Here is a 53,385-nt window from a genome sequence, read left to right as displayed (position 1 = left end):
ACTGATCTCCCATGGGTCCCAGTAGGAGTAATAATACAATAAAACATGATTTGAATAATAAAAATTGATAAAATCAAATTCTAAGTACATGTACATGTATGTATTATATATTCACATTGCACAGTATGAAACAAACGTTATTTTAAAACGAAGATCATAAAAGTTGCTTAAATTTGGCGTTAGAAATTGCAACACCTAACAATAAACATAAACATTAAAGTCAACTCATCTAACAGCTAGTGCCAACAAAAGGCACATTATTCAAACCCTCAGACATCACTATTGCATATTTGTGATCAAAATTAAAGAAAATCAATTAAACAAATCATCAATAGCCCAGCTAGTTCGGAGTCAAAATGGTTGATAATGGGTCCGGACAGTTGTGGGAAATGGATCTTTTCCCCTAGCTGGCAGGTTATTCCAGGCTTGGACAACCCGATATTGGAAAGTTTCCCTGCCAGATTTGGTTTTAGGAAGTGGCAGAATAACATTCCACATAGTATATACTACAGGGCGAGTAAAATAAAAAAAAAGCAGTACCCAAACCCCAAATTATATTTCATATTTGAAAAAAATTTGAGCACCAAAATAATAATGATGAATGAAAGCCAATTTCAATAGCTACTTTTAGATGAAAAAGAATTACTGAAATTGGTCAATCCTTTCAAAACAATATCATCATTTAAATTACAATGACCCTAAACCTGTCTCGTTTAAAAAAATAAAGATTTCAAGAATCGTGTCACAATTGTCTTTAAACATCACCAGCAATAAAATCTCAGCAATAAACTGCAAACGTTAAAAACTAGTCAACAAAGTCCTTCTGAAGGCCCGTCTTTAAAAAAAGAAGAAGTAGATTTATAAATCATTATTGTTTGACTAACCAAGGTTGTTAATACAGATATTGTGTGTACAGTTGGTGATAATTGATGAAACAAATATTCTGTGTCATTTTCTTTGTTCCAAGCAGCAAAAACACAATAAATAGGGTTTTTTGGACGAGACAGGTTTTTTTAGGGTCATTGCGTTAAAATGGTGATATTCTTTGAACGGATTGAGCAATTTCAGATTGTTTTTTTTATCTAAAAGTAGCTTTTAAACTTGGCTTTCCAATCGCTATTATTTTGGGGTTTTTGGAGGTACCGGGGTTTTTTTTGGACTCCGCCTTGTAGATCTTGTGCGATGTTTTTGTTTTACTTGACTAGCCTTTCGACAAAGTCATGTCATCGTGACCTTTAGGCCTACTCGGTGGATTGAACTCGGTGGATTGATTTCTCAGTAAATGTATTAACTGAGAAAATCAATCCACCGAGTTCAATCCACCGAGTAGCGGAGGCTATACCTCGAGTAACTCTCACGAGGCCTTTTTGAAATTGTCAAAATGTCTCGGGGTTTTTTTCTTTGAGAATTTATCTACTTTTTAGGGTTGAGAAAGACGTATGTGAACAATACGATAAGCGGTGATCGGTCAAGCGATAAGAACTGCATGTTGTATCTCAAGTCTCCCTTTTAACCGTTGAGGGGGTACTTGCGCGCAGAGACCATAGACACCCCCCCACTTCTAAGGACGTCATCGAAGTTTCTACATTGTTCCCCATTTGTGTATAGGAGTTTAGTTTCTTAAATTCGTGGTTTCCATTACTGTTGTATACTGTTTGTTGTTTTTTTTTTTTGCAGGCATGAGCTCGAGCTACGGTGATGGCGTAAGTTGTACTTTAATCAACATTTGAACGAACAAGCCAGATCATGCACCTTATGACGTCATAATACATCAAATTACAAGCGATATATAACAAGGCAAGGTTTTTTTTTACATTTAATTTATGAACAGTATATTATAATATTACCGACAGCATTAATCCCTCCTCCCTCCTCCCTCCTCCCTCCTCCCTCCCCGTTTTTCGAATATCCCCAGCTGCTGGTTAGCCACCACCACCACCCCACCCCCTCCCCTCCCCACGCACGGCCCCACCCAAGAAAATAGTTCAGCCGATGTAATTTCATCTTTACTTTTAATTTGCTGCAGGATTGTTGCGATGGTTTGTTACGGTTGCGATGGTTTTCCATCATTTCATGTCACCGGTGTTCAGCAGCCCGAAATAACATCCGGTAAGCCTATTTTGCTTTGAACAACTCGTTTTGGAGGAAACAAAACGCAACTCTCAGCCTAACCATTTGTTAAATCATAGTGCACATTACTTCCCTGTTGCTTCCAAAACAGTAGCATTATTCTTGTTTTTGACCGGATAAAGTATTTCTAAAAGGCATATACATTTTGAATCTGGAAGAAAATGGCTTGATCTGACATGTATTCAAGATATGAGGCAAGTGCTGGCGCATGTTTGTAAAATCGAGTAACGATTGAAAGATGCACAGTGGTTGTGAACATGTAGGTTCCTTATGGGTAGGGAACACAATGGAACAATAGGTTCTATCTAGACGCTACGGAATTTGAACTAAGTATAGACCTTTCTATTTTTGTGAATTCGTGGTTGGCAACATATTTTTCCAGGAAAGGCTCATAACGCCCTTAATACGATATAAACGGCATGTTAGGAATTACTGTGTAGCTTTGTCGACCTTTTTCATATTTTTCACATTAAATAACATTTGGAATTTTTTAATATTAGTAGTGTACCATTTTAGTTTGGCAACCCGTGGTTTGTTTTACTAACCACGCGTAGAAGGTCTTTAAAGGGAATATACAACAATTGCAACATCAAAAAAAAACAAACTACCGAATTAGTATGAAACCTTACTAAACTGTTAGCGAATGACAGTCGAAAGCATCCTGTAAAATCACGGCACCTGTTTTGCTGTCATTTTCAAGAAAAGTGGTATTTTTGTATCAATTTCCAACGCTGGTCGGCCGACCGGTTTGGAAAAAACCTGACTGTTTTCCAACTACTTCCCCCAATTTACCTTATTTATTCAGTCACATGTTGTTTGCAATTGGTTACACGCTGGGAAACAGGTGCACACCAGCTAGCTAGTTCCATGCCCTTACAAGTCCCTAAAGTCTATAAATTGGCTCCGTTTCATCTTAAGTGGGTTAGGGAGGGAACCAGACTACATGAACATGGTTGTTTTTCTTGGTTGTTCCACAAAACTTGTCAGTGAACTATATTTTTTTTATGAAATACCAACCCCCAAATCCATCAATTTCTGAAAATTACTGCAAAAACAGATGTTGTATATTCCCTTTAAGTGAGTATGTAAACACGGGTAATCGTGGACTAGGGACAGAAGGGTCAGGGCCACAAACCAAAGGGTCCACGATTGACCGATAGTCCACAAGTGAAATTCGTGTACAAAACCCAGCGGCGTAGCCCAGGGTTCTCATCCTAGAGGGTGTGGGGGGCTTAAGGTTACATCTGTACTGAAAGGTATAGACAGATTTTTTTTTCACCAGACACCGACTTCCCGTAAAATCAAATTAGTGTGTGTGTGTGTGTGTGTCTGGACACCATCTTCCCATGGAAGCTCTGTTCCACGAACATTTAAAAATAAACATCCAGTCGCGAAAAGAAAGGGTTAATTGGTGAAAAATACGCACAAAATCGCGGAAGGGACATTAGGTTCTTCCAGCTAATCATGGTAACTCATACGCTGTGCTTTTCCCTGGTTGCTAAATTTCCGGGGGGGGACTGCCCCAATGAGAGCTGTTGCTAAAAGTTAGAAAGGAATGAGGATTAGGGACAATAGGGGGTCCACGATTTCCGGTGTTTACAAAGATACAATGCAATACATATTTTATTTCATCACAATTAAAAGTCTTTAAAAGTGAAATTCTTCTTCCCAATTGTGTACATGAAAACAATATACGTTATTTTTAGACACGTAACAATTTTCATTAGTCGACAACTTCAGTTTATGAAAAGGTAATAAGTATAAGATCACAAGCAAAAAAAAACCTACTTTGAAAAAAGAGAAGCTTGAAAACAAAAAGCTTATTTTTATAAAAAGTATTCAAATTTGCATGCTGATATGCTAGGTTATTATAGACACGTGAAAATTTACATAAGTCGAAAACTTTAGTTTATGAAGATGGGTCCCCAATTTGGCGATCGTGTACAAACATATGGGAGGTCTTCCTAATGAGTACAAACAAAAGAGGGACAATAGGGGGTCCTCGATTGCAGGCAAATACACACTTGTGTGTGTGTTGTGTGTGGTTAGTTTAGGGATAATCTAAGGTAAGGCAAAAAAAAAAAATTCGGTCTCTGGTCAGACCAAAGTTCCGGAATTGAAGCGGCCACTCGGCTTTTTTTTTTTTTTTTGCTTTTTTTTTCTTCTTCAAGCTTGGATTGTACAGACAAGGTATGTACTATTTTGCTTTTTTGGTGTCCTCATGTACATTGGTGACCTCCATAATTTGCCTTGGTGCTTTCGATCATTTGCCTTGGTGCAATTTCCCATTCCTTGGTGCTCTTTGGTAAAAAAAAAAATGAGGAGGTGCGGAAATAGAGGGCGCTGTTGGAGCTACCGCGGAACATTTTGAAAAAAAAAAGATCGACGCGCATGATTAAAATCGACGCGCGCGCTGACCAGAGACCGACTTATTTTTTTTGTTTGGGCCTAATGGACACACCATGTGCAAACATTCAAAATTCGAACTGACAGAATATTACGAAATATCCTGCTTGATTGTACGTTAAAGGATCAAGCAGCCTGTGAAATCCTAACGCCTTGAATGCTCTCATTTTCGAGAAAGGGGAATTTATCAATTTCTTTGCGATAGTAAAGACCAAATGGGTGTCTCGGATTTTTTTTCTCTCGAAATACTGCCCCAATTAACTTTGGAATCGTTTGCATATCCGTGAATGAGAAGTGAATGTCTCTGGTGACAAATTGGGGATCATGCCACAGTAGTGTGCACGTCAAAACGTTTTAATGAACATTTTGGAGAGGGAGGGCTTTCAACGGAAGCATGTATTGTCACAGTTTTCACTGTATGATATCTACTGAGCTGTAAGTTCGACAGGTTTGTTTATTAAGAACCTTCTTCAGATATTTTTGTATTTCTTGTTCCTTAAAACGGCAAACACATCTTTTTTTGCAACCAGTGCATGTCCATTAGCTTTATAATACGGGTTCATACATGTAAGCTTAGTATACGCGCTTTGACAAAATAGGTGCATATGTAACTTCAAGAAATGTACGCTGGCCCAATAACGCTTTTCCTCACAGTTTTGTTTCGTTTTGTCGTTGTTTTGTTTTTTAAAGGAAACTGGTTCACCTTCCACACAAGCATGAATGATGGATATTCCAAATATTCTCACGAGAACCTTAAATTTGTCCACAACAAATTCTTTGAGGTAAGTTTTGTATATTTTCAATATTTGAACATCGTTTTGTTCCCATGAACATGACTGTATTCTGGTTATATTATGCTGCTGATGTATTAGTTCGATAATGTTGTTCGCATTATTAATCACTTGTATAAGATCAGTAAGAACACTAGCATTGTGAATGGTTTGTATCAGCATCATGCCGTAGCCGGGGGGGGGGGGGGGCGACACACCCCCATGAAACCTTGTCGCCCCCCCAGTCGCCCCCCCCCCCCCTCCATGAGATTTTGAGTTTCTAAAAAAAATTATCATTGATCTACATGACGCCCCCCCCCCCCCCCCCATGAAATGTTCCAGTCCCCCCCCCCCCCCCAGCGAAAAATTCCTGGCTTCGCCACTGGCATCATGGAACAATGTCTTTGCAATGGTAAGCAAACAGTTCTACTATAAAGGAGGCAGTGTGACACTCGTTTTACACTGAACCAACGTCTGGTTCATCTGAACCAACGTCTTACATTTATATGTTGCCAAGTAAGCAAATGAATGTCATAAAAATCATTATAGGGGACCTTCATTCATTTTATTGTTGTTCTACATATTGCAAACAGGTACTCACGCCAGGATACTACTATGTGTACAGCCAGATATGTTATAAAGTGGATGGTTCTTATACTTATGGCCACGATGTAGCTGTGACGCCCGACTGTGGTAATGGTGACAGGTTCCACATTCTTCGAGTCAAGTCAACACAAAGGTGAGTGACTGTTTTGTCATTTACTTGATTTATGGTTTTCTCCGCAAAAGAGCTTAATTTATATCCATTTCTCGTTATGTGGTATGATGGTCAGTACATAAGCAGGGAAGCCCGAAAGATTAAACTTACTTGCAAAGATAGTCAAAGACCCTTCTATTTCAGTGGAGTTCTGGAAAATTAAATTTATACGCAGTTTCTCAATAGCCCGCATGCGTGCATGCTGTTGCAAAATGGGATTTTGGAAGGGAATGTATCGAAGGTACAAAAATTAACAGCAGAATCATGAACCTAACTTTCGCTTGCCTTTCTTTACGTTGTCTCATCAAAACACTGACATTTCGTCAGTTTTCATTTTCAGTGGGACGGTGATCGCTTGCGCAGGGAAAGTCGCGCTGCCAATTTACTCAAATTACACATTTCGATTCCAGCGAAATCGCAACAAAGTAATGATACATAGGACATCACATTTCCTTCAAATTTGCACGAAATATGAACCAGACATTGTTTGGCGCCCTTTCCATTCCGCCGAATAATTCTCTCTACAATGACATCATGGGCCTACGAAATTATTAATTGCCAAAGCATTAACCTTCAAGTTTTCTATGTATACTTATCTGCAGAACGGATGCTGTTGAGCCCGATCTTGAGAACACAGGCTACGCAGGAGGCGTATTTTATCTGGCAGCAAATGATAGGCTTGGTGTACGCCCTCTACCGGGCCAAAGTGTGCCACTTGACTACCAGGATAGCATCGCACAGACCAGCTATTTTGGCGCTTTTTTGTTGGCACCAGACAGGCACGTCGAGGTCAATCCAGACCTAAGCCCGTGCACATAAACACATGCCATACTAAAGGAATGGTAGGGCCTACATGTATATAGCTTTATTACTTTATTGCTCAGATGAATTCATTTTTTTTTTTAAGTTCAAAAGACTGTTAATTGTGGATTTTGAATGGGGTCATTATTTCTCAGTTATACTTGTAATTGTAGACTTATACAATAGCAATAGTTAGCAGGCTCAATCCATGCATCCGTATTTTTAACAATTGCGTAATTGTATATTAATGTATTGCATATCATAAGTGCGCTAAAAGATCTTTGTTTATAGTGAAGTCAATCCAAATTTATGTTCCAAGACACAGATATTGTTTAAAAAGTGTGAATGAAATTGAAGCAAAATGTTAGTAATAGTCTTTAGTTGTTTATTGAGTTATGTTATTGTATGGCAAGTAATTCGATTGTACTGAAAGGTTCAAAGAAGAGTAAGCGTTTTTTTGTGCAAAGAAATATAAAAATATATATATATAAACCCAGATGATTATCCGCGTTAACTCCGAAAACAGTACTGTAAATATTATAATACATCCCTAATGTCAAGGTCGATGTCGTGTTCTAAGTACAGATAGTTTATGCATTGTAATATATATATATATACACGGGTCTGAAGTATTTAGTCAACTACTCCTTATTATTCGATTTCTGCAACCCTTGATGTTTTGCTCTCAAGCCCTGCTCAAGAAAATTTTGGAGCAAAGGCTCAGTCATAATGTACAAGGCCAACTCCAAGGCTTTGACCGGCAAGGCCAAGGCTTTGACCCTTAAGGCTAATAGCAAAGGTTTCGACCCTCAATACCAATAGCCAAAGCTATGGCCCTCAAGGCCAAGGCTTGACCCTCGATGGGAAGGCCAAATCCAAGGCCCTATTCATAACTATTAGTTTTTAAAAATGAGTTACGTCATCACAAATTGCTGGTATTAAGTAAAAACATCTGTATTTAGTTGCAGTCAGAACATTTTTTATAGGTATCATGTCTGATTAATGTCAAAATTTAAGTTCAGGAATTCCACTTTCATATCAAATGGTACCAAAAATGTTTCATTCGAATTAACTGTGTTTCTGGAATTTAGGTTTTCCTGGCCAATTTCCCGAAACGTTCATTCACTTCTGAAAATCGGTTTCAATTCAACGACAGTTCAATCGTTTTCATTGTCCGTGCATTCGGTTTTGAGAAACAGACGGCCAATTCCGTTACCTGTGCATTCATTAACGCAAGCATACCTTTTCTAAATTGATTTCAGGTACAGCTAATTTGATTGACGGTTAATGAAAAAATGAAAACCCCTAATTGTATCTGGTGCCAAAATGCAACCTTGCGCAGAGTGACCTGCTGCCCTTTGGGCCCCAGGTAACCGAATTTTTTGGAAAAATAAATAAACTGAGGGCCAATGACGGTCACCTTCCATCTAATCCTCATTCGACCCTTGCCAAATAAGCTGGTTCAATGAACTTTGCAGCCAGGGCTACACCCAGGCCGCGTCAACTTTCGACCAGGCCTCCTGCCAAGTCTCATTGTAACATCAACAAAGAGCTGTAACTTGACACTGTCATCTCCCTTCATAACTGCATACCACAGCCGCCAGTCAATTATCTTTCCAGCGCACTGTCTGGCAACTGTCTGGACACTGTCTGGCACGTGGCTTTTTGTTGTATTGCTATGAATGGGGTCTTGCGTAGTGCGGGAAAGTACCTGCTGCCCAAAGGGCAGCAGTTGACGAGTTGTTGTAAAGTTTTTTTGTAAACGCTGCGCAAGGTTAAACTAAAAGTGAAATAGAATGGTAAATGTTTGAAATCGCCCTCTAAATGCGACACAGATGTCTTGTAAACGAATCTGCATGGACATAAACGAAAGGTGCTGCTCAATCACGTATTGATTGAACTGAAATGGAATCGAATGTTCTGGTAGCGAAAATTAAACGCGTGTTCAGAGCGATTCTCAAATTCATACGAAAATGAATGACAGATTTTCAGAAGTGAGTGAACATTTTAGGAAATTGGCCGGGAAAACCTATAATAAAAGAATATTTTTCTTCCTCATAGTGCCACACACATTAGAAGTAATCTCAACCAAGTTTTAAAACAACGGGAAAATCTCAAATGACTAACTTTGTAACTTATTGTATGTGTGACTATTAAATGCTTTTATGACACTTTTATTCAGTATTTGATCAGTGAAGTTATTGTTTGGACAATAATGCATGTAAACTCACCGTCACCACGAAGTAACCTTAATCCCGCAATCATTTTTATTTGGGGGATAAACATTTCTTGAGAAGGGCACTTGCACATCCATACATCCATTTTTTCTCCGGACACTTTGCCTCCGTTAAATCAAGGGGGGGGGGGGGGGGAGAAGGGGCAGGCTAGTACCATCTGTCGATGGGGGCGCTGTTCAAAGCCGATGATTATGCACACTAACGGACAACAATGGTGCTTTTCAGAGAGATACATGCGCGAAATTAAAAAGAAAAGGGCACCCAGTACGGCCGATGGGACAAAAAAGGGAGCAAGTTCTTTTTTAAAATGGCACTTGTTCGGAAAAAAAGGCACTTGTTTAAAGACGGGCACTCTTTACAAAATAGGGGGGGGGGGTAAGCGCTGGTGAAAAAAAGGGAATTTGAATAGAGAAAGAGACAGTCTTTACAAAGTATTAGGGCCCCCCCCCCCAGTGGCGTCGCCAAGGGGGGGGGCCAGGGGGAGGCACGTCCCCCCCCCCTGGAAAACCTAGTGCCCCCCCCCGAGTGCCCCCCCATCAAATGCTGGTGCCCCCCTATCCTCTGCAAAATTCTGCGCGTTGTAAAAATCATTACCTCAAAAATAGCAATTTCTTGAGATATCTTCAGATCGAATTTAGCATCAAATGTGGCACCATTTTGCATCTAGCCCATCCTCCGTATGCGAACATTTTCCACCCCCTCCCCTTAGACCCCTTCCCCAGGATGGCGATCCGTATCCACCTAAGTGCCCCCCCCCCCCATCAAATGCTGGTGCCCCCCCCCTGGTGCCCCCCCCCCCCCCCCGGTTGGCTACGCCTATGATTTTGCTGCATTGTCTGAAAGAGGGGATCTTGATTGACACGTTAATGTATGGTTTGTATTGAACAAAAAAAGACTCTCTCAATGAGTTATCAAAAGTAACCAATGATAAGTCCACTTCGTGAAAACTACAAAAATCAGATAACGCTGCATGTGTTCGAGTTTTCACGAAGTGACGCTAGCACCCGAGTGTATAAGCTATAGGCTTAGCGTTACTTCGAGAAAACGCCAGAAGTGAGTCGTGCATATCACGTGACATTTTGTGTGACTTCGTGAAACGCAAAACCCGTTTTTGACGCGTATATGATATATGATAATTTATTGTCCACAATAAGCATGCGGAAATTTGCTTATATATAAACATATAATACTATACATACATACTTAATTGTCCGCTCATAATACCGACGCCTCATAGGTCCGAGACGCCTCATAAGTTCGGTAAAATCGCATCCCCTAACCAAATAAAGGCCCATAAGTCAGACGCCTCATAGGTCCAACGCCTCATAAGTCCGACGCCTCATAGCTCCGACGCCTCGACAAATTAAACGCCTCGTTTTTCCGACGTCGGACTTATGAGGCGTCGGACCTATGAGGCGGAATAAATAAATGTTATGCCTCATAAGTCCGACGCCTCATAAGTCCGAAATTTCGGACTTATGAGACGTCGGACCTATGAGGCGTCGGACTTATGATACTGCCCCCATTTGCAATATTGTACATTTGCAAATATATCAAACACTAAATTGAACTTATGACTAACAAAAGCTTAATTAACAATGTGAATAACCAATAGAAGGAATGAATACCATTAAAAAAATTCTATATACTATAATAATATACCAAAAAACCTATAACTAGAGGTTCGCCTTTGTTGAGTTACAAACGCAGAGTGGTTGGGCAGACAGCCTTTTCATTATACACTGCCCAGTTAAGTTAGTGGAACGAAGGATCACGAAATTAAAACCCTCCAGTACAATAAATTATTTTGTTGCAAAAATGTATCTTTAAAGGTGTGATAAATTTCAGTAAACATTGTATACCCGCAAAAACGTTATTTCTGGTTTGATGACGTCATCTGTGAAAAATGGTATACTGATAAACTTCGGAGAGGATACATTTTGATTGTGACGTTAAAATAACGTATGAAAATATGGGAAATATAATTGTTTGTAATAACACCTAACTTCCGGTTTGATGACGTATTAATAACACCTTACTTGCGGTTTGATGACGTCACAGCATTAGAGATCCAAAGGTGAACATTGTAATGGATATCATTCTTTGGACTACGAAGATACGACAGGGATCAAATGATAGAATTTAATTTAAAATAGGATCCTTTTCAAATTCTCCTAAAAGTAACTTCCGGTCTGATGACGTCATGAATTTGAAACCTTGCCAATTTACCTGTGGTTAATCAGAGAATATCAAGGGGCAATTTTGTAAAATTTGAACGGATGGTTTTCAAATTAAAGAAAGCAAACACTATTTTATGTGCCGCTAGGGGGCGCCCTTTTGAAAGATGACGTCATCACACTTTTTTTGTGACTGGCATTCCTCACTAAACACTTTCATAATTTATATGTGTGTAGTAAAATGCTTCCGTTTTGAGTTACATTCAGTTTTGATTGCACTTCCGGTAACACCGGAAGTGGAGGTCAAGCGGTTTTGTGTCCGGGGACAAGAAATGTTTCGCACGGCATAGTAACGCAGAATGGTCGGGAGGCAATTTGTTCATGAAACACTGCCGAGTTAAGTTATGAATATCTTTATGTATCAACAAAGGATCACGAAATTAAATCCTTTCTATCACAATAAATTATTATTCCCTTTCGGATGATGACGTCATCACACTGTTTTTAGGACTTGCACTTCTCACTAAACACTTGCATAATATATATGTCTGTATTAAAAATGCTTCCGCTTTTGCGTTATATTAAGTTTTCATTGCACTTCCGGTAACACCGGAAGTGAAGGTCAAGCGGTTTTGTGTCCGGGAACAAGAAATGTTTCTCACGGCATAGTCTTCAACCACAGGAAAAAACGAACACGATTCTCTATTTACTTCAAAAGATATAGCGCCAACTATTTTGTCAAAATTTGCCCTTGAATCGCTTGTAATTTGATACCTGATGACGTCATGATGACGTTACAAAATTTATAACATCTTCGTAACATGGTACAAGTTCACACTAGGTTTTAGGATCATACCGTAAACCGTTTGGAAGAAACGGTGCTTTGTTTTGATTTCAGGCTAATGTCTTCATTTTGAATTCACCTAAATTTGACCTTCCGGTAGAACCGGAAGACAAGATCAAGCTAGTTCACGTACGCGACATAAAATGTTTATCAAATAATGGTCTATCTGATTACAAGGTTGGAACATGATTGATCATTCTGTTCAAGAGTTATAGGTGACAGAAGATCGTCATTTTTTTTAACGAAAATCGCTTGTAATTTGACACCCGATGACGTCATAATGACGTCAGAGTAATATGCACCACTTAGAATGAGTAGTCAAGTTCACTGTGTAATTTCGTTAACTTTTTTGGGGGATTTGCAAACCTATACATTTTTGGAATCTGTGTGGTATAGGCAATCAGAAAACCAATGTTTACAATTTGCCGGAAGCATGCATGGCGGCCATCTTGGATTTTCAAAATGGCCGCCTTCAAAATGGGTGTTTCTCAATATCTCAGCATCCAGGTGGCCTAGAGTCATGATTTTAACGGCTAAACATACATTTTCAGGGGTGAGGAAGCCAGTGGTACAAAGTAAAATAAGCTAAACATAACCACAAAGCGGCCATCTTGGATTTTCAAAATGGCCACCTTCAAAATGGGTGTTTCTCAGTATCTCGGCATCAAGGTGACCCAGAGTCATGATTTTAACGGCTAAACATACATTTTCAGGGGTGAGGAAGCCAGTGGTACAAGTAAAATAAGCTAAACATAACCACCAAGCGGCCATCTTGGATTTTCAAAATGGCTGCCTTGAAAAGTGGTGTTTCTCAATATCTCAGCATGCAGGTTTCCTAGAGTAATGCTTTTAACGGCTAAACATACATTTTCAGGGTAAGGAAGCCAATGGTATAAAGTAAACTCAGCTAAACATAACCACAAAGCAGATTTTCATGTTCATTCCATTATAATACATTTTTTAAATGGCTCAAAACTTCTACATGTAGCAAGTCAAACCTCTAGCATGTCTAGGCAGCTTCTTGGACAACTTCCATATCATGATAGCATGCCAAAATAAGTGTGGTATAACAAAATCTTTGTTATATAGCAGAATCTTTACACATCATCATCATCACTGTCACTGGTCGGCAACATGTCATTCCTAGAGTCCTTATCATTCTGGCACTGGGTGCTGCACTGGCAGAGGTCTGTGCATGATAAGTTCTTGGACCTGCAAGAGCATCGAGATGTTGAACAGTCTGCTCTGCACTGGCATCTCACCATCTCAATGATGGCCTTGGGGGCTAGGAGGACCTTATTTGTGATTGGCTTCACCTGATCAGCTGCTGTGTCCTTGTAGAAGCCATGCTGCAGCGGATCCAGGGACTGCTGCTGAGCAATGCTTGCCTGGCCCCATACTGTGGCCTGGATCTGGACTCGGTGGATGTGCTGCTTGAGAGCACCAAGGGTGGGAGGCAGCTTGTCACTTTCAGCCATATGCTTGCAGAAAAGATGCCATCGCAGCTCAGGGATGCTCGCAATCTGGATGCCCTTTGGCACGTATGCAGCACAGACGAATGTAGCCAGCGTTGACAGCAGCTCTTCAGTGACTTCAGCGGCATCTGAAAGCATCTGCAGAGCATTGATGACTACTCCGCCTGCTTTGAGGTAGACTTTCAGCCAGGTTGCCTTTCCTATACGAGAGAACCTCCCAGTGTTGTCTGCCCCCGTGAATGCGTGGAAGGCTGGCAAAGGCTTTGCTCCTTCTGGAACTAGATCTGTCCATATTGGCTGCACTTGGACCACTCCGGAAGCCATTGACATGGACGTGTTTCTCAGCAGAAGGTCATAATGTGCTACGACCAGCACCAGAACATCAGTGTCTGGGGAGAAGACAACCAACTCTGCATCAGGTGGGTTCCTCTGTGATGCCAGCACTGCATGATAGATTAGCAGCGTGTCCGCCTCTTCGTGATTGTTCCTCGATTAGCAGCTCGCTATTGCTCCTAGTACGTCCTGCGGCAGATGCGATAACCAGCTTTGACGAGTCTTGGTTGTACTCCAGGGTTTTTGCTGCCAGATACTCAGTCAGATCAGCCTTCGTTTTGTCGTGGGAAAGGAACCGGCTCATTGGGATGTGCTTGATGCTGGTGTCATCTCTGATCTGATATTGGATCAGATCCTTCCCTTGTCTCCGTTTCTCCCTTGTGGTACTCTTCAGGGAATCAGCCTTGTATGTAACAAACACCAGAATGATCTCATCACAGTCTCTTGTGAGAGACATCAGTCTGGTATTGAAGCATTCACTGAGGTCTTTGACTGTCACTACCGTGGCTGGTTTCTTTGTTAGCTTCTGCACGACCACCATACCGTCCACCAGTGCAATTTTTCGACTTTGATGAGGATCTTCAGTGGGTGTGCAGTCTATTGTTTCTGGATCCACTGCATCGCGCTGCAGAACACTTGCATCGTGCAGCTGCTGCTGCTGATCTTCATTGGGTGGTTCTGCTGTTCCGAGCTTCTCAAGGAGGTGGATCAACTTTGCCTTGTCAGTACATGGTAGCATTGCCCCGTTTGCAGCAAACAGTGCCCTTGGTGTCAACGTGAACTCATAGTTGCCGATGGCTTTTTTCTGGTCGATGTTTCGGTTTGACCTGGCAAGGACCATTAGCCTTCCGTACAGATCCTTGGTCTCCTTCAGATCTACAGTATTGTCTCTGAGTTTCACACTGGTTTTCTTGTTGCCAGACATGAACATCTTGTCGTTGTGTTTCTTCACTGGTGTCGCATCTGCCGCAGGACGTACTAGGAGCAATAGCGAGCTGCTAATCGAGGACAACAATCACGAAGAGGCGGACACGCTGCTAATCTATCATGCACTGCTGGCATCACAGAGGAACCCACCTGATGCAGAGTTGGTTGTCTTCTCCCCAGACACTGATGTTCTGGTGCTGGTCGTAGCACATTACACTCTAAAAACTAATTCGTCATCGAGGCCTCTTTGTTTGTCAAAATGAATAACTTTGTTTAGTAATTGCTGAATGACTAATTATCTGTTATGGAAGACTAATTTGCCGTCAGTGATGACTAAAATAAGTTGTCATTTTGACTAATGTACATTAGTTACGTGTATAAGAAAGTCATTGACTAACCCAAATTAGCCATCAGTGCTGGTTTTGACAAATGACGCGCAGTCAATGTCTCTGAAGAAAGATCGAATACTTGTCAAAATTAGTCATATATTCCTTCTGACTAATGAAGTTTGTTATTTTCCCGCCGTTGATGTGTTAAAAAAAAGCGGGACTCGATCGATGATGCTTTGTTAGGCGTACGTGTATACGGATATGTTACACTCAGTTGTCAGGCAGCCATTAAACGGACATCATCTTCCTTCCTCCATTTCAACCATGACAAAGGTAGGAAAACTATGATTTCGAGTTGATTATGAAGTTGTTAATTGACATGAGTAATGAAATGAGAGTACGGTTGTGAGGGAAGTAGGTTTAATCAGTAAGAATAAGCTGTAGCCTATAGATACCGAGTGAGACTCTTACAAAAATTTATGTTTGTACTTAGGCACATCTTTATGCTGCAAAAACGTATGCGGTAGGCATAATAGATACGTATCAGCCATGTCGTTGTGCAATTTTTTTGCAACACACTAGTGAGTTTGTTGTGCCAAACAATACATGTACCAATTCCTAAACTAAATATACTAAAGATAGGAGGGGAACTATTACATGATTAAGAACATTCCACAATTATGTTGATTTTGAAATATGGACATTAAATTTTGAGTAACAAAAAACGAGGAGAAAAATAAATAATATGCAACAAATAAAGAAAGATTTTTTCTGTGTGTTTCTTTTGCAGGTGTGATCATGATCATGCAGTGGTAGATGCAGGGAGCTAAACACTGGCCCTGTGATCCAATTGCACAACGAGTGAGATACAAGTCAGCTGTGACTCCATTGTGACCCGGAGATGAACACATTATGGTGTACCATTAAGGACACTAGAACGGACACAAAAAAGTGCTAATTCAGTGGATATTGTCTGGACTAAAGTGTGATAAGTCAGAAATTCAGTTACAAATCGCGCAAGTCGCTCGACTACAGATTAGTCGTATCGAGCAGGTTTCTATTCTTGTCATATGACTATATTTTCTAGTCTGAGTCTGACTCTTGACTTATCTATAGTAATTAGTCATCAATACTCTGTGACTAATTTAGGTAAGTCGTACAAGACATATCACTGGACAATTCTTTTTTAGTCAAAATGACAAATTAATTTTTAGAGTGTATGACCTTCTGCTGAGAAACACGTCCATGTCAATGGCTTCCGGAGTGGTCCAAGTGCAGCCAATATGGACAGATCTAGGTCCAGAAAGAGCAAAGGCTTTGCCAGCCTTCCATGCATTCACGGGGGCAGACAACACTGGGAGGTTCTCTCGCATAGGAATTAAAGGCAAGCTGGCTGAAAGTCTACCTCAAAGCAGGCGGAGTAGTCATCAATGCTCTGCAGATGCTTTCAGATGCCGCTGAAGTCACTGAAGAGCTGCTGTCAACGCTGGCTACATTCGTCTGTGCTGCATACGCGCCAAAGGGCATCCAGATTGCGAGCACCCCTGAGCTGCGATGGCATCTTTTCTGCAAGCATATGGCTGAAAGTGACAAGCTGCCTCCGGTCCCTTGGTGCTCTCAAGCAGCACATCCACCGAGTCCAGATCCAGGCCACAGTATGGGGCCAGGCAAGCATTGCTCAGCAGCAGTTCCTGGATCGGCTGCAGTATGGCTTCTACAAGGACACAGCAGCTGATCAGGTGAAGCCAATCACAACTAAGGTCCTCCCAGCCCCCAAGGCCATCATTGAGATGGTGAGATGCCAGTGCAGAGCAGACTGTTCAACATCTCGATGCTCTTGCAGGTCCAAGAACTTATCATGCACAGACCTCTGCCAGTGCAGCACCCAGTGCTAGAATGATGAGGACTCTAGGAGTGACATGTTGCCGACCAGTGACAGTGATGATGATGATGTGTAAAGATTCTGCTATATAACAAAGATTTTGTTATACCACACTTATTTTGGCATGCTATCATGATATGGAAGTTGTCCAAGCATTACGGACACACTCTCGCAAAATGTGGTCCAGCAGCTTTCTATACAAAAACCTCGTTGTCTTGGGGTTTTGTACGTAAACCTTATCAGTCAGCCGATCACGCTCAATTGACTTCGGCCAAACCGCAGTCCCATCATGAGAAATAAGTTAACAATGTTATCCGAACCATTTTTTTGGAGAGTGTGTCTCTAATGGTTGATGGGCTTTTAAAAAGAACTTTTGCAAATGGGAAAGACACTTTGGAAACATCCAATCAGTTTGAATATGCTTCATGAATTTCTGAATAAACGAGCACATTTTTAACAGTATTTAATTACCATTATTTTTCAGTGTGGTGGTGGTGGGGGGGGGGGGTGGCTGTGGTGGGGGGGGGGGTGGGCTAAACAGAAGATATATCAGAATGGCGCAATAAGACCAACAGCGGGCGCAATAAATTTGATGAGGGTTTCAAAATTTCTACGCGTCCGCGTCGTTAATTTGCATAAAAAGTGCCCCCACAATTTTTTGCAAAAAACGAGACCGTCTAGTTTAAAAATCGGTGGAATCGTGCGAATATAGCCGAGGATCATCTCCCTAGCTTTTGGGCTATTATCTAAGAGCAGATTTGATACAATTAGGGCCCAAAATGGGTCCTATTTGCACGAGAAAATCATGTAGGGATGCCACTGGTAACTTTGGCAGTATGCAGGCTCAGCATTACCGGCAGGCTTCAAGCATTACGGACACACTCTCGCAAAATGTGGTCCAGCAGCTTTCTATACAAAAACCTCGTTGTCTTGGGGTTTTGTACGTAAACCTTATCAGTCAGCCGATCACGCTCAATTGACTTCGGCCAAACCGCAGTCCCATCATAAGAAATAAGTTAACAATGTTATCCGAACCATTTTTTCCGAGAGTGTGTCTCTAATGAGAAGCTGCCTAGACATGTTAAAGGTTTGACTTGCTACATGTAGAAGTTTTGAGCCATTTAAAAAATGCATTATAATGGAATGAACATGAAAATCTGCTTTGTGGTTATGTTTAGCTGAGTTTACTTTATACCATTGGCTTCCTTACCCCTGAAAATGTATGTTTAGCCGTTAAAAGCATTACTCTAGGAAACCTGCATGCTGAGATATTGAGAAACACCAATTTTCAAGGCAGCCATTTTGAAAATCCAAGATGGCCGCTTTGTGGTTATGTTTAGCTTATTTTACTTTGTACCACTGGCTTCCTCACCCCTGAAAATGTATGTTTAGCCGTTAAAATCATGAATCTGGGCCACCTTGATGCTGAGATATTGAGAAACACCCATTTTGAAGGCGGCCATTTTGAAAATCCAAGATGGCCGCTTTGTGGTTATGTTTAGCTTATTTTACTTTGTACCACTGGCTTCCTCACCCCTGAAAATGTATGTTTAGCCGTTAAAATCATGACTCTAGGCCACCTGGATGCTGAGATAATGAGAAACACCCATTTTGAAGGCGGCCATTTTGAAAATCCAAGATGGCCGCCATGCATGCTTTCGGCAAATTGTAAACATTGGTTTTCTGATTGCCTATACCACACAGATTCCAAAAATGTATAGGTTTGCAAATCCCCCAAAAAAGTTAACGAAGTTCAATATCTGGACATAGTGAACTTGACTAGAGGGTCGATATCTCGTCACCGACACCACGAAGTAACACTCTACCGTGTTAAAGCCTAGTTTTTTCGATTTTCAGTTTTTTGGATTTTTAAACATTATTCATCAAGGCCTACCATTGCACGAAGTTTCAAAGCTTCAAAAGCTTTACTTTAATAATTACGCTAAGTATCCATGGCAACTTTTGCGCAAAAGTGACAATGTTCGTTTTCACGAAGTAACATCAAGTTCCATTTTCCATTGCAATGCATGGCGCGCACTCTGCTCATATTTGAGCAAAAACGTTTTCACGAAACAACACTCTTCTTGTAACAAGTTGTATGATGAGCGCGCGCTGACCTGAAGTTGCACTTTCCTCGTGTTAAATACATTGAAGAGTGTTACTTCGTGAAAACGAAAATTTACAGTTTCGCAGCTTTTTCGGTTTCACGAACTAACACTCATTTTTTTTCTCTTATTTCTTGTTTATTTAATACACAAACGAGTGAAAAACAGCAGATTTAATCAATTCAATTCATCAAGTGTCCACAACTAGAAACCCAACTGAAAATACTCTGTCGTTTTGACGCAAAGTGTTGTTTTAGAAAGCGTTCAACTTTAGTTGCCGTTTTCTCCGACTGTTAGTTTTTACTGGTATGTAGATGGGTGTTACTTCGTGGTGTCGGTGACGATATATTGAAAGTTACAAGTTCATATCATAAACCGTTTAGGAGAAAACTCTCGGAAACGTGCTGTACGGAAAAAAAGAAAGATTAATCGTAACAATAATAGAGAGTGGTCGGGTTGTGCCAGACCACTCAAAGAAAGAAAGATTAATCGTAGCAGATCCAAAGAGTGGTCGGGTTGTTCCCGACCACTCAAAGAAAGAAAGAAAGAAAGATGATTAATCGCAACAACTCCAATCAGTGGTCGGGTTGTGCCCGACCACTCAATGATTCTATCTAGGGATGAGTTTTCTATGGCATGCGTGTGGCTTGCAAGGTGACTACTCGCTGCTGCTATTTTACCTAATTTCGGGGTGCTGAATCCGAATATGATGGTTACCAAGCTGGATTTTTAGTGGAAATATGCCTAATTTGCATAAATATTTAATACCTGTCTTGTAATATATTTGTTCCCATATTTTGGTATATTTTTGGTTATTTTATTTTTTGAAAAGTTTATTTTGGTGATTCTACTTACACTTCCTGACTTCAATAACATTTTCTTAAGCCCGGTTCATACTTCGTGCGAATGCGAATGCGAAGCGAATTCATGAAACGTTCGCTGCGAAATTCGCCCGAGATGAAATATGTTCAACTTTTACGAATTCGCAGCGCGAATACTTGCCACGATGTCACAAATTCGCGTTCGCTTTCGCGCAGAGTATGAACCGGGCTTTAAGCATATAAGTGACTGAATGATTATGACGACATAGTAACAATCCAAGATTTCCTTGAAGTTGTTCAAGTCCCCCACGTTAGGCAACTTTCGCCTAATTTTTAGCCCAATTTACACCCCCCCCTGTTTTCCTGTGTGAAGTAACTTCTTGAGGTGTAGCTTGAGTTACCCCAGCCCTATATTATCATTGGGTTTTCATATAGGGCTGGAGGGAATCAGCAACATGGACTAGCAGATATTCAAATTGCTTTCGAAAATGTGCCACTTCGCCCCCGTAACACACTAATTCCACCAGGGACTCACTCAAACCTTGCCCGGCATAACCACTACACAGGTCCTTGAAGAATATAACTATCCGCAATGAAGATTCTAGCGTAATTATACGGAAGCGTATGTAGGACATGACCGAAAATATTTTTCGGCTCACTATTTCGCCCGGGCCGATTAGTATTTCCGCCCGGGCAGATTACTATAGGTTTTCCCGGCGAATTTCCGAATTTTTCTAATCAGTTTCATTATCAGCCATTCAATTTCACGTGAGTTTTGCACATGTGGTCAAATTGGGGTTTCTTTTTCATTTTGGGTTCATTCAATTTCATTTTTAGGCAGCCAAGATTTTGCTCTGAATGTTCGTGTTCGTTTTCGGGCATGCTATTTCGTTTTGATGCATTCAACACTTAATTTGTATAGCAGTCTTAACTTAAGTCTTTGCAACCTTTTGACGGTTGACGCATTCAAATTAGCGAACATTTGTGCGCTTATAACGTATAACCGTGCTTTTCGTTTCTTATTGTTTATGGGCAATCGCTTTCATCGTATGGTCATTCAAATTAATAAGATGTTTTAATCGATATGTTTTCTTATTTTCCTCCAAGGTTCATCCCCCCCCAAAAAAAAAAAGAAATATCTTGATGACTGTAAAATTTACAATGTTACAAATTAACTGATATGAGGGAAACAAGATGTAACAAAATAATTAATTGAAAGTGACTAAGATAATTTATTTTTCACTGTTGATCTTGTCTACTTGTTTAAACGTTTGATCAAGGGGTATTTTTACGTTGGCACTTTTTTGACGCGCAAGACATCGGGACACGTGTGTTTGGCAACCATCGGGAACACTTCTCTTGCGTTATTTATGTTTTCTTGTGTATGTCTGACCGAACACTTACCGTATTCAAAGGGCCCATGCAAAAGTAAGTTTTCAACGCAAACCTTGAAAATACATCTTTGTGTAACATTTAACCTTAATCGCAAATTTTATTTTCCATTTTGAAGGGTGTTTTTTTGGTGCCCTCTCCATTTTTATGCTAATGCATGCTTTCACACGAATGTTTTCAATTAGCAAGTTTTGGATGAATAATTTGAAAGAAAACCCCCAAACTGAACAGTGTCTCCCTGAAATGACATCACAGTGACAGCGCGCTCATAGGTAGTCCGAAAAAGCATGGATACTTTTAAATGTTTAAAGTGCACTTTTGCAATAAGATTGACCAAAAAATGTTGTCAAATGTGTAGTTTTTTTACATAAAAGTTGCACAAAAAGAATACCTGAGAACAATTCATTGCACATACCCTTTAATTAAGGGGGAAAAGGCATCTACGGATTGAAGACATCAAATATGATTTACGCTAAGGAATACGGACACGTATGAAGTCTTAAAAGATGTTTGACAAAATGTGAAATATGTTTGCCCATTAATGAACATGAATGCCCGATCAACCCTTACTAATGGTTAAGACGAAATTGAATGAACAACGCGATACTTTTAATATGAATGCATCTTTGATAGAGACGAGTGAAGATGAAAGGCGATAGAATGCCCGGATAGTGAAATAGAATGATTCTTTTTGATTGTCGAATGCCGATCTTCGTGATCTTTCAATTTCAATCTAAATCGAATGAGCCAGGCGGTAAATTGAATGAAAACTTGGTGAAATTGGCCGGGAAAACCTATATTTCGCCCGGGCGGAGTACTATTTCGCCCAGGCGGAGTACTATTTCGCCCGGGCGGATTACTATTTCGTCCGGGCGGATTACTAGGGATTTCGCCCGAGCGGATTACATTTTGAGCTTTTTTTTTTTTTTAGCTCAAAAATTGCTCAAATTAATCCAATTTTGGAATTAATATAAATCAAAATTTTTAAATACTTTTTTGTCGGGTATTCGGGCTGTAAGCGACACTTTTTAAAGTTGGGGGGGGTGGACACTATTATTATTCTCTGCAACTTTTCTTCAAAACGGTACATATCATAAACTTGAAGCTGGGAATGAACATTCCGACACAATGTAGTACATGTTACCGGGACGTCATTTTGACGTCATCAGGTATTACAATCATAGGGGTTTTTAACGTTATTTTTGTTCATTTATAAAACATGAACAAAATGGGAAAGAAAAATATGCTAACGTTGGTGTTTTCGTGCTTTTCCTAAAGTTTGATTTTCTTTTCCGAACGAAATTTTAAGGGTGTTTCATAAAATAAAGGAAACCGAGCTTATTTTGTTGATTTCTGGGGTATGACTAATTATTTAGGAAAATGGTAACCACCATCTGTTACAGAACAATGTCATCTTTCTTTTCCCCTCAAAACAGTCCAGTTGTAAACACCACTATGATTTACCATGGATGAATAGAGAAATCAGAGGCTTGATGAGGAAACGAAACAGATTATTCAAGCGTGCCAAAGTAAGTAATATAGGTTTTCCCGGTCAATTTCACTAAGTTTTCATTCAATTTAACGCCTGGCTCATTCAATTTAGATTGAAATTGAAGATCACGCAGATCGGCATTCGACAATCGAAAAGAATCATTCAATTTCACTATCCGAGCATTCTATCGCCTTTGAGCTTCACTCGTCCCTATCAAAGATGCATTCATTTGAAAAGTATCGCGTTGTTCATTCAATTTCGTCTAAACCATTAGTAAGGGGTTGATCGGGCATTCGTTTTCATTAATGGGCAAACATATTTCACATTTAGTCAAACATCTTTAAGACTTCACACGTGTCCGTATTCCTTAGCGTAAATCATATTTGATGACTTCAATCCGTAGATGCCTTTCTTTCTTAATTAAAGGGCATGTGCAATGATTTTTTTTTCAGGAAATCTTATTGTGCAACTCTTTACTACTGTGAAATGTAAGAAAACTACACATTTGACAAAAAAATTGGTTAATCTTACTGCAAAAGTGCACTTCTTTAAACCTTTTCCCATGCTTTTCCAGACTACATATGAGCGCACTGTTACTGTGATGTTATTTCAGGAAGACACTGTTCAGTTTAGGGGTTTCAAATTATTGATCCAAAATTTATAGGTTTTCCCGGCGAATTTCGGTATTTTTCTAATCAGTTTCATTATCAGCCGTCTAATTTCGCGTGAGTTTGGCACATGTGGTCAAATTGGGGTTTCTTTTTCATTTTGGGTTCATTCAATTTCATTTTTAGGCAGCCAAGATTTTGCTCTGAATGTTCATTTTCATTTTCGAGCATCCTATTTCGTTTTGCTGCATTCAAGACTTAATTTGTAGCAGTCTTAAATTAAGTCTTTGCAACCTTTTGGCGGTTGACGCATTCAAATTAGCGAACATCTGTGCGCTTATAACGTATAACTATATGCTTTCGTTTCTTTTTCGTTTATGGGCAATCGCTTTCATCGTTTGGTCATTTTAATTAGTAAGTTTTTTTTAATCGATACATTTTCCTAGTTTCCTCCGAGGTTCAACCCCCCCCCCCCAAAAAAAAAACCAATCTTGATGACTGTAACATTTACAATGTTACATATTAACTGATATGATGGAAGCAAGATGTAACGAAATAATTAAAGAGAATATACATCATTTGCTTTTGCTGTAATTTTCAGAAATGGATGGAATTGGGGGGTTGGAAATATAAAGCAAATATAGTTACACTGACTTTTTGGAGGTTTTGGGTTCGAAAATGCTATAAAAACCTAGAAAAACGAACATATTCCTGTAGTCTGGTTCCCTGACTCCATATAAGAAGAAACAGAGCAGTTTACATACATTGGGGAATTGTAAGGTCAGGGAACCAGTCTAGCTGGCTCGTACCCGTTCATAGGTTTGTAATCGATTGCAAACAAGTGCAATGGTCAATTGGGGCCAGTATTTGAAAAAAAGCCAGTTGTTTCCAACGCTGATCGGCCGATCAGCGTTGGAAATTGATACAAAAATACCACTTTTCTTGAAATAACAGTATACCAGGTGCCATAATTTTACAGGATGCTTTAGACTGTCATTTACCAACATCCTATTAAAGCTATAGTCCATCATTTGTAATTTGTGCATTTTGTTCGTTTGAAGCAACAAAAGAGTTCAAAATCTAATAAAGGATACTAAGCAACTAACCTGATAAAGTTTCAGCTAAGCTTCAGCTGTACATTCCGAGAAAAACCAGCATTCAAAGATCTCAATTTCAAATCAAAAGTTACTGAATCATGTTTTGAATTGCAGCTATACGCGACGTCGCGCACTGATCCGACGAATTATAACAACCGCGCGCGCGTGTGCGTCGTTCCAATACTTGCGCGCGCTGCGCTGAATAACAAAACGAACTACTATGTTTGCAAATGTTGTATATTCCCTTGAAAGGGTAAGATAATTTCTTTTTCACTGTTGATCTCTTCTACTTGTTTAAATGTTTGAGCAAGGGGCATCTTTATGTTGACGACTTTTTGAAGTGCAAGACATCGGTACGTTTGGCAATGGTTGTATCATCGGGAACACTTCTCTTGTGTTATTTCGTAAATGTTTTCTTGCGTATGTCTGACCGAACACTGACCGTATTTAAAGGGCCATGCACAGTTAGTTTCCAATACAAACCTTACAATATACAGTCTTTGAGTCACATTTAACCTTATTTGCAAGTTTTATTTTTCCATTTTTGAAGGATATTTTTGGTGCCTTCTCCGTTTTTATGCTAATGCAAAGTTTCATATTCATTAAAATACCTGTGATGGCATTCCGGGCATGATTCATGTTACATGGCTATTTAAGCACAAAAAGTTGCTAGAATTTTGGATATTTCAGTGTCATAAATTTCTTTTATTTGGTGATTCTTTGATGTGTCAGTACGCATGGCAGTAAGCCAGTGAGCAACCCTTTCCAAAAAAGGTTTTCAATTAGCAAATTTTGGATGAATTATTTGAAAGAAAACCCCCAAAACTGAACAGTGTCTTCCTGAAATGACATGACAGTAACAGCGCGCTCATTACGTATTCCGGAAAAGCATGGAAACTTTTAAATGTTTAACTCTAAAAGGGCCGGTTTTTTTTACCATCTCTCAACCGGGGGGCAGATTCCGCCCCCGGTCCCTTTAGGGTTAAAGAAGTGCACTTTTCCAATAAGATTAACCCAAAAATGTTGTCAAATTTGTAGTTTTCGTACATTTAACAGTAGTAAAGAGTTGCACGAAAAGAATTCCTGAGAAAAATTCATGCTTTACGCTAAGGAATACGTACACGTATGAAGTCTTAAAAGATGTTTGACAACATGTGAAATATGTTTGCCATTAATGAAAACGAATGCCCGATCAACCCCTAACTAATGGTTTAGACGAAATTGAATGAACAACGCGATACTTTAATATGAATGCATCTTTGATAGGGACGAGTAAAGCTAAAAGGCGATAGAATGCTCGGATAGTGAAATAGAATGATTCTTTTTGATTGTCGAATGCCGATCTTCGTGATCTTTCAATTTCAATCTAAATCGAATGAGCCAGGCGTTAAATTGAATGAAAACTTGGTGAAATTGGCCGGGAAAACCTGTACTATATAGGTTTTCCCGGACAATTTCGGAAAATGTGTACACGAATTTGTAAAAAAAGCATTCGTTTTCGTGCGAAATAGAATGAACATTCCAAATCTCTGTTTCTATTTAACAAATGATAAGTCTTTTTCGGTGAAGGTGCATTCAGTCGTAAAAATCAGCGTACGATTTCCCGAATGTGCACTGCATTTAGTGTATTGACAATTCATTTTAGCGCGAAATCGAAGGCACATCCGCAATCCTATTTTCCTTTTAATTTATCATCAATCTTTTTCGCTAAATGTGCAGCCGATTTCCCTAGCAGTGTTATTTAACGTATGCCTGGTCAAGCATTGGAATTCATTTATGTGTTAAAGTAACATTTGAGGAATGGTTGATTGAATGATTGCATTTTTGAATATTCATGATGATTGAGCTAAAACCTAGTGGTGTAGAAACAAACCAACTATTGTAATAAATCCTATATAAAAACCAAAACTGAAGAAAATCAATTTTTTTCTGCTCAGAATTTGCCACAATCGCATCATATAGCCTAGTGTCTCAGTTCACATAGTCCTAAAATATCCAATAATGGCTGCCCGTTGACCGAAATCGCCTCATCGATGCCTTTGAGGCTGACGACGCTGACTATCTGCAGGTAGCAGATACGCTGGGTATCAAGCACTCAGCGGCCAGATCAATCGTTGGCGTAGGCCTTTATCTCCGGGATGGTCGTCGTAACAAGCTGCCGAAAGGAGGACCCATAAACCAGACGGTTGACGACGACATGAGAGATGCCCTTCAAGGATATCTAGATGACAACCCCCTTCTAACTTTGCGTCAACTCTATACTCAACTGCATGCGAGCTGATCTTCCCAATAGCCCTTCGTGACCACTAGTACCATCGCTAGAACTCTAGATGGTATGCTTATAACTCTTAAACTAGCGGAAGATGTTCCAGAACAGAGGAATGAGCCACGCATATTAGATGCACGAGTCATATTTGGAAATTGGTTTCTTCAGGTTGGTGTCCTTGGCCACACTGTGTACATTGACGAGACCGGGTACAACATATCGACCCGTCGGTCTTATGGTCGCGCTCCTCGTAGAGAGCCAGCAGGCGTGTCGTCCATGGCCAGAGAGGCAAGCAAGTCAACATCACGTTTGCCATTTTTTTCTGGTGAGGTTGGACTTGTGGCTCACAGAATATCATCAGAGACTGTGACGAGAGCGACTTTTGAGGAGTTCTTAGCGACGACTGTACAAGAATGTGGTATGTTATTCCCGGCAGGCGAACGCATATATCTGATATATGACAACGCTCGTCCTCATATCCGAGCCCAACTACCCCCTGATGCCAGCAATTTCACCATCAAGCTGCTGCCACCAAACTCGCCATTCTTAAATCCAACGGAAATGGCGCACTCAGCTTTCAAGGCGGGAGTGAAGCGCACGCTGGTGCTTCCTGAATCGCAGGACAGATTTGGAGACCAAGACGCAAGAGTCCAAGCTGGTGTGAACCTGCAAGTCTGGAGATCCCTCCGTCTCCAGGAGGTGGCTGCACTCAACATTGAACATTGGAGAGGTGACACCTGCGAAATGCACCGCCTGGTGCAACCATTTTCAGACATATCTCCATCGATGTCTTGGTAGACAGGTCATTGAAGGATAGACAATCGAACTGATAAAACGAGAGAGAAGCTTAAGAAATACATAAAGAAATTAAAATACAATTAAGGTAAAGAACCAACAGATAGTCCTCATGCAGATCCCATGTAACATGACACGTGATGTGTCCCTTTATCGTTTCAATAAAATGGCTACAAGATAATTTTGATTGATTTCATATTGGTCATATTTATATCATTTTCACATTTCATTTGCCTACATTTCGCATAGGCCTTTGTGTTTATAAGAAAAAAAAACATTAATGATCAATAAGGCATACCTTGATTAATTAATGAATCAAAGTTGTATCATGATTTGTATAGGCCCGTATAATTTATTTAAATTGAATGCAGAAAATGCGAATTTAAATTGTAACAAATGAAAAAGAATGTTCAATTCAGCCCGTGTCACAATAGACAATCGACTTTCTGCGAATTGGATTGCACATTCGTAATAATCGGCAACGCATCCGTCAATCCGAAAACCTAATCACGTATTTGAAATCCCTTAAATGAAACGTTATGCACATTCATTCATTTGATTGGTGCAAAATGAAATCGAATGCTAGTTATTGCGAAAATGAAACCAGGATGTACGTCGTTCTCAAACTCAGCGCCAAATTGAATTTATGATTTTCAAATTCAAACGCACATTTTCCGAAATTGTCCGGGAAAACCTATAATTGAAAATATTTGTGGGAAAGAGTTGGTCATTGGCTTACTGCCATGTACTGACACAACATATAATCACTATTTCCCTTACATCAGTCACAAGCAAATTACTGGAAAGAATCGTCTCCAATCACCTCACCAAGCATTATTTTGAATGACAATAACCTCCTTAATGATAGGCCTAATCATGTGAACATGGCTTTAGAAAGAAACGCTCCTGTGAGACTCAACTACTTGACGCAATCCATGATTGGAGTAGCACCTTAGAATCTGGCTCCAGCGTTCACATTGCTTTTTTGGATTTTTCCAAGGCCTTCGATTCCAACCTCGTCCCCAGGGTGTCCAGCAGTACGCGCCCACCACTACCAGCTCTCTCACCCTGGTATTGGATCATTTGCATGTGCAAGATTTTTGAACACGTATGCAAATTAGGAGTAGTCTGGTGCCTGCCTGTGCGTTACATTTGCGTTTGTTTTTGTATGCGGTGTCTGGGGTAAAAACTGAATCAATTCGTCGCAGCGCGAGCAAGGTGTGAGTTACGAAAACATGATTTTATTTTCAATTAACAGTTACGATCTTATCGAGACAACATGCAGTATCACATTTCATATTAATATTAACAAACTGGAAAGGAAATGAATATTTTCGAAAAGGCGTGGACGAATGATCGCGAAAACACGTACTGCACGTTGTGAATAACAACACCAAGTACACGATTTAAATCCATTTCTAGCCAATTGCGGTATCGAATTAGGATGCAGGAAGGAAGTTTCCTATCCAGGGTTTACTATTGGAAACAACGTTAGAAATAAAGAAAGCACTGGGGACGAGGTTGCTTCGATTCCGTTTCACACATTCTCCTTCGTGAGAAAATAAAAAGTTTGTGTCTTGGTGATCGTAACCTGAATTGGATTATGAATTTTCTTGAAGCTAGAACGCAGAGTGTCATTCTTAATGGTGAATTTTCCAAATGGAGTGTCGTCAAATCAGGTGTCCCCAAGGGAAAATCCTTGGTCCTATTATTTTTAATTGTTTTATTAACGACATAACTAAAGATGTGCAATCTACTATTAGATTATATGCAGATGACTGCATTGTTTATCGGCCAATTAAGTCTCTGGAAGATTGTAATGTTCTACAGTATGATTTAGAAGTCTTAGGCGATTGGTCTAAAAAGTGGTTGCTTGATTTCAACATCACCAAGTGCAAAATTATGAAGATGTCGAAAAAAACCCGCAACTCCACTGATTACGTTTACTTTCTACAGGGTCAAAAATTTCAGGAGACAGATCGTGAAAAAATACCTGGGAGTGATGATAAACAAGCAATTAAACTGGAACGACCAGTGTAATGACTTTTGTAGCGTGGCTTTGGACCCTTATAGTAGTTCCCACTGTGTCACGCTTGAGCGCGTTCAAAAACGTTGTGCCAGAATGGTTTGCAGGGACTGGGAATCCGGATACAATGTCTTACTACAACAGTTAGGATGGACGTCACTGGAAAACAGACGAAAGTACTTGAGACTTGCAATGGCCTATAAAATAATGAACAACCTTATTGATGCCAATAGCCTTTGTAAATTCAGTCCTCCTAACAGAATTTCCCGAAATGACCATGCATTGAAAGTCCAGGTTCCCTTCGCTAAAACTGACTATTTTATGAATTAATATTTTGCATGTTCGCACTGCCAATGATTGGAATGCCACTCCAGGTAATATCACTCAAAGCGCCTCCTTAAGTATTTTTAAGTCTTCACTGATGGATTATCTTTTAACTTAACTCCAGGTTTCAAAACTGTTTTATCGTTTATTTAAAAAAAAAATTGTGTACCCGTTCTCGTTGTTCACTATTTTATAGTTTATATTTTAGCTAATTATTTTTCCTAGCTTTTGATTTACAAATTTTTATTACATTTGCTGTTTAATTTTTAAGATAAATTTTTAATTCTTTCTTGTATTCTTTTGTGGTTTTTATTCTTTAGAAGTATGTTTTAGTTCATTTTTACTATATTCTACCTCAATATTTTTTATTGCACCACCCGATTTTAGTTACATTATGAATAAATATTCCCGTTTTAATATTTTAACACGATTGTGGACTTTATATGGGTTATATAACCTTTTTCACAACCCGCGACAGAAATGTCGAAATAATATAATATAATATATCCTTGAATGTTATTTTTCTCGAAATATACAGCTAAAGCTGAGCTGAAACTTCATCAGGTTAGTTGTTCAGCACCCTTCTTTAGATCTTGAGCACTTTTGTTGCTTCAAACGAACAAAATGCACAAATTACAAATGATGGACTACACCTTTAAGCGATAAAGCGAATTCGGAAACGAAGCCGAGCTTTGAAAAAGGGCCGTCAATGCCGTCTTGTATATTTTTAGCCACGGACGCTGCCTGACCTACAATTTAGACGTGAGAGTCGGGAATAATTGTCAGGTCTGGGAACCAGACTACGTCAGAGACACGTTCTCGCTGAGCTGACTGCAGCTACGCGATGTCTAGCCTTTAGTGAAGGCCCACGCGTCTTGATCCGGACACGTGACGCGTCCCGGATGCTGGCGCGTAAAAAGACTATCCAGTGAGCGGCAAAGTCTTTTTACGTGCCAGCAGCCTCGACTCCATGGGCGCGTGCGCGTTCCTACACTAACCCCTGGCTGTGATGATGACGTAAATGACGCTGATTGGCCATTCACAGCGTACTGCGCGCGCATTTGTGCTTTGCACGTAATGGTAACGTCACGTACGAAAAAAAATGTTATTCAAAAGTCGCGATGCCTGTACGATATGGATTATGGCAGCCTCGTTTTTCGCTAAAAAAACACCCGTATCTGTGGTTGTAAAGGCACGAAATGGGTACGTACATTTAATACAAATCTTTGCTAAATAACGCAACGTCCAAACGTTATGTTTGAAAGGATTGATTCTTCAAAATCACAACTTTTAACATTTTAAAGATGGCGTCGGCACGTAAAACGGATAAACTGCAGCCTAATTATAATTTGCCATATTTTGACAAATTTAAATTACACAATTCCAGGGGTTAAGATCGCGCAAGGCATGATGGGAAACAACATGGCGCAGCAAGATCGTACCCATGGGGAACGAGGTTGACGTGCCAGCATCCGGGGCGCGTCACGTGTCCGGATCAAGACGCGTGGGCCTTGACCAGCTACGCGACGTCGCGCACTGGATCCGACGAATTATAGCAACCGCGCGCTCGTAGTACGTGTGCGTCGTGCCAAAGCTTGCGCGTGCTTCGCTGAATAAAAAAACCCGAACTACTATAAACGGAAAATGTCCAACGATATCATGCCTCTTAAGCTTAAGACGCACCGTTGGAAAACCTTCTTTCGTTGATTTATTCAAAATGACAGCATGCCAGAAAGAATAAATTTCACAGGGAGTTTAGTCCCCTTACTATCTTTCAACCCAAGTATGTTCAACACTAATTCGTCAGTTACTTTTCGGATAGCTGCAAATGATGGAATATAGCTTTAACGATTCATTGGGTGAACGTTCACATTCCTCATGTAGGCATGCGCAATACTACCAGTGAATCAGCATTTCATAGTCCAAAATTCACACTACGTCAGCCAAGCTACGCGACGCACACGCCAATCTCCTTATAATGTAAGGAGTTGTAGAAGGACATAATTATTATAGTCAGAGGGGTGTTGCATAAAACATGAAGTAAAATTGTTGAACAAACGTCTAGTTTTTTACTTGTTTAGATTTTTGGACCGAAAACATTCATTTTTTTTTTACCGAAAAGGTATTTATGAATGAGAATAAATATGTGCTTGGTCGGTATTAAACACTCTGTTTAAGACCGGTTGGAGTCTGGATTGGTGATAATTACCCGAGACGCCTCAGGTAATTATTATCACTCATCCAGACTCCACTAAACAGGGTGTTTGATACCTCCCAAACACACATTTTCCCCTTATTAACTTTAATTTCATTGCTTTCATCTCCATTCGCAAGTTCCAAAATGAAGATTTTACCTCTCTTTCAATTTAATAAGGCCGACCCGTAAATAAGGGCTATTCCGCCCAAGACTATTACTATATTTCGCCCGGGCGAATTAGTAGGCCTATTTGAGCTCAAAAAAGCTCAAATGAACCCAATTTTTGGCGATCTGGCTGTTAATCTCCCTTTTGGGTGCGATTTGGACGATATATTTTCCGCAACCTTTCTTCAAAACGCTTCATACAGTGTATTATAACTTGGAACTTGTACTGAACATCAATCCTACAGAGTAGTAAATATTATCATGTGACGTCATCAGGTAGTACAATACAAGCGATTTTCTTTATGAACGTGTTTTTTGTTTATGAGTTACCTGTGGACATAATGAAAAACCATGTTAATGCTTTAAAGCGTTCATGAAATGAATAATTCTTAGGAACGCATTTTATGCAACTTTCTAACTCCTCTTAAATGTATGAAAGCTACTTGACGTTCCTTATGGTTAATTTGATTGAAAGTAGAATTCTTTAAACATTTTTTTTTGTTTTTTTGAAATGCACACTTTCCGGACAATTGAGGGCGTTATTGCTGTGATGTCAATTCAGGAAGGCACCGTTCAATTTGGGGGTTTTCAGTTCAAATTGTGCACCCAAAATTTTGATCAATGAAAACATCCGTGATAAAATTGTACTCATTGAACTGCCGTGTACTGAAACAATAGTGAATCGCCAAATAAAACCTTTACGCCAGCAGCAAAACATACAAATTTCTGGCAACTTTTGGTGCTGAAATAGCTGTAAGATTGAGGTTTCTGCCTGAAATGACATCGCACTTTGGTTCATGAATATGGAAATTGCATTTTTAGCATAGAAGTAAACAAGGCACTTTAGAATACCCTTGAAATGGCAAAACGGTAATTGAAAATAAGGTTAAATGGGACACAAAAGTTGATTTTCAGGAATTGTATTAAGTATTTATAAAAAAAAATAATTGCATGGGCATTTTAAAGTAGCTTGACCTTTCCTTGAGGATTGTGTCTTTATTTTGAATTCCCCTTATTACATTTGACCTCTCGGTTCATACTCCCGCAGTGTTTTACCCTCCGGCGATCCTCCCGATTGCCCATTCTTCCATATTTCCCATTTCTTTTTGCCATTCTTTCTTATAAAAGATCAAAATATAGCCCAGTTGGGGTTTTAAAAAAATAGTTGCTATAGTACTGGAAGACATCATAGTGTAACGACTTGAAATAGGTTGTGACATTAATCATGCGGGAAATTTCGATTGTAGCACAGTATAAAGGTTGGTAATACCATCCTGGGTGCATATCACATCTCCATTCAGGTTTCCCAGTTTTAAAAAGTGAATCCACCTGTTCCAAGCATCACGATGATAATTGCTTGTGCGCATAAGCTCTTAAAAAGTCCACATAATGAACTAAGTGGCAGCCGCTGTGGGGCGCATATTTATTGATCAAGAAAATCACAAGGTTTATTTGTGGACGAGGTTGGAAACCGTGAAAGATGTGATCGCACAGCTCAACTAAATGATATGAAACGGGATAACGCTCACACTCGCCAATGAGCAGAAACAACTACTGGTAAATGTACGCTACATTGAAAAACTGTCATGGCGGGATGTCAGCAATTATGCTTTGCATTGAACTTTCTACTGGCGTTAAGTTTCTTTGTTTCAGCAGCGACAGCTTTCGAAGACAACGGAATGTGCACAAGATATTTTAACGTAGAAACCATCCGGCATCCAAAGAAACATTGCAGCGAAAAGGTAGGCCCGATGGTGGGTCCTGAAATCCCCGAAAATGTCATGTTTTGGATTGTCTACTTATATACTTTTTCAAACATCTTGTGGAAAGGAAAACAACCTAATGTCTTACCGTTCCCGAGAAAAAACGAAAAAAAACCTGGTTGTTTACATCAGACACGACGGAGTACGAATACGTTTTCCCTGTCGTTTTCAATGTACGATAAACTGGTTGACGTTGTATGTGTCTGTATACAGCACCGTGCTCGCGAACAGCGGGGCGGTGACTAGTCTGGTTTTCAGACCAAAAGATTAATGTAAGAATGCTGCAAATAAAGTCTTGAAAGCACCAAATAGAATGCCCCCCAAAAAGAAAACAAACATTAGGAACAAAACTTGAAATTGAATGCCCTAACAATAAAGTAAACCCAATTTGATCCGATGTGTCAAAATCACGCGAAATTGAATGGCCAATAATGAAACTGATCAGAAAAATTCGGAAATTGGCCGGGAAAACAATATTATATGTAACGTTCAGCCGTTTCTAATGCGTAACAACTATTTGTGTACTAGTGTTAGTGGATAATAAACTGGCTTCTTCGTTGTCTCAGGTTGTGTTGATGTCACGGTGTGCTGGCTTCTGTGAAGGCACGTCTTCAGCAGACCCAGTGATTGGCTTCAGAAGTGTCTTGAGACATCCGTTCCAATATCGGTGCATAAGCTGCCAAGACGGAACATCTGCCATGAAGGCCGTTCGTCTTCGATGCAGAAACAACGAGAGAGTGTACGCTGTGTATCGTTACATTCTGCAATGCAAGTGCTCAAGTTGCAAAAGTGGTTTGCATCTTCGCGCAATGATGTACTCCTAAACAAATTTATCGCGCATCATTTATAAACATTATGTAATGGTAATGGTTTAGAGTGTTATAACTGAGATTGAAGTTATGCATTGAGTTCCGAAAAGGAAGCTCGTAATAGTACATGTATTTTTAAGTGACTTTTTAACATTCAGTAATCAAATGCCTTTTCTCATAATTTCCTAGTTATGGTTTTAATTTAAACTCGTGTAGAAAGTATAACCCAAGAATGTGCCACAGTCTCGCACTGGTATATCACGCATTTTAATCAACTACATGTACACTAAAGTTAACTTACTTAGGGATGAGTTAAGTATACAACTATTGCTTATACAATCTACACTACACTGCAAATTGTGAAATCAGGGGCGGATCCAGGAATTTTCGCAGGGGGGGGGTTCATCAGCCAAAAAAATCTGAAAATGTACACAGGTTTTTTCTCCAGGCACTTGGCCTCCGTAAAATAAAAAACTGGGGGGGGGGGGGGGGGGGGGGGGGCTGGTACCATATTCTTTCAATAGGGGCACTGTTCAAATTCGACGATTATTAACACTAGATTACAGAATGGGTACCGTATTTTGAACAGGCGGACATTATACCAGTATAATTTTATTTGGGTGTCACAGCAGGGGGGGGGGGGGGGGGTTCCGACTTATATTTTAAAAATGTGTATGATAATTTTTTTTTTGGACAGAGCTGGGGGGGGGGGGGTTGGATCCGCGCCTAGAAATGATTAGACAATGGAGAACAATGTTCTTGGTGTTGTCCCTTACAAACGGCCGTGAATTTAAATTTAAGGACATCGCAACTACTACGAAAAGAAGTTCTAAATGATCACGATAGTCTTTTTATTTTATCTCAAAAGTTGTGGATGCCTATGAAAATCTTGAGATGACTGATAAATGTATTCTGAGATTATAATTATGAGGAGTATATCAGTCACCCATCAACATCCTCAAAGTGTTCTACTTGCATCCCCGGGCCCCTTGCAAAACCAACAGACGACGTGTGGCGGCATCTGTGACAAAGCTGGCCGGCTTGCTTTGAGACTCTGTAGCTTCACGCCAGTAGCAACAAAGACAGCAGGTGATCTGCTAAACAACCAGTCACCCATCTTCTACTATGCGTCTGTACAAGAGAACTATCATGGATGCTCCAACATTCACCAAGTATAATGTATAGAATTCTTGAACAAATGTTTACCACATTTGAAAACTTAATGGAAATGTTTTCAAGATTGTAATGATCATCTTTGAGAAAATGGTATGTCTTATAATTTGGAATTAAGCTTGGAGGACATTATGGAACAAAACGCCATGGTCCCGTGGTTAAGGTGTATGACTCCAGTATGATGGTGTGCAATTGCCTCTCTCCACACAGGAGTATGAATGGGTACCTGTGAGGACAGATGAATGAATTTCAGCCGAGTGGTCTCGTGGCCTGATGACTGGGGGAATAATTGTAAAGGGCTTTGAGATTGTTGATACAATGGAAAGCACCATAAAAGCACTTCAATTATATTAAGTCATTTGATATTAAAGGTCATATTATCTGCCTGAGATCGTTAATCCAGTGCTAGGTGTTGTCTTAAATATTAACACCCTCCTGTGACGTCATACTTGTTTTTTCCTCGTCATTATTTTGCACGAATGGAGCACGGCGCGCCATTCGGCATCTGACGAATGGCGTAGCCACTTATGTATAATTCAGTAATTTTACAGAATCACAGCAAGACACTTATATTTTCGTTCTCCTTTTTCCCTTCATTTAAAAAAAAATGGTCGCTGGATAATAGACATAGCAGGATTCAAACCAGGGACCATTGCATCCATAGCTCATCTCGTTTACCATTAGGCTACTGTGGCAGCTTGACGACTGCCGTTCTTTTAAATGATATTCACTAAATAATAACAATGATGTGACGTCATTGTTCTTTTCTCATAAATAAACAAAACTGATTTTCCCATTTTATCAAATTCAACACTGAAGATGTACAAAGGCCTTCGTTCAAGCAATAATGAGGAATTCTTGGAGGGTGTTAAGTAGGTTAATACACACGGTAGCGCGGCATTCACCCACGAGCGGTGCGCTCCGCGTGTATTATCCTTAACGAAAATATTAGTATTTACCAAGCCATATTGAAAGTGATAAGTTGCTGTAGAATCGTGATTTGTCAACTGTAGATTTGTCTATATATAGATATGCAATATAATCTACAGTTTAAACAATAGTGTGGCATCACAGAAATAGTTTTCAATATAAGGTCTTGCCCTTTACCGACGTATAAATATACTCAGTGTGCTACCTCCCGAGTGAACGTTGGAAAAAATCACTCCGGTTGGACCCAAACCCACGACCTCCTGCTTTCTAGTGCAGACGTCTTGCCATTCGACCACCGAGCTTAATAGTTTTAAGTATGAATAACACAGGAACAAATTATTCTTACATTCATGGAATACAAAAATGTAATGCATTTATGTCTTATTCACCCATATACAGTCAGTGGTAGATGCAGGATTTTTGATGGGGAGTAACTTGGGTGTTAAAATCCCAAGATAATCGGGGGGGGGGGGGGGGGGTTGAGATGGGTGGTTGAGGCTTAGCAGTCATAAACACCAAAAGCTTGAAGCAATAAATCAAATTGCGCAATAACAGGATTGTGCAGGATTGTGGGAGGGAGAGCCTAAACATCACCAGTTTACATAGGAATTAATGCCTCTTGATAATACAAGTACAAAGATTTTGCACACTTGTTTGCTGCCTGCTCTTAACACATTATTAAGGAATGCTAAACAAAGTCTCAAAAACGGATTAAGACCAAATAAATCCAAAGCCAGTTCTTTTCAAACGTGTGATCTAGTATGTATCTCATGGTTTCTGTCAGCAATAACCATTTAATGAGGGATGTAGTAGTGCATCACAGGTTACGGTTGTCAAGAGCTTCCCATTGTTGGGATGTTGAAGACATTAGCACTGTGAAAAGACTTTGCAAGGCACTTCTCCTGTTGCTTACAAAAGCTCAAACTCCTCATCAGAATCATACGTAGGGTCCTCCTCTACCTCATCTCTTATTTCTGAAAAGACAATTTAGTGCACATTCTTTTCAAGGATAATTAACTTGGATGTTATCATCCATTTGATATAAACCAATTTTGAATAACATACCAAAGCTGGCCATAACCTGTCTTTGCTTTTCCATCATCATTTACTCGAAACACTCGACTATTACAGCTTGGTGCAACTAAGTTATCAAAGTGTACATAATGTTTTTCTTATTTGGAAATATCCCTTTCATTAATTTTTCAACTATCGATGTTTGCCAATGGATTAGTGAATTTTTGATGTACTTCTTGCCCCTTGCTTTGACGAAATTGAAAGAATGTAATCTATGTGGTAAAACTATTTGAATTTGAAGATCTCATTTGTGGAGTAAATGCTCAATGAGTTTGAATGACTGTTTGGAATCACTGAATACTGATGTACAACAGTTATTATTTTAAAATCAAATCAAATCACCAAGATAAGCAATTAAATTATTTTCTGGTGGTAACTGGCCAGGAATTATTGACATTTTCTAAAGCTTTTTTTTAAAAAACAATCTTGTAATAGCCATTCATTTTTTGATACGGTGTTACTGACATTCACCACAAAATGTAAATCTATTTAAATCTGTACTGATTTAAGGGGGAAAACTTGATTAAAAAACGGGTCAGTTAAATGAACAACCACTAGACAGCAGCAAACAAAATATGTTTATAAGTAATTTAGCTGGGAACTGCAGCTTCCCATTAAATACATGTATCTAACAGCTCAATTTTGATTGCACAATTCCCAATGGCTTTTCAGAGTACATGAAATCCATCAAAAATAAAATAATCATTTATGTACCTCCTAAAGGTCGCAAAAATTAATAGTAGTTGTCATGCAACAACAAAAACAAAATTTGATGATTTTCAAAAGAATAAATGAATAAACCATCTCAAAGAACATATGAGAACAATTAAATTAATGCTTGTCAGAAGAGTGACTCATTTCACAAGGTAAACAGTGGACGACTTAGTTTCATGTCATAGGAATGTTTTCACAACAATTAGATGCAATATTGATTTGCTTCTTGTTTGAATAAACAAACTACATAATGACATACCAAAGCTGGTGTCCATACTGGATTGGCCAGGGTCAAATGGTGGCCAATGGGATGGTCGTTCCTCAGTCAACTCAAACATTGGACTTAAATCCTGCTCCTTTATTACCTGCAAATAAAAATAATCCTGGATGTGAAATGTGTTGATGGTTAGCTCATTAGAAGATGTCAACATATCCTGCAAGGTATGAAGTAAATTTATAAAGTAAGATGGCTTTAGATGATATATTCAATCTTTAAAAAAAAATAAAGCAACCTGTTTAAGTTCCTTATTAAAGTTTTACATAACTGATCATTACAAATCTTATTGTTTGCTTAGTGTTTATGTTTTTGTGAAAAGCCGCTGATTCTCCCTCCCCCACTTTATCCAAAGGGGGAATGGCACCCCCCCCCCCCCCACTGTTGGTAGGTCACACAATAGTGTACTCATGGAAAAGGGCGTGCCCTATCGACGAATGAGGTTTATTCCCCCCCCCCCCACCCCCGCGCTTTGACCCTCCCACCTTCAAAAGTGTTGAATGTTCTCGCACTGATGACAATGACTGTATGTTTATACATGTACATGTACCTGTTGTATGTCTCTGCACCAGGCTTCAAAGTCAGCCTCATCTTGACAATAGTATCCCTGAAGGAAAAAAAATATATGAAGGCTGATTCATACTCACTGCAAAAGGGAACGCCAATGTGATGTCATACTAATGTTTTGCTCGGCAAAATCGCAAAGTTGAGCACATTGGCTTTGCATTTGCATGAAGTGTGTACTGAGCTTTACTACTTAGGATCATTACAAGGCAACATCAAAATGGTATACTTTAATGTATACAATAACTGTGAAACGTGAAAAAAAACACTTTATTGCAAAATTTCAAAAATGTTTAAATGAACCCCACTTTAGAAACTGGGCATTTTTAAAGTATTCTGCCCTCAAGTTCCATCTTACAAAGCATTTGCATCATATTATGATCTGAATATACAAATATACCTAAAAGAATATACAATTAACCCTTAAAGGGCCGGGGGGGGGGGGGGAGTTTCTGTGACACCCTTGAAAAAAATGTTTAGCGACCCGAGTTGTTCTGACTTTTTCGCCAAGTCTTGCGCATCTTTTGATACCAAAAAAATAGAATTCCGACCAAGGGTTGTCATGCAGCGAAAAAATTACGGCGCTACGTGCCATGAAAAAACTTCATTCTCCCATATTCATAGTGTACACAAAGCCGAATTACTATTCATGCATATGAATAATTACTTAGCCATAATTCCAAAACCATCTGACCTATAGTCATGAAGTTTCTTGGGTATTTTCATGTTAAGTTGTTCTATGCATGTACCCAGTTTCACAATTTTTCGTCCCTCGATGACCAAGATCTTAGGCCCCCTTTTGCATTTCAGGATTGTTATTCATTGTAAATGTACATGTATCACTAAACATTGACTGGCTTATTCATTGAAGTAGGCTATGGCACGCCGAAGCGGAATTTATTCAACCCTACATGGCAACTGCCAACATTATGAAATACATCACAACTTTTTTTAAACATATGTCAACATTTTAAAAAAGATGTCAACATTTTTTAAAATAAATATTTTTTTCTTTAAATGAGTTCTTCAACGATGCCTATTTTCTGCAAGAGACCAGTCGCGTGTATACGAACTGCGATGATTGTTTTATACAATTTATTTATTCATTTATTTACTTGTTTTTGTAGTCATGAGATAAAACTGAGCTGTGACATTACAATGTGTATGGAGACCTAATTGCTCCTCTGTTTCAATTTGATCATACTTGAATTCAATTTACACCTTCAACTGGTTCGTTCTCATTGATCAACTGAAAATTTCAACTTGAAACTAGCTGTTTGTGGATAAACATGTGGCTGTTTTGGTAAAGTTTTGTTGTATGTTTATGTCATCTTATAGACAAATAGGACAGAGATGTGCAGTACAAAGTCGCATAGTGATCAGTGCCAACATTTTGGTAGCTTTAGGCTCATAAAAATGCACAATTAACCCTAAGGGGGGGGGGGGGGATTTCACCCCACCCCCTCAACTTTTTCCGCAATACCCTTGAAAAAAACTGTTTCACAACCTGAGCTAATCTGACTTTTCAGCCTCGAGGCTTGCGCATCTTTTTTGATAACAAAAACATAAAATTTGGACCACGGCTTGCTGCGCAGCGAAAAAATTTCTGGCGCAGCATGCCATACATAGTGTACACAAAGCAGAATTACCATTCATGCATATGAATAATTAATTAGCAATAATTCCAAAACCCTTTGACCTATACACGACTCCAGCCAGATTACTAAAATGCTTGAGGGCGCCCTACTACCAGGTCCCTGCTGTGTACATCGAGTTCATAATATAAACACGGTCATGATGAGCGACGGTGAAGGCCTATTTGTCATAATGTTGAAGTCAACACAAAATTACAAATTTTGCCCTACTCCTAATTTCTTGAATTAATCTGGATGACCACATGAACTAAAATTGCCAAGGCAAGTAAGAAGGGACACTCAGGAAGAAACTGTGCTGTCTACAACTGCTCAAATAGCAGTAAAAAGATCCAAATTTGGAAAAAAAACTCGGTGTGATGTTCACCCGCCTTTGATACACAGCGAGTGTACATGCACGAAGCCGTTTTCGTTGCACAGATTTCCTAACCGTGAAGATCAGGCAGAAATTTGTCGGCAGTGGATGCAAAACATGTCTCTAAAGCACTTTGTTCCCAAGAAACATTGTGTGGTATGTGTTAATTGTTTTACATATTGTTCGTGTTATAAAAAATAAGTTATATATAAATTTATACTAACAATAACATGACCAAAGTCTAACAAAACATGCTAAAATAAAACGTGCAATTGCAAACAAAGGCCCAAAGCACTGGTTATTGTGTAGTTTAAATACTAGGACCCCGTTCCACAAGACTAAACTAGTAAGAGTAAGAGAACAAAAGGCACTTGCACTTAACATGCTAAACATATAGGTTTAAAGTCAACTCGGTCCCAAACCAACTCGGTCCAAGTCAACTCGGTCCCAGGTCAACTTGGCCCCAGGTCAACTCGGTCCCTAGTCAACTCAGTCCCAAGAGTGAACTTTGAAATTTATGGAAACAATTCTCTACCAAGGCACTAGGGGCGAAAATCATATTGCATTCATCAATATTACAACTTACAAGAGAGGTACATTAATTTTCTCCGTTGGGACTGAGCTGACTTGGGACAGATTTGACTTGGGACCAAGTTGACTTGGGACCGAGTTGACCTAGAACCGAGTTGGTTTGGGACCAAGTTGACCTGCATACATGTATATACATGTTAGTGTAGAATGCAAGAAATGTCAGACAACACCCGTTGAGACAACTCGACTCAAGACATCTCGACCGTTGAGACAACTCAACCGTTGAGACAACTCGACCTCGGGACAACTCGACCGTTGAGACAACTCGACTCGAAGTCACCATGCACAGTATGGCAACTTGTCTCAACAGACAACTTGTCTTTCCATTTAACGCACATACGGTTGAGTTGTCTCAACGGTCGAGTTGTCTCAACGGTCGAGTTGTCTCAACAGTCGAGTTGTCCCGAGTCGAGTTATCTCAACGGTCAACTTGTCTAACCCCCTTAATGTAGGCCTACATGTACCTTTATATGCTTACATGTACAGTTGGCTAAATGTTTGGTTCCCCCCCCCCCCTTGTGCTAGTGAGCCTAAAGTTAGGCTCTTATTTGAATTGTATTTCCACAATCTTCTGTGCCTTGATGTTATATTCTTTCATTCTTTCATTTTGGTTTGTGGAATCCACTTTCCAGATGGAATGCCTACGAAAGAACACCCGTACCCTATTTTGAACCTGGGATACACTCCTCATGTGAGTATGGCTCAGATGTACTATGAAGGTTAACTGTCTTTATATTGTTTGTCTTCTTTCATCTCTGAAAGAAAATGAAAATATCAGTGCTTTTTAGTAGTAGTATTATGGTTGAACATACTGCTGTAAGTAAGGAAGCATGAAAGAAAGACAAGTGTAAATATTGAAGTTACCCTCCTGAGCTCTTTCAGTTTCCCTTTCACAAATCTATGTAACCTGTAGTCCTTTTTACTTTTACATTACTTAGAAATCTCTTTCGGTTGGCAGAGCTCCTCAAAAGAGGAGATGATCTTCAGTATCGAAAACCTGAGACAAAAAAACCAGCAACACACGACCTTGAGGCAGCAGAACAAACTACAGCTGAGGATAATCCGTACATCGCACCTGAAGAGAAACAACGTACGTCTCAAGATATGCCACCTCAGAAAGTCGAGGCTGGCACCCAGTGGCCAGATATTGCAGACCACACCTACATGTATGAGAGTAATACCAGAACAAAGACCTCTGCAACCCAGACTGATCCAGCACCAGCTATGCCTGCCCATGACATGGATGATAGGGACAGCAAGTTCTTCACAGGACTAAGGGCAGGCTTCAAAATTGACTGTTCGCGAAGTCAGCGAAGGTTCGCGAATTAATTTTGATCCCAAGTTAGGAGTAAACATCGAGCTCTCCAGGTCATTTGCATCGCATGACAATATGCCTTTGTTATGCTAAAACTATGCTAATAAAGCAAAGTAGTATTTTGGGGCTTGGTTAGTGCTCTTGTGGCATTCATTCCACTACCTATGACATTTAAAATGACAGTACCTGACCAAAGTTTGCTAGTGTTGGTGAGACTGCGTCTTGGTTTAATGTTCACTGACTTAGGCAAACACTTTGCTGTGAGTTGAACTACAGCATGTGACATTTTTGCTGCATGGATACCATTGATGGCCAAGTTCATGAAGCTTAACATAATTTTATGGCTTCACGGGACAAACTTCAAAGGGTTAGGCCTCAGAGTTTTGCTAAAAATTACCAAAGAGCAATGTGCATCATTGATTGCACAGAAGTATTTGTCCAACAGGCCAAAAACTTGAAAAAGAGAGCACAAACATTTAGTAATTATGAAAGCCACAATACATATAGGCTTTATACTGTATTGCACCAAATGGATTTGGAGGAAGAGCCAGTGATGTCTTTATTGCAAAAGAATCTGGCTTTATTGACCAGCTTTTACCGGGAGACAAGATTTTAGCAGATGGCGGTTTACAATGGATGATATTTTGCCTCATGGAGTAAAGCTGGCCATCCCAGCATTTACCAAAGGTCTTGAAGAATTTCCTGAATTTGCTGTTACTGAAACACGTCGCCTGGCTAATGTTCGAATACATGTACATGTAGAGCGAGCAATTAGACATTTAAAATGCTTCAAGATTTTGAGTACAGTTATTCCCGGTAGAGTTCAAAATGTGGATGACATTGTGACAATCTGTGCAGGATTGTGCAACTTACAGCCACAGCTGATACAGGAGGAAAATCATGAAGATGAAGAAGAACCAATGGAGACACAGGTGCATGAAGACACAGAAGAACAAGGATTTGCCCAATACATGTGGGACATTGTAGAAGAGTAATTAGTAAATCATTAATTATGTCCATGACCTAAAATCAGTCTGAAGCTCAGTTCAGACCAAATAGAATTTCACTTGTGTTTACAGTATGGAACAGAAAACGTTTGTGTCTTATTCCAGTGTCAAGTTGTGCAGACAATTAAAACACAATAATCACAGAAAACGCTTTACAAGGTTTGTTTTTGGCAAACATTCTGGTAGTAAAAAGTAGCAATAGTTACATGTAGCTTCTTTGCTTGGGGTGAATTTGCTCATATTCCTTGTGCAGTATATCTACAAGTAAACAATGTACATGTACAACACATCAAATAAAGAATTTTGAAAACAACATCACAGTTCAAGAGCATGGCAGAAGATGTTTTATTCTTTATATATTTTCTGTTTTTGAATAAAAATGATAACAGTTGCAGTTTTGTCGAGTGAAAAGGGTCTGTGTAGAGTCAGGTGACCTGCATTTTCCAATTCATAGCGCCTTATGATATTAATTAAACACACATCAGGGCATGAATTTCAGGCACAAATCTACTAAACCACAAAAAAAATTGTACAAGAACAGATGTTTATTGCAACGAGATTAGTGTCAAAAAAATATTTTAAAAAAGGAATATAATGTGGTTTGAATTTTAAAACTGTTTATTTGAGAAAGTTAAAACCAAGTAATAAGGATTTTCTCTTTCATTCTTATAAAATGTTAAAGGGGAACTAAAAACGGAATAAAGATAAACAGTTTACTTGAATGGGACTCGAAATAGAGTACATGTACATGTATTATGACCAGGTCCCAATTTCATACAGCTACTTAGCAGAAAATGGTGCTTACTAAATTTACTCGCTAAGCAATATTTAACTGAGAACCAGTCAGTGGCAATATACATGTACATTACAAGATAATTGGGCTGGTAATCTTGTTTTTTCAAAGCCAAAACATTTTGCTCAGCATTTTTTCATACTTGGCAGCTCAATGAAATTGTGTGAAAACCCATGAGACCAGCGGTCTAGTTTGCTCATAGCAAGCACTAGACCAGCACTTACATACAACACTGGAGTCAGTCCAGGGGGTATTTCAAGCCTTACAAGTACATCTACTTCTGGTCGGAACCTTCGACAGTACTACATGTACTGTACTACTTCAGTTGCTTAATTTTCAAATGCCCATGAGCTACTCTTGTGGAGACTGCAGGAAGCAAATGTTGGAAGTACACGACTTTGAGATGATCTAAGCGCATTTCTATTCTATTTTCATTTCAATTACATGCTCATCAGCTGTCCAAACAAGAAATTAACAGAGCTCCTTGTTGGCACAAATGCATTGCGATTTGAACTTGATAGAAGTAACCTAACCCTGAAGCAGTCTGGTGAAGAACATACTTGCCATTAATCTTACGAACATCATACTTATTTGATTCAATCATCCTGATTAGGCTATTACCATTAGGTTGCAGTTTTTTGGAAGTCGGACACTTCATTTCCAAGATAGTGTTATCATCAATGATTCCATCAAGGCTGGCACCCAGCCACTGTTCTGCTGGGTGGACAACAAGTCCTGTGGTCTCTACTTTCTTGTGGTGTTTGTTCACAGAAATTACGAGCTAAGGAATTGCCACTTGTGCCCATGTCTTGTGGCAGCGTTGCCTAAAAACCTGCTGTTAAGCTTACAGTCAATCCACTTTTTGGGGTCTGGATTCTTTGGCACATCTGAAGCCTCGCTGCTTGTTATCTTGATTTTTCGCTGGTCTCACCACAGTGAAGAGTTTTGGTCCCTGGCTGCTCTAGCAAGCTTGTCCCTGTGTTATTCTTCACATTTCACGTATTTGTCAAATACAGCGCTGCAAAGGTAGCGTTGCTTTTCAGCATAGTTGCCATGTATTTTGGGCAAAAAGTCATTTTCATGTCTGATCACTTTGTTCTCAACTGTGTCAGGAAGAACATTGTGGGATGTTGAGTTGTTCCACACACATGTTGTATCAGTACATGACACACCAGTGTAGCCTTTGATAGCAGCTTGGTTCACTTTGTAGAGCACACCAGCTGTATGACTACAACATTTGCCCTGGTTAGCCATGCAGTCACACTTGATGCAAACAACTTCAGCATTCTGTCTGTGTAGCGTTACCTCCACAGAATGATGGACTGTCAATTGAGGAGTCAATGGAGTGTGAATGTCGTACGGCCGTCTGACCCATCCAGACCTCAGGTAATTCTGGCCCTCTATGAGCGACCGGTAGTTAGCATTTGGTTGGGATTCACATGCTAGATGGTTCAGGAAGTAGTCTTGGATACCTATGAAAATATAATAATAAGGTAGAACTCATATAATTTCTTTTGTCATGTTTGTTCCCAAAATTATGTTAATGTACTTGTTAAGTTGGTAGGGAGTTATTAGATTGTCATGTGAAAGAACTATCATTTTCATGAACTTTATGAAACGGTGCACATATACATTAACGTGGACTACAGTAACACAATGCACACCCTTTAATCCCCATATCATATGTGGTTAATTTATTAATCGGTGATCGATCATCAGGTCATGCAAATTATGCAAGTCAAAACTCAAATGAAAGCACATACCTTCGTCAGTCAGGAAAGGCCACTTACGTACATCATCGACCCAAGTATCCATTTTGTTTACAAGATGATAAGTTTGAAGAAATATAACTGTCAAAATTCCTAATTTTGTGTTGACTTCCATACTTAACAAGTATAAATGAATTCGAACCGGGGGGTATCACGGGCGGTATACACCGCAGTGACCTTTAGTAGGGCACCCTCAAGCGTTTGAGTAATCTTGCCGGATTTGTGTTTATAATCATGAATATTATGGCTATGTTCAGGTTAAGTTGTTCTATGCATATACCGAGTTTCAAAATTTTTCGTCACTCGATGGACAAGATCTCCCCGTCCCAGTTGAAAGATGGTCAAAATAACCGGCCACTTTTTGGGTTAAAATGACGTCACATATCATCTTTGTAAATGAATTTTCTAAAAACACAGCCAATTACTTACGTAGTTTCGTTTACGTTTCGACTAGTTTCACTAGTCATCCTCAGAACGAAGCACCACCAGTCGGTTTTGGCGCTAGAGACAACAATCATGTGATGAATTGGGCAGATAGTGAAATCTTGCACAGTGAGGGCGACACAAATTTAGACACGGGAATCTATGGTAAGGATAGAGGAGATAGAGCAATTAACAGGAGGAGGTATGAACTGTCACAAATATGGGACCCCTCATACCCCAAGTACCATCCCGGGGGGAGGGACAGCGGCCAGCCACCACCATCTAGTTGCAGCAACAGGAAACAGCACCACCAACTGACTGGTGGTGCTATGTTCTGAGATGACTAGTGAAACTAGTCGAAACGTAAATGAAAACTATGTAAGTAATTGTGTGTTTATAGAACATTCATTTACAAAGTTGAAATTTCACCAGCCTAATGAACTTCTTTCATGATATCTCATTTCATTCATGTGATGACATCGCTGTGAGGCCATGATTCATACACAGCACTCAGCACACTAGATCTCCCAACACTGGAATCTAGGAGAAGTGAGCTACTGATTAAGTTGGGTGACAAATTACTGGGGTCCACTAGATTCAGGGGCATGCTCCCACCTGACAGAGTCAGTGTTTGCAGTAGGAACTTGAGAAGTACCACCACTGCTGGTCTCCAAATACCAAAGTGCCGTACCACCAGGAACAGGAGATCCACAATTCCTGCACTTACGTTCATTTTAAAACAATTGCCATGAGAAGAAGCTTAAATGTCGAGGGGTAGGAAGCACCAGATGAATACGGGGTTCAGTTTAACATCTCAGTATTTGGATTGGTTTATCATAATAGTTTTTATAAGCATTGAAATTAATTTATATTGTGATTTTTTATTGAAAGTTTGATTAAGTATTGGATGTGTTTTGTTTTCATTGCATACATGTATATATCTGCTTGTATCTATTTGTCAGGCGGGCTGTGTCCTTGTTTGTCTCGGTCAGTCGGTCTGCTTGTCTATCTCAGTCTATTTATTGGTCAGTTAGTCGGGTTGTTTGTTTCTGCCTGTTTGTTGGTTGTTTTCTGTTCATCGCTATTTATGTGTCTGTCTCATGGTCTGTTGTTTGTGTGTTTGTCCATTTTCAGTTTTCGTCCAGATGCTGTTGTTTGTCCAGATGCCGTTGTTTGTTTTTAAATAATGGGTCAAAATGTTTTAGTTCATTCCAATGTTACTTTAAAAGTGTATTTGTTGTTTGTGTGTTAATGTATGGTCTAATTGTTTGAATTTATCCTTTCCACTCCATGTAATTGTGCAATGTCAGCCTTCTGGCTGCCTTTTTCAAATTTTTAATAAACCAGAATAATAATAATAATAATAATAATGTCAATCTTCATCTATAACACATCCCAGTCTAGGTACATACCAAATTTTAACCCAATGGGAGCTGTCCTTCTGTAGATATAAGCCTCAAGATATGCACTTTAAATATGACGTCATGTCATGTGATGATGTAATCGGGACACCTTTAGGACATACCAAGTTACAACCCAGTCCGATCTATAGTTCTGCAGATATAGGCCTTCAAAATATGCATTTTAAAGTGACGTCACATGACACATGATGACGTCATCATGACATCACTTCAATTTTCATCTAATATCCTGTCTAGGTACATACCAACTTTGAACTCCATCGGAGCTGTCATTCTGTAGATATAGGCCATATAAAATGAACATTTAATGTGACGTCACATGACACATGATGAAGTCATTGTGACGTCGTTTCAATTTTCATCTATAACACATCCCGATCTGGGTACCAATGTTCAACCCAATCAGACCTGTAGTTCTGTAGATGTGGGCCTTCAAAATATGCACAGTTAATGTGACGTCACAGGACTCATGATGAAGTCAATATGCAGCACACATCTCTGAAGGTTTAAAGGGAATATACAACATTTGCAAACATCGAAAAATAAAACTACCAAGTTTTTGCGAAATACCTTAATAGGATGTTGGTAAATGACAGTCTAAAGCATCCTGTAAAATTATGGCACCTGGTATACTGTCATTTTCAAGAAAAGTGGTATTTTTGTATCAATTTCCAACGCTGATCGGCCGATCAGCGTTGGAAACAACTGGCTTTTTTCAAATACTGGCCCCAATTGACCATTGCACTTGTTTGCAATCGATTACAAACCTATATGACGGGTACGAGCCAGCTAGACTGGTTCCCTGACCTTACAATTCCCCAATGTATGTAAACTGCTCTGTTTCTTCTTATATGGAGTCAGGGAACCAGACTACAGGAAAATGATCGTTTTTCTTGGTTTTTATAGCATTTTCAAACCCAAAACCTCCAAAAAGTCAGTGTAACTATTTTGCTTTATATTTCCAACCCCCCAATTCCATCCATTTCTGAAAATTACAGCAAAAGCAAATGATGTATATTCCCTTTAAGTGTGTGCCAAGTATAAAGGCAATTGGATTGATTTTAGTGCCCAGAGTGCACCAATGTGTACTAATGCTATGGGCAGGAGTCTGAGAGAAAGAAAAAAAGGGAAAACTAGAGGTTTGCATTTGTTGAGTTACAAACACGGAGTGGTCAGGCAGGCAATTTTTCAATAAACACTGCTGAGTTAAGTTATGAATATGTTTATGTGAGAACAAAGGATCACAAAATCAAATCCTTTCTAGTACAATCAATTATTTTGTTTAAAAAATGTATCTTTAACAGTGTGATAAATTTCAGAAAAAATTCTATGTACACATACATGCTATTTCTGGCTGGATGACATCAATAGTCAAAAACGGGAAGTGAATACTGATATAGTTTGGAGTGGATACATGTTCATTGTGAAGTTACATAACGTATGAAAATATGGAAAATGTAAGTGTATGTATTAATAACACCTAACTTCCGGTTTATATGACATCACAGTATTTGGGAGCAAAGGTCAACATTGCAATGGATATCATTATTGGGCTACGAAGTATACAACAATGGATCAAATGAAAGAATTAAAATTTGAAAAATTGATCATTTTCAAATTCTCCTTGAAGTAACTTCCGGTCTGATGACATCATAAATTTGAAACCTTGCCAAGTTATTTGTGGTTAATCAGAGAAAAACAAGGGGCAATTTGGAAAATTTGAACAGTGGTTTTAAAATTAAGGAAAACAAACACTATTTTATGTACCGCTAGGGGGCGCCCTTTTGGATTATGACGTTCATCACACTGTTTTTTGAGTCTGGCATTCCTCTCTAAACACTTTCATAATTAATATGCCGCGTTTCTCACGGCATAGTCTACAACCTCACGAAAAAACCCAAACATGATACTCTATTTAATAGTTAAAAGATATAACGCAAACTAGTTTGTCACAACTTGCCCTTAAATCGCTTGTGATTTGATACCTGATGACATCATGATGACGTAAACAAAATGTATAACATCTTCGTAACATGGTAGAAGTTCACACTAGGTTTAATGATCATACTGTAAACCGTTTGGAAGAAAGTTTGCTTTCAAATTAGGTTTTGCCCTTCACTGTATACTCAGTGTGTTACCTCCCGAGTGAAAGTTGGAAAAAACGGGATCAGTTGGCCGGTTCGTTGGCCGAACCGGCCAACCGATCCATTAGCTCGGTGGTCGAGTGGTACGACGTCTGCACTAGAAAGCAGGAGGTCGTGGGTTCGAGTCCCACCCGAGTGATTTTTTCCCAACTTTCAAAATCCTCTTTGCCAAAGTGGAGGAATTTGGAGGATTGAAGTTACATGGCAAAAGTGCGTTACTGATTTCGTAGGATGCACTTGGGCCAGACCTTGTGTTGTTTTTGCTCAGCCATGCATCAATATAGGCCTGGATTATGCTTGAAATCCTCCGTACTGCTCCAGGATGTCACTGGCTCTGCCTCAACATATTGACAGTCACTGCCACAGGATTTTACAGGATTCAGGCAGTGGTCAACCTCCACAGACCATATTCAAGAAATAGTGGAGGAATTTGCAGGATTGAGGCTAAATGCCATTTTTACAAGGAGGCAGTTGGAGAATTTTGCAGGATTGAGGCTATATCCTAGCAAAAAGGCCAAGGGAGTTGGAGTTCAGCTGGCCCTGGACCTCATGGTTAAAGGGATTCCTCTGCGCTTGCATTAGTTCTCAGAGCAAATGCCTCAACACAGACCCCTTTTCTAAAAAAAAAACCTGGATCCACACCTGGTGTTAAGTATGAAACAGGCTTTTATTCCAAAACAGAAGATTGGGAATCAAAGTGTAAAGATCTACATACATTTACGAGTTAATGCTAGCAATCAAAAGAAATGATTTTACCAGAGCGATAGAAGGATCCAGGATTATGGGTATTCATACGGCATGCATGATCGCAATGGTAGCTTTCATCTTGCAGGAATCCCCATTTGTCGGTAGTAAGTGCTGGCTGGGTGGTGTGAGGGTCCAGATAAATAAGTTCATCTCCTGTGACAATCATAAAAAAAAACTATCCTAGTCAAGGTGTTAAATGTAATGCTTTATCTGCTTCACATACTTTTGTAGCCAGGTAATTTGGATATGGCCTTAGTACATGTCATGCAGACCACCAAGTCTCACGTATTTGGCGTGTGTCACACGCCCTCTGAGTCAATTCACACACATGCACGTAGGACAACCGTAACTCACATGCCTAATGCTAAATTGTTCTAAAAAAAACCCCTTTTTTTAAGGTTGTTTTTAGGAAAAGAATACGGAAACAAGTTTCGTGTTTAGGGCTAAGCATTTTTGTGATCTCAGTTCTACATGAAGATCATAATTATTATTATATCGCCACGCAGCAGGGCAGAGACACTCTTTCATAAGGGCCACCAATGGCCTTGTTATGGGACTATATTGCAGTATACATACAGGTGTACCAGTACAGGTGCATCGAGTGTATGCCAGCAAATGTTTTGCAATAATTCCTGCTTGATATTTTCTAATGTGACGCATCCCCTAACATGGCGTACCTTGATTTTTCACCTGTTATTAACATTGCTATTATATTCACCTCAAATTTCACAGGATCTAGCGTAATTTCATCAAGCTTTAAGCAGTCGCTTTCATAAATCTTGAGTTTAGGTATATGTACCCATTATAAAGTTAACGTAATAAAGTTTATCATGCCATTTTTTAAAAATTAGAAAAGTAAGTGCTGACAAAGGAACTGATTTGCTGATTAATTATGCAAGACAACCATCTCTTGACCTCTAGATTTCGACCATTCACGGGCACTTTCTATATCAGGTCTGTCATGAACATCTATATAATAATACCTATACATGCTGTGGAACTGAGCAAAAAAGTCTGCAGTCACACGTTCTGTAAAGATATGTTACGCAAATGCCCGCAATATTAGAGCCGACCAATCACGGCTCATGGCTAGGTTTTGTAGATTAGTATTCAAAAACACTGCATATGAATCGACTAATCACAGTTTTAGTCCTGATTTTGGAATAAAATGAACTGTCAAAACTAGTAACGTCGATACTGGTGGCTGGCACACGGCATGACATAAAATTGCATTCCTAGATATATCAGACATCAACCGGAAATAGGGCTCCATAGACATGGCTTGAAATTCAGACTAAAACATTTCAAGCCATGTCTATTCAATATACTGTGCATACATATTGTGTGTTGTGTCACATAATACACATACCGGTACAGCACCATCCACAAGTGTGGTTCTTGAATCTCCGCAGAATGTGATGCACAAAAGGACCAGTTTTAGGATAGTTGTGTGGACGTTAACATCCTACTTTTAATGCCATTTTCAATTATCCTTTCATTTAAAACACAAT

At 39.5% G+C, this 53,385-nt stretch overlaps 1 protein-coding gene and 1 long non-coding RNA gene across 2 annotated transcripts; one reads left to right on the top strand and one right to left on the bottom strand.

Moving 5' to 3' along the window:
- Positions 1 to 2,036: 2,036 nt before the first annotated feature.
- LOC119724993 lies at positions 2,037 to 7,900 on the top strand. The gene is made up of 4 exons (XM_038196358.1): positions 2,037 to 2,109; positions 5,227 to 5,318; positions 5,900 to 6,045; positions 6,666 to 7,900. The coding sequence occupies exons 1-4, from the start codon at positions 2,037 to 2,039 to the stop codon at positions 6,880 to 6,882; spliced, it is 528 nt and encodes a 175-aa protein (XP_038052286.1). The 3' UTR covers positions 6,883 to 7,900.
- A 27,855-nt stretch (positions 7,901 to 35,755) lies between these two features.
- Positions 35,756 to 39,732, bottom strand: LOC119724095. The gene is made up of 3 exons (XR_005270604.1): positions 39,644 to 39,732; positions 39,079 to 39,184; positions 35,756 to 38,005 (listed from the first exon to the last, which is right to left on the bottom strand). It is a non-coding gene; the product is annotated as an uncharacterized LOC119724095 (long non-coding RNA).
- Positions 39,733 to 53,385: the final 13,653 nt, after the last annotated feature.

Source organism: Patiria miniata, unplaced genomic scaffold, assembly GCF_015706575.1.
Source record: "Patiria miniata isolate m_02_andy unplaced genomic scaffold, ASM1570657v1 HiC_scaffold_18, whole genome shotgun sequence".
Lineage (NCBI taxonomy): Eukaryota > Metazoa > Echinodermata > Asteroidea > Valvatida > Asterinidae > Patiria > Patiria miniata.
Note: the sequence above shows the minus strand (reverse complement) of the source record. Positions and strands in the feature narration are given on the sequence as shown.

Coding starts and splice junctions, on each gene's coding strand:
- LOC119724993 (XM_038196358.1), top strand. CDS start 2,037: ATGGTTTGTTACGGTTGCGATGGTTTTCCATCATTTCATGTCACCGGT. Junction 2,110..5,226: donor GCAGCCCGAAATAACATCCG/GTAAGCCTATTT, acceptor TGTTTTTTAAAG/GAAACTGGTTCACCTTCCAC. Junction 5,319..5,899: donor TCCACAACAAATTCTTTGAG/GTAAGTTTTGTA, acceptor TATTGCAAACAG/GTACTCACGCCAGGATACTA.